At 51.2% G+C, this 51605-nt stretch overlaps 4 protein-coding genes and 1 long non-coding RNA gene across 10 annotated transcripts; 3 read left to right on the forward strand and 2 right to left on the reverse strand.

The window, feature by feature from the left end:
- The first annotated feature begins 3570 nt into the window (after window positions 1-3570).
- Window positions 3571-5914, forward strand: eif1 (eukaryotic translation initiation factor 1). Its single transcript, XM_066698883.1, has 4 exons — window positions 3571-3753; window positions 4794-4957; window positions 5272-5373; window positions 5570-5914. Exons 1-4 carry the CDS (start codon window positions 3723-3725, stop codon window positions 5612-5614), a joined length of 342 nt encoding a protein of 113 aa, XP_066554980.1. The 5' UTR covers window positions 3571-3722; the 3' UTR covers window positions 5615-5914.
- Window positions 5915-11170: 5256 nt separating this feature from the next.
- Window positions 11171-12490, forward strand: LOC136747303 (cholecystokinin). Its single transcript, XM_066700240.1, has 3 exons — window positions 11171-11258; window positions 11702-11977; window positions 12213-12490. Exons 2-3 carry the CDS (start codon window positions 11704-11706, stop codon window positions 12329-12331), a joined length of 393 nt encoding a protein of 130 aa, XP_066556337.1. The 5' UTR covers window positions 11171-11258; window positions 11702-11703; the 3' UTR covers window positions 12332-12490.
- Window positions 12491-14596: 2106 nt separating this feature from the next.
- Window positions 14597-24950, reverse strand: hap1 (huntingtin associated protein 1). 3 transcript variants are annotated; one of them, XM_066698885.1, is made up of 15 exons: window positions 24656-24950; window positions 20765-20841; window positions 20475-20591; window positions 20245-20345; window positions 19964-20072; window positions 19673-19751; window positions 19384-19514; window positions 19085-19159; window positions 18779-18987; window positions 18373-18591; window positions 17910-18262; window positions 17130-17327; window positions 16737-16839; window positions 16215-16273; window positions 15054-15194 (listed from the first exon to the last, which is right to left on the reverse strand). In XM_066698885.1, the coding sequence occupies exons 1-14, from the start codon at window positions 24789-24791 to the stop codon at window positions 16234-16236; spliced, it is 1947 nt and encodes a 648-aa protein (XP_066554982.1). In that variant the 5' UTR covers window positions 24792-24950; the 3' UTR covers window positions 15054-15194; window positions 16215-16233. The 3 variants fall into 3 exon arrangements, with proteins under 3 accessions (XP_066554981.1, XP_066554984.1, XP_066554982.1); XM_066698884.1 differs by lacking the exon at window positions 16215-16273 and having other exon boundaries at window positions 14597-15194; XM_066698887.1 differs by lacking the exons at window positions 16215-16273; window positions 16737-16839 and having other exon boundaries at window positions 15016-15194.
- Window positions 24951-29978: 5028 nt separating this feature from the next.
- On the reverse strand, window positions 29979-40004 carry LOC136746134 (uncharacterized). The gene is made up of 3 exons (XR_010816302.1): window positions 39710-40004; window positions 37584-37775; window positions 29979-30113 (listed from the first exon to the last, which is right to left on the reverse strand). It is a non-coding gene; the product is annotated as an uncharacterized LOC136746134 (long non-coding RNA).
- Window positions 40005-40045: 41 nt separating this feature from the next.
- LOC136746088 (regulator of chromosome condensation) lies at window positions 40046-44542 on the forward strand. 4 transcript variants are annotated; one of them, XM_066698891.1, is made up of 9 exons: window positions 40047-41148; window positions 41989-42179; window positions 42411-42590; window positions 42677-42773; window positions 43021-43143; window positions 43227-43373; window positions 43512-43631; window positions 43717-43885; window positions 44088-44177. In XM_066698891.1, exons 1-8 carry the CDS (start codon window positions 41112-41114, stop codon window positions 43878-43880), a joined length of 1059 nt encoding a protein of 352 aa, XP_066554988.1. In that variant the 5' UTR covers window positions 40047-41111; the 3' UTR covers window positions 43881-43885; window positions 44088-44177. The 4 variants fall into 4 exon arrangements, with proteins under 4 accessions (XP_066554987.1, XP_066554988.1, XP_066554986.1 ...); XM_066698888.1 differs by having other exon boundaries at window positions 40052-41148; window positions 43733-43885; window positions 44088-44542; XM_066698890.1 differs by lacking the exon at window positions 43717-43885 and having other exon boundaries at window positions 40046-41148; window positions 44088-44542.
- Window positions 44543-51605: the final 7063 nt, after the last annotated feature.

The raw sequence follows: 51605 nt of genomic DNA on the forward strand, positions 1-51605 counted from the left end.
TATGGGGCTGCGTAGCCGCAGACCAGTCAGGGTGCCCATGCTGACCCCTGTCCACTGCCGAAAGCACCTACAATGGGCACGTGAGCATCAGAACTGGACACAGAGCAATGGAAGAAGGTGGCCTGGTCTGATGAATCACACGTTCAAGGTGTTGACTTGGCCTCCAAATTCCCCAGATCTCAATCCAATCGAGCATCTGTGGGATGTGCTGGACAAACAAGTCCGATCCATGGAGGCCCCACCTCGCAACTTACAGGACTGAAAGGATGTGGTGCTAACGTCTTGGTGCCAGATACCACAGCACACCTTCAGAGGTCTAGTGGAGTCCATGCCTCGATGGGTCAGGGCTGTTTTGGTGGCAAAAGGGGGACATACACAATATTAGGCAGGTGGTCATAATGTTATGGCTGATCGGTGTATGTGTGAATGTCTGTGTGTGTGTGTGTGTGTGTGTGTGTAAACAACAGTCCCTTACTTCTTCGCCAGGGACAGGCCCTCGCTCCCTCACCCAGGTTCAGATTGTTCCCTTACCTTCTCCGGGTAGTCTGCCAGCCGCTCATTCAGGTTCTGCGTGGTCTTCCTGCTGTCCTGGCACAGGTGAGACTTCGTCAGGGGGAAGTGGTAGTGGCCACTGTACCTGTGGATGCGCAGCTGCCAGTCTTGCTAGGAGGAGATCCAGGGTAGGTAGATACAGGTGCCGCTGCCCCCCCACCCAACCGTACATGCTGGGCACCCAGTTCTCATGCAGGGCCAAACGGGAGAAGTGCTTCTTATTCTGGTAGATGTGCATGCTGCTGGTGGAGAGAAACAGAGAGAAAGCAAGAGAGAGAGATTGTTAGTGAGATTTGTTTTATTCGTTATTGTCAACGTTACATAGCAAGTAGACACTTCCCAGCCCAAGTATACCGGATTGGGCTGGCACTACGGAGACTGGCTCTAGGCTGGATCTGATGACAGCACAGCTTCCACCTATCTACCCCTCTGACTGGCAGCACACCAGCCACTGTAACTGCCCAGGTGCCCAGCTGTCAGACAGGAGTGTTGGTCTCTGCTCAGGAGTCTTTTTGACACACGCATCTTCTCCATCTCTCTGCCCTGTTCACTGTTGGTTTATTACCACACTGCACTGGGTTTTTTGCTACATTAAGTTCCAATAGGTTTTGTGTCTGTGTGTGTGTTTATATGTGTGTGCAATTTCACCTGGGCTGTTAATTGTTAAATTCCTAACATTTTCATTTCCTATTATCTGTCTAATATCTTGGCACTTTGTCCTGTGTTGCAGATGACTGATAATCTCAAGATACAGAATGCAGACAAACACATACACAGGAACACACACTTATACATAGGAACACACACACACACAGAAACACTCACACACAGAAATACACAAAAACGAAGCACCTTCAGCTTTGACATGACCCATGAGTTGCTTGTATTTCCTCCTCCATTGCTGCATTATTCCCCCGTGTCCCACTGCAGCCTGGTGATTCTGCCTCAGCCGCACTGAACACACCCAGGGAGATCAGAGCTATCAAATATACAGCCTCTATCTCCTCCTGACCCTCTCTGTCCTCCAACACCGTTCTCCAACTCTCAGAAAGAGATACCTCCGTTCACACACACTCTACTAGGTACAAGCCAGTCATGGAAAAATAAGTTGCCTGCAAGATTTGCACAAAAACACAGTGATTGACATTTGTCCTGAAATTAAATCCTCACTGTATTCCAGTACCTTACCGTGTATTTGTGTTATAATGTTAAACATTTTATTTTTCATGTGTGTATTTTAATTTCTACCCAAAATAAAACAAAAAACTTTTTTTGTAAAACATGTATATCTATTTGTGCATGCAATAAGTCTCTACCCATCTCATTCTTTAAGCTGACATATCAGTATAGTTTGTGTACATAAAAAAAAAAAAATTGAAATCATGTTCTGTGAATTTTTTTTTTTTTACCAGGGCCGACCACACACAGATGCAGATTGGTTCAGACAGGTGTGGTCGAATACCTAGCAGTAAAGGGAGATCGCCCCAGATTGCAGAGGGCTTATCACTCTGATCACTCAGGATGCACGGGGGAAATTAAAACTGATCAAATCTCTTTAAGCAGTGTCCTCTCGCATTGTGTCTCTAACCTGCCACATTTCTCCTGTGCAGAAGTTCCTGTTTCTGCCGGTGCACCCTGGGCATAGCATGGTGGATCAGAGCAGGTAAAGGAATGTAAGCAGAGTGCATCTCAAACATCTCAACCATTCACTTCCTCTGTGAAGAAAACAGCAGGAGTGAGTTTCCAGGTCCTGCACAGGTTGTAAGGCAGGTATACAGGTGAGAGCTGAACACCTGGATGGGGTGGAGCTACAAGGTGGCTACAGAAGCAGATGGGAGGTAACCAGCTGCCCGTGTCTGTGGGTGGGAAGAAGAAGCCTTGGCAGTATTAGAATAAAGGGACATTATCACTATCCTGGCCCTGTCTCACTGCGGCCCCGGGACAGACCGGCCCTGTCTCACTGCCTTGTCCAAAGCAGGGCTTGCTTGGGAGGATTTGACTGTTGTCACTCTTCTCCAGAAATCTGTTTCATTGTTGTTATTGTTGTCTTCTGCTCCTTCTTCTTCTAATTATTATTATCATCATCGTCATCAAACATCATCATCATAGTTAAGGGCAACAGCTAAGAAATAAATCATAATCCTCGCCACCCTGCAGTGACGCATTCCCTGAGACACACCTTAAAGAAGGCTCCTACTGCGCTCGCCCTGGCCTGTCTCCAGATTAGCAATATCCTGCTGGCACCAGAGCAGACCAGGGCACAGCGTCCGTTCTGGGCAGCACACCTCTCTGCACATTCAGCATTACTGCTCCCCCTAAAGACTCCTGAGACCACAATACCAGGCTACGTGCTGGTAAAGTGTCATTAGGCAGGGTTGTTAAAGGCCAGTAACCCATTATTCCTCATTTTAAAAATAACAGTTATATTTACTATATTACAAAGACAGCAACAACATATGACCTAGCGTTGTTTGCTGCAGTGCACAATGTATTTCTGTACTGGCGATGTAAACCCCTTGTAATGTGTTTTCGTAGTACTTTGTACCTTAAGACACACCGAAACTGTTCACGTGTGTTCCTGTTGATTGAACAATATATAAACTACAGGATTTGGCTTTGAAGACAACATTTTTTTTTAGAAGACTGTTCAGTTATGATTTACACATTACCTAGATTTGTACCAGGAATAACATGCTACAAAAATTAGAGATCTTTTATATATATATATATATATATATATATATATATATATATATATATATATATATATATATATATATATGTCACACCCGTCTTGGACATATGTACCGTAACCTACAGAGGTCTCTTTCCTAAACTTTTCACAGGCAACAACTCAAGTAGGTTTGTTTAAAGGGTAATACAGTCTCGACCCCTCCAGCTGTTTCTCTTCCGCCTTCAAAAATGCCTTCGCTCTTACGTAAGGCGACGGCCCGTCTTTACGTCAGGATGACGCTGACGTTGACGGGCGAGGAGGCAGGGTATAAAAGGAACCGTTTCTGCGCTAGAGCCCACAGCCGCCATCTTGTGAAGAGGATTTGAGAGCAGCAGTCTCCGCACAGACCGCAGAATCCAGCAGCAACAAAACAACTCGACACAAACCCGCCGCTCCCACACCAGTTATCTTCCGAGAGGAAAGCGAATCTTATCGTATGTCCGCTATCCAGAACCTCCAAACTTTCGGTATGGTTTATATTAAATCTCTTTAAGCAATAGGATATGTAGTGTTATTTGGAAAATGGGCCCGGGGTGCGGGAGTCTTTCTTCTTGTAGGCCTATAGGTTATTGTAATTTTAAAGCGGTGTATAATTTGATTAACATGGGCTCCTGATTTAATACTATTAATAGTTTTATACTAAGCTATAACATATCCAGTTATGTATCTAGTGTTGTGATCGGGTTAATTCCGTTTATTAAGGATATTTTCACGTTTTACATGTAAAGTCTTAATTACGAATCCGAGCCCTGAAATGGCGCAGGGCGGTGGGGTCTGGGCCTGTTCGCCCTGATTTCCGGGCAAGGACCTTGTCGCGTTTAAAATAAGCCGAGCATAATAAACTCGGTGTGGTAAACAAGTAGGGTTGGCAGGGAAGCGTCGCACGTAAACTGGGTTTGGCCAGATTGGACATTTGTTGGAAGACGGCGTAATTCGCAATGAAATCTGATGCTTTCTCAAGAAATGGTGGCCAGGAGCACTCGCATTCCTGCCCCGACGAACGGCGAGAGCGGAGCAACCTGGCCAGCCAATGGCAGCGGGAATGGGGCGGGGCGTGGGGATGACCAGCCAATGGCAGCGGGAATGGGGCGGGGCGTGGGGATGACCAGCCAATGGGCCGCCGCAAGGGCGCTTTGCGGCTGTTTATAGCCCGTCTCTGCCTGGGGATTTCAACTCCCCTGATCATGCGCAGTGAGGCTCCAGTCTCGCCCACCGCCATTTTGTCACGTCTCCGTGACTCGGACTTTGTATAGGACTTTGTATATAATTCCTTTGTATAGGAATAATGAACCACTTACGAAACGCGTAACTTTACAAATCCATTTTTTTCCCGTTCCCTCCCCCAATTATTGGACCTTAGTTTTAATTTTTAATACTTGTTCCCATTACTCGGCGTTGTAAAATGTGTAAACTCATCCGGGTATTTAGGCCTAATCTTAAAACCTGGCACTGTTTTTCTGTCGCCCACTTCGCGTGCATGATCCAACCCTCTCCCTCTCGATCCTAGACCCCTTTGCTGATGCAACTAAGGGTGATGACCGGCTCCCGGCTGGGACAGAAGACTACATCCACATAAGAATCCAGCAGCGGAACGGCAGGAAGACTCTGACCACAGTCCAGGGCATTGCAGATGATTATGACAAGAAGAAACTAGTCAAAGCCTTCAAGAAGGTGAGCCCACACCAGGCTGGTCTTGCAAAGCGTCCTGTAGATGCATGGCTATAACCTCTCCTTTAGTATTGGAGCTGGGAGAGCTTAATTCTGATTAGGTGGAATGTTTAGTTTCAGACTCTCAAAAATCAAAGCATAATACAAGTAGTTCAAAATGCATATGTCAACATGTAGATTATATATAGTTAACCTAAAATATAAGCCTACATCCTTGAAATGAGTCTTGTATTCATTGAGGGGAGACTTCTACCAGATGTGAAAGTGTGATCTGCCCCTCCTGTAGTGAATGCTAACTCCACTTGCTCTTGGCACAGAAATTTGCCTGCAATGGGACGGTGATTGAGCACCCAGAGTATGGTGAAGTGATTCAGCTGCAGGGAGACCAGCGCAAGAATATCTGCCAGTTCCTTACTGAGGTAAGTGTGCTCTCCAGGATCACGCTGCCTGCCCTAATTACTGCTCAAAAGGGAGCTTGGTCTCTTTGTGAGGTTTTTTTTTTTTTTTTTTTTTTCTCCTTTCTTTCCTTTCCCCCCTTTCTCTCTCCCCCTTAACGACTGAGTGTGAAACTGTAGCTGCTGCCCCAGGGTGACGTGCAACCTTTTCTCTTTCCAGATCGGCTTGGCCAAGGAGGAACAGCTGAAGGTCCATGGGTTCTAGGTGATGTGGGGAGCCCTGACCGTGCCGCTTGACGTTTGCAGCCCTTGCAGTCCTTGGATAATGACGGCCTCCAAATTAAGACTCTTAACTCTTTCCTCCCCTTGGAAGAGGGGGCCATCCAGTGCATTTAAGGACAGATAGCTCAATGTGACCAGGAATCGACTATAATGCAAGAGGAACCGCCGATTTTTAGTTTTAACCTTTTTCTTTTCGTGACCTTTAAGTGTGCTTCTTTTCAAGCACGATTCCATGTTTCTTTTTTTTTTGTACAATGTTTCAAAATAAAATGAGCAGATGTCATTTTTCTGAATGGTTCAGTGTTATTGAGTGAGGGGATCCGTGCAAAATGAGTGGATGAAATGGGCCCAGCACCAGTGTCTTTACTTGATTCTTTATACAGCATAAATATCTAGTCCTCAAAGTGTCCTTGTTTGGCTGAGTGCGTTTCTAGGATAATTGTGTTCCCTGAGTTGAAGTGCATAGTGCCTTGAACCACAATTATTTCTAACCATGAAAGGCTGTGGTGTAGCAGCCTCGTGGGTGGTCCTGCAGCACCACAGAGACGCAGTTTCCGTCACTGGTCTGCTCTCGCACTAGTGTTTAAAATAAATGGCAGTAAATTTAGTTTGAATATTTTGTTTCTGCATAACTGGTTATTACTTTTAAAATGTGAAAGGGTCTTGCTCAATTAGTGTGAAATACTGGTGATCTTGAGTCAGTTTGCATTTTAGCATTTTTCTGATTAATCCTTCCCATTGAAAACAATAACCCTCCCTACTTGGTCATGCCTGAAATTTCAGTTTTTGGGTGTTATCTTTTAAAGCAAGAGGAATCTAGGGAACTGCTTAGTGGCTGTCCATTTATCACATCACCTCCCTACTACTGGAGATGCAGGTTGTGCCTGTGCGTTACAGGTTAGTTTATGGAGTCATTGTGAACAAATGAGTCCGGTATATTGGATCAAAGGGGAGAAGCATTTATTTAATCTACTGCATGATGGATTCTACCCAGTAAATAACAGTAGTGTGGGGGGCCTGACCTTTTCTTTGTTCATTTGGCACCTGGCTTGTGCACAGGAATGTTAAGGGGGGGCAGGTGACTAATGAGATTTTGCTGTGGAAAGTGAACTGTTTGGCCATCTTGGTTAATGTGGAGCTGCAGTAAGCAGAGGGTGCCTGTCTTCACTGGGCTGCAGCCACGGTTTCTGTAAATCACCAATCAAACAGAGCTGTTAACAAAGCCCGCCGATGGACCCTGGGTTGGGAAGTGCCCACGAGGGGGGGGGGGGGGGGGTTGAAGGGACCATGCACTTGCGGTGCATGAGATGAGATCAATAGGCCTCCGGTTATTGACGAGCTGGTACGCAGCTGCAAATGCCTGCGGTTGTGCTCATCTGTTTGAAGTCAATAAGGAGGCTTCATGAAGCCCCGCCAGGCCTGGTAATAAAACAGCCTCCAGGTGCTTTGTTATGGATTCACAGGAAGAGATGAGTAGAGCAGATCGTTAGCATTATTTTATTTTTATGATTATTGTTTTTTTTTTTTCCCTGTCGGGCTGAGTGAGTTTCACCGGCTGAGCAGGCAGGAGGCATGGCAGGCAGTCGGTGACAGACTCAGTACCGGCGGCAAGAGTACCTGCTGGGATCGTGTGTAAATGTGCAATTACTGTGTCACCATCATCCTCAGTCTCCAGCACAGTGAGCATCAAAGCCTGGAGCCAGGGGTTATCACGCACTGACACACAGCCCCCCACCATAGAAATAAATACACATCAGGATGTACGGATAGGTATAAACATCTTCAGGTTGCTTACGAGAGCCTTTTGTTGTCTTGTCAGGAGGCTGAGGCGGAGGGTAAACCGCTCCGATCAAAAGGAGACCAGTTGCACTTGAAGGTTTAAAAACGCTGTTTTGGTGAGCGACTGTTGAGCTCTCCACTGGCTGAACAAAAGCCGGGCATGTTTTCCCCTCGCTGGCGGGGCTGGCAGGCGTGGGTGCGGAAAGCAGACGCACTGAGCGCCGCCTTCCTGTTTTGCCCACAATTATAAATGATAACGATACCATTTACTTGGAAAGCACTTGGCATATGCAGAATCACAAAACACTTTACACACACAAGAGTAATACAGAATATATACATATACACCGATCAGCCATAACATTATGACCACTGACAGGTGAAGTGAATAACACTGATAATCTCGTTATCATGGCACCTGTCAGTGGGTGGATATATTAGGCAGCAAGTGAACATTTTGTCCTCAAAGTTGATGTGTTACAAGCAGGAAAAATGGGCAGCGTAAGGATCTGAGCGACTTTGACAAGGGCCAAATTGTGATGGCTAGACGACTGGGTCAGAACATCTCCAAAACTGCAGCTCTTGTGGGGTGTTCCCGGTCTGCAGTGGTCAGTACCTATCAAAAGTGCTCCAAGGAAGGAAAAGCGGTGAACCGGCGACAGGGTCATGGGCGGCCAAGGCTCATTGATGCAGGTGGGGAGCGAAGGCTGGCCCGTGTGGTCCGATCCAACAGACGAGCTACTGTAGCTCAAATTGCTGAAGAAGTGGATGCTGGTGCTGATAGAAAGGTGTCAGAACACACAGTGCATCGCAGTTTGTTGCGTATGGGGCTGCGTAGCCGCAGACCAGTCAGGGTGCCCATGCTGACCCCTGTCCACTGCTGAAAGCGCCTACAATGGGCACGTGAGCATCAGAACTGGACCACAGAGCAATGGAAGAAGGTGGCCTGGTCTGATGAATCACGAGTTCAAGGTGTTGACTTGGCCTCCAAATTCCCCAGATCTCAATCCAATCGAGCATCTGTGGGATGTGCTGGACAAACAAGTCCGATCCATGGAGGCCCCACCTCACAACTTACAGGACTTAAAGGATCTGCTGCTAACGTCTTGATGTCAGATACCACAGCACACCTTCAGAGGTCTAGTGGAGTCCATGCCTCAACGGGTCAGGGCTGTTTTGGCGGCAAAAGGGGGACCTACACAATATTAGGCAGGTGGTCATAATGTTATGGCTGATCGGTGTATATTCCCAAGAGGATAAACAAGACCTATACGGCCACTTAGAAGATGGGAAGATAAACTTTGCAGGCGTGACATGGAAAAGAGAAGTAGACTGAAGCAAGTCAAAACATCTGGCCTTTATCTAGCAGTGGGTTGATATGGGCTGATGGTGATGATATATATACATACATACACACACACACACATACCTTGTCTTTTTCCACAAATGTCAGTGTGAAATCCCCTCTGTTGGCTGAACAGGCTTTGAGGATAGCAGGGATAGTGGACCCCCGAAAGGCAAACAGCACAGGGCACTCCCTCTGTGTGCACTTCGCACTGCTCCAGATTACTGGCTTTAAGGCACAGAGCGTACAAATAGCAGAACAAAGCTGCTCAATATGAAGTGTTTGAAAAGGAGTGGGAAAAAATGAAAAAACAAAAGGATTTCTTAAATTATTATTATTATTATTGGACAACAGAGACACTGAACCCTGCATGTGCTCAATACTGCCCAGTGTGTTATATTTTTCCTTTCTTTCTTTATTCATGGTTTTATACAAGGCAACAAACACTGAAAATAGAAACAAGCATTGCATCCAGTTGACCTGCCACTTAGACCATACAAAGGAATTTGAAGGGATCTGGCTGTATTAACACAACCAGAAGCCACAGGCCATCCTAGCGGGGAATGGGCTTCAGGAGGTGAGTGCTGGCAGGGTTTGAAGCGCAACGGCCCTCATCCGTGATTGGGCCTGACCCCTGAGAGAGTCAGGAAGCGAAGGCAAAGGGAGAGGCGGAAGTGGCTGTGACTCCAACTGCAGTGGGATGTTCAGCACTCCCCCATTAGAAGCAACACTAACCGCACCACAGCGCAGCCAGGCACACAACACACAAACAAACAATCTGCAGGCCAGAGAGCGGGCCGCTCAGCGCTGGGTTTTGATGTCTTTGTTCCCACGGCTGCAGTGGGGGCCCTTTGTCAGCCGGCTCCTAGAGAGGAGGCATCTGCAGCATGAAAAGAAGGAAGAGCAGACACGACATGAGTGCCAGCTGCCAGAGGGAGGAGGAGAGAGGAAGAGAAAGAGGGAGAGTTGAACGATGGTCACATGCGCCGCACCAGGCCACTCGAGTTACTTCATCAAAACATGTTTTTTTTTTGTCTGTGCTTGTTTCTTTTGTGTTTATTATTACTATCATCATCATTATGATCATTCACATTATTATTATTAATCCTCTTTGTGTGCATAAAATGCCACAAGGAGTTTATTCGTTGATTGCCAGAGATTGAGAGCCACGAGTCTTAACCAGCTCCCGAGATGAAACGGAGAGGAGGAGATATTGTTCTGCCCCCCTCCTCCAGACACAACAGCAGAGCAAGGGGGGGCAACCCATTTCCTCTCACTATTCACCACTGACATCTCTTTACCAGATCAACTGCATAAATATATCCAGCAGTTAGCGGGGGAGGACACAGGCCAGCCAGGGAAACAGCATGCGCTGCCCTGGGCTGCAGGCAGAGACAGGAGGCCGAGGCTCCCAGTGAGGGACAGTGCAGAAGGGGGGGAGGGGTTCTTCACAGTGATGACCACATGAACCTCTGACCAGTTCATGTCAGATTATCATGGGGGTTACAAACGCTAAACTCAGGCACTTCCTCCGAGCTATGATGTCCATCGCATGTGTAACAGTTAAGGTCGGGGTCAGGGTGACAGACAAGTCTAGGCGGGGTGCAGTGCTTATGTGATCCAAAGAAGTGCATGATGGAATATTCAGGTGTAACATGTTCTGTGCATTTCCACCACCATTTAAATATCAATATCTGCCCATGAAAGATCCTCAAACAGGGCTAATGGATGTTGTGGACGGATGGGGTTTCATATTGGTGTTCTGGGCAAATACAAACAAAAACCCTCCACAATCATACCTGACATTTCAAGCCCAATTTCACCCCCGGAGTGAATGTGTGTGTTTTCCATTTTACCTGTAGTGTTAATATATCACCTAGTTACTACATTGTAAAAAAAAAAAAGAAGTGAACATAAAGCATTGATCTGCTGCTTGTAATTCCCTTTCCTGCAAAGCTGCCAGCAACCAATCGACCTACTGAGCCCAACTGGACTTGGTCAGATTTCAGCCTCCTCATGCAGGTCGCTCAGGTGAGTAAGTGATAACTATAGGGGGTGGAGGCACAGGGTTGCGGCCTTTGAAGACCGTGTGTCCCTGTAACCACTGCTGGACATTGTCATACATAAAGAAGTTTGAAACGTGTAGTTGCATCATAGCTCAGCAAAACATATATATCAAAACACGCACAAAGGCTTGTGAAGTGTATTGCACGCTAATGAAAGGCAATCGACGGCAATTAAAGACAATGCGGCGCGCCTCCCGCAGGCGACGATCGAACCGGTGCCTCTATTACGCACGGGGACCCGGTTTAGCAGCGGATACTCTTGCGCATTGATCGGCATTGTCCTGTGCCAAATATATTCGTGATAAAGCACTTCATTGCAGGAGGAGGGGTCAGGTGTATATAAGAAGCGGAGCGATGCGCTGCAACTCACAAGTTTTACCTTTAGCATCACCGAGACCGCTGCGCAACAGCGAACTGAGGAGTCTGCACTGCTACAGGTAAGGGACTCGCCACGATGGTATAGGTCTCTCTCTCTCTCTCTCTCTCTCTCTCTCTCTCTCTCTCTCTCTCTCTCTCTCTCTCTCTCTCTCTCTCTCTCTCTCTCTCTCTCTCTCTCTCTCTCTCTCTCTCTCTCTCTCTCTATATATATATATATATATATATATATATATATATGAGAATCAAAATGCTAAGCATAATATTGAAGATTAAAGGTCTGACTGGGTAGATAGATTGTGAATGGGGTTATCCTTGTGACCAAAAACTGAGACTGAAATTTAGGTTGCAGTTATATATATTGTTTTTCTGTTTTGTTATGTTGTGTTGTATCCTGTGCAGGTCTGACAATCTGTGCTGCACTTGCACTGTGTGATCTCTTGTGCTGTACTGATTCGGTGCTGTGCTGTGCTGTATTGGTGCTGACACACTGCTGTCTCCGCAGACATGACTGGCAGGAAGGTGTACATGTGCGCCCTGGTGACGGCACTGGCGGGGGTGTGCCTGGCGCTGCCATTGTCCAGCTCGGGGGGTGTGGTGCTGGCACACAGGGGCGCAAACGGGGGCACAGCCTGGGCACAGATGCTGGGCAGGCCGACGGAGGGCGGTGGCTGGGGGCAGGGAGCCCTGGGGGGCCGGGTGGCGAGGCAGGACCGGCTGGGCTCCCTGACTGAGGAGCAACGAGAGTTCATGTCTAAGTACATCCTGCAGACACTCACAGGTAAGGGGGGTTGTGTTTTCACTTTCCCCCTGGGCTGCCCTGGGTTTTAATTGTACCTGCTGTAGACGTAGAGGGTCCACAGTCTAATGACCACCTGAGTGTTGAGTCGTGGAGCAATCCTAGTCAGGTCTCTCTTACACCTGCTGGACTGGGGATTGTCTGCCTGCCTTATGCATCTGTCTCTCTATCTCCCCCATCTGTCTGCCTGCCTGTCTGTCTTTGCCACTGTCCACAGAGATGCTGAACAGGGAGGGCTGTCACGAGGAGAACCCCATCTCCATTTCTGACCGAGACTACCAGGGCTGGATGGACTTTGGCCGGCGCAGCACAGAGGAGCTGGGGCTGGACTCCTGAGCATGCGCCCCCTGCTGGGTGTTGGGCTGACCTGCACCCTGACACTGCCCTTGCTGTGATTCTGCTGCCAATTCACCTCCACCATTTACTGTACAGATCCCACAGATACAGTAGATAGTATTTATTTTAAATAAACAAACGCCTTCTGTAATAATCTGTTCCCCTAGTCTGTATTTTATTTTTTCTGTGCACTCCTGTCAGTGTACTGTAAAGGTGGGGGGAGGCTGTGGTCTGTGACTACACAATGAAGCTAAACCACCTCCTGTTAGTTCAGTATCCTATCAGTTGTCCTCTTCCTTGGGTTCTGTTACTAACTAACAAACAAAAAAAACACCCAGAATTCAGACTCGAAGACAAGGAGACTAGGAGCCATTTATTGTTGGGAAGCTTTGCTTTCTTTTTCTCTGTTGGTTCACCCCTCTCATAGTCTGTTCAGATGCTCCACACAGACACTCAGTGCCCGAGACCCCAGGTCTGCAGTGCCACTCACAGCATTGGCCAGAAACATGGAAAGAAAGACAATTCTTTCCCATGCTGGCCCCCTCCTCTCATCCACCTCTCCTCTCCTCCAGCTGTAACACCAGTCTCACACCACCATGCAATTTAAAAAAAATACTTTATTGGACAGATGTGATCAGCTTTAATTACAGGACATGTTTGTTTTCAGTGATCAGAGTAGTTCAGTGTATAAGCAGGTCTCTCATGCACAGGATGGCTGGCAGACCTGGTGATTGCACACTTTGATTGGACCGTGAACAGAATCGGACAAAAGAAGAAAACAAAAACACTAAAGCAGACAGTTTGCACGGTTTACAGTTAAAAAAAAAAAAAAAAAAGAAATTGCCAAGCAAGAGGACAGCTTTTGTTTCCGATGCTGGCTTTTGCTTTGGATGCCATGAGCCTGAGGAGGCGTCCCCCCCCAGCGAAGTCCACCCTGACCTCCCTATAGGAGTGACTGGGGAAGGCTGCCTTTCGTATTTGCATTTTACAAAGTGTATTTCGTCAGTTAAAAAAAATAATAATAATAATACAGTAAATATCTACATGTATATATACAATACTCTAAGAAGAAATCCTCATTAAATATGTAAAATCTATTATTTTAAAACTGAGAGGGAGAGCAGTGCGTCTAAACGTCACATGTGAGGGTTGGTGAGTAGTGTGTCAGCTGGCCCAGTGCTCTCGAGTCAACTACAGTGCAGTACACTCCCCCCCTCTATCTCTGATGCGTCAGTGTCAGTGATGTGAAATTGCCCGCTGTGAGAAGTGCACCCCGCAATTCTTTGTGTTTAGTGTTCGAACACGTGTCCTTGTGTGGCTTTGTTATTTTAAAATATTAAAAAGGGAAGAAAAGAAAAGAAAGAGAAATAATTGGGGGTAATATTACTGTACATGTCATCGAAACACAACAGCAGAGACGTGCTACAAACCGCTACACGGCCTGGCCTCTGCCCTGCAGTCTTCCCGCGGTGCAGCGAGAGCGAGACTCGCCGGCTCTGGTTTCCACCGGCCCCCGGCAGTATTGCACACAGCTCCAATAAGCTGCCCCATTGCGGAGGCCGAGCACCACCCATTCTGGACAAGCAGCATGGCTCTGGAGCACAATGCAACATAGACCCGCAAGGCAGCGTGAACCCAGGTCAGAGTTCACCTCCATGGATCTGCATGGCCATCCCCCATGCTGCCTTATGCTGCTCCCCTCTGCTTTTCCAGTATGAGTGACCGCACTGGCCTGCGCTACACAGGGTGAGGTCCCAGCCAGGCTATTCCGGCACTTGGACCACACCCGGAAGTTAACTGATATAAGGGTGGCCACACATGTGTGCGCTTAAACAATAATTCAAGACGAGTTACAAAAAACAATAAAGCAAACAAAACTGAGCTCACGTCCCTGTCCAACAACACAACAATAACAACAAAAGTGCAATTTGTTTTCCCAGTCTGGTGTACTGGACACATGATAAACCCCTCAGCAGGGCTGTGTAATAAAATGAAATGTCTCCACACTCTGCCCACCTGCCTTCTAGTGTAAAGTCTGTTTTAATATAAAACAACTGCAAAGCAGGGGGGTGTCTGAGGGGGTGTGTCAGTTGGGGCCCGAGCGGTCCTGCAGGCACTGCAACTTTTGTCCTTCTAAAAAGCACCGAGCCCCCGTCCCCTGACTCCACAGCCCTGCAGTGCGTGGACGGGCAGACACACTGCCCCTGTGTGTCCAGGACATCCTTCCTGGGACCCTGAGCCGCCCCCTCCCCCCCACCCCGCCCCACGGGCAAGGCCAAGGCTGGCGTTTCATTATTGATTAAGTTTAGTTTCCATTGACGTTTTCAAGTTTAGCATTTTTTTTTCTGTGTTTCTGTTCCTTTCCGAGGTCTCCAGGCTCAGGGTGGGTCAGCACTCCTCAGTGTTGTCTTCGCAGGGCACCACTCCACGTGCCACCACTTGGGCCAGACCCAGGGACTGCAGCTTCTCCACTAGGTTGAAGCTGAAAATGTTCTTCTGCCTTCTGGGACTGCCGGTTCTGCTCGGCTCCCCCTGCGTGGCCCTGAGAATGGACCCGGCCAGCTGGGAGTCAGGCAGGGTCTTGGTGAGCGGGCCACAGCACCGGGGTGCCATGGGGGGCGAGGAGATGGGGTTTTCGGGGGACCCCAGCTCAGCGTTGGTTGGCCCAGTGTTGACAAGGGTCCGGGGGTAGACAGAAGCTGAGATGCCCTGCTCCTGCAGCAGCCGCACCAGGCCCAGGGAGCAGCAGTGGGAGTGCGTGTGTTCGCGGAGGTTGGTGGAGGACTCGGAGTGTGGCAGGTGTGGGGTTGGGAGGACTAACCCCTCAGAGCTGCCACGAGAGGACTGGCTGCGAGGACGAACCCTGGGGGGACAGAGAGAGAGCTGGGTTAAACACACAGCTGAGCTGAGCCCAGGTGCACAGGGTTAGACAATCGGCATAGGCCACAGCAGAGATGCACCCTGCAGCATCCCTCCACTGAGACAGGATGGCTGAGCCCTGCATTGACCACTCTCTGTGCATCTACCCATCTTTCCATTTAATCTTTAATTTAATATTTTTAGGGAAGCTAAAAGAAACACTAGAGTGAAATGATGCTGCTTCCTCACTGTATCTGTTGTCTCTGGGATGAAGCAGTTTGCTCTATAGGATCTAATGCTCTCACACTGGAGTGGATGAGGGAGGTGCATCTAAGTTTTAAGCTCCAGTGAGTCAGTGGCTCAGCTCAGTCCCCAACTTTCTCTCCCCAGGCTGGGCAGCTCAGTGAAGGAATGGTGGGGCAACAGGAGCCTGGTGCAGTTAGCTGGGTTAACTGGGTTAACTGGGTTAACTGGGTTAGTTGGGTTAGTTGGGTTAGTTGGGTTAAGGCAACTCCACCTGCTGTGCCAGTCTAGCTGCCTGTGGGGGTTAGAGAGAGGCTTGTTAGACAGAGAGACGGGAAGGACAGAGGGGGAGGAGAGAGGGAGAAAGAGGGGGATACAGGGAGGCTTGGCTATTAAACCCATGCCGACATTCACAGCCTGAGCCACTCAGGCTGTCCCAGCGCAGGTCTGAGGAGACACACACAGACACACACACACTCACACACACACACACACACACACACACACACTGGCCCAGTGCTGCCCGAGCACGGCTGTGGCTTGCATCCTTAATATCGAAGTAAATTTATTAATTTTATTTGATTATTCTGAAGAACCAGAACCCCTAAGACCACTCCGATCTGAACTAGTCCACACCACAGTGATGCAGCAGGCTGCACTGGGCCCGGCCAGACGCCCCCCTCGTCAGGCTGCAGGGAGGCCGCTCCGGGAGGTGAGGGGTTGCACCCGTGTGTGGGGGCCCAGCCGGGGAAGGGGCATGTGACACCGAGGGAGCGCTTACTGTGGTGACACAGGCTCCTTCAGAGCTGGAGCAGCCTCCGGAGCCAGGGCCCTCCCTGCCTGGAGGAGAGAAAGTGAGGTAGGGTGAGGGACAGTGGCTGCGGTGCCGGGGCCCAGGTCTGAGCGTGGCGCTCTGTCGAGCGTTGCGCATCACTGCGCTGCACTGTGTGGTGTGTTCTGCTTTGTCACTTGCTCAAGAATCGCATTAAGCACATTTCTGTCCTGTCCTCCTGCTGTGTCACTGCAATACTGTACTGCCTGGTACGTGTGTTGCAGCGTGTGTTGCGTTGTGCAGTGCACGGCCGTGCAGCATTGTGTGCTCTTGCATTGCAATGTACTGCATTGCTTCATTGTGTAGTATTACATAGAAATGTGCTGTGCAGTGCAATAAAGTATTGCAGAGTACTGTGTGTTACTGCACTTTATTTCACCGCACTGAACTGTACAGTATTGCAGTGTGCCACATTGCGCACTGGGATGTTTTGCACTGATGTCCCTGTCCCCCCCCGCCCCACCAGCCTACCTGTGCGAGAGGGAGGAGAGCTGCAGGGCAGGGTGCAGGATCCGGCATGTGGTGACAGTGTTGGTGGGGGGGGTCTGGGGCAGGTTGTTACTGGACTGAGGCACTGTGAATGGAGAGGAAGGGAGAGTATGGGGTTAACACACACAATGACAATGGCATGGCAGTGACCTGCAGGGGAGTGAGAGGGAGTGAGAGAATGAATGAATGAATGAGCAGCAGTGTGATGTGGTGGCGCAGGAGCGGCGAGTGTGAAAATGAGAGAGCAGGCAGAAGGCAGGGGTGTGATCAGGGCTCTGTGCGTGTGTGTGTGTGTGTGTCGGTGTTTGTGTGTGTGTGTGTGTGTGTGTGTGTGTGTGTGTGTGTGTGTGAGAGAAAGAGACTACCAGGTCTTACCCCTGGCCCTGGAGCCGGTCAGCATGGGGAACAGCCCCAGGTCGGGCTCATCCTCCTCCAGGTCATTCAGACTGTACACCTGCTCCTGGTCCACCTCCAGCTCCCGGAAGTCTTTGGTGAGAACGCCAGGCCGGGTCAACAGGATCCCACCCAGGTGCGGCCGAGCCAACTGCTGCCACTGGTGCAGAGTGACCGAGCCTGGGGGAGTGGGGGAGAGAGAAGAGTGGAGAGTGGATTGAGCAAATACACTGACACCAATACGACACACTTGGTTCCTTCAGAGCAATACGGGCCGACTGTGTGCCAGAAATAACCCTATTGTGTTTTATTTATTTAGATTTTGGTTTTGAGGCAGCGTGAGTAAGGAGCATGACCTAGAGCGCACAACCATGGAGCAAGAAACAGTGACTGTCACCCTTGCTGGCTCATGCCTTAGTTGAACAGTAGAGGGCAGCAGAGGACATCGCAGATGGTGCTGCTCATGGGAAATCATCCAGCTGCGCCATTAAATCACTGAGTGCTGACGGCAGGAGAGCTTTCAGAGACAGAAGTCAGGCGCCCCAATGGAGACCCTGGAGATTTCACTCCTGCTGAGCTTGTCACAGCTGGACTGAACTGGGCCTATTACCAAGACAACTAGCCTGCACTGCCCAGCCCACCTGGCTCTGTGGCCCCTGTGCTGGTCTCAGGCCCCCTGCAGATGCTGCTGGGCTGCATCTCTCCGCAAGCCTCTGATTCACATGGGTTTTTAGAAGAGACCAGCCCCCCCTCCGCACTCACCCTCCAGTGGCTTGACAATCTGCAGCCGGTCGGGCAGGCAGGACCGGGAGCCGCTGGACAGGCCGGAGCCGGAGTGCATGGAGCTGCCAGAGTAGTTGGTGCCGGTGGAGAGGATGCTGTCGTTGGGTGTCAGGAAGCCGCTGGATGCATCGGCCTCGGCCTCACCCTCACACTCACCCTCACCCTGCGCCGCCAGCGCCTTCAGTTTGCGCTCACGCTCAACCTCGAAAAATGTCTGCTCCGACTCCGAAGCATGGCTCTCCTGCCGCGCAGACAGCCGCCGCAGCGCCGCAGCCAGGTCTTGCCCCCCTGGGGTGCCCGGCTGGCCCAGCTTCTTGTCTGCCCCCTCGGGCCTGCGGCACACAGATGGACACACAGACACGGTCACAGACAGCACTCACATCAGGACACACAGACACGCTGTGCAGTAAGGTAGTGCCAAACAGCAGCACAGCTCACTCACAGCGAGTCGTCGGGCAGCTGGGGGCTGGCGGGGGTCCTGTCCTCTAGGGTAAGGCTGGCGCAGTCGGAGCCATAGTAGCTGGTGCGCGGCGTGCTGACACGGCTGGAGAGCCCGGACGGGGGGGTGGAACCGGGGATCAGCGGCGAAGCGTAGTTAGAGCGCAGCCGCACTGCCTGGTTCACCGCCCTTACGGTCTCGAACACGCGCCAGGGGTGACTCCTGAGGGGAACAGTGGCCAGGGGTCAGGGCACCGCACAAAGGAAGTGTAGAAGAGCAGAGCACAAGTGTGTCAGGAGGGGACAGAGTGTGTGTGTGAGAGTGTGTGCTGAGTGCCCTGTGAGAGTGTGAGGGCAGTGTGCATGCAGTGTGCGTGCCGTGTGTCAGGACGGTGTGCGTAGACACTCACTTGTACTCCGGGGGTGCGGGGCTGTCCAGGCCCTTCCGCATGGTGCCCTCAATCTCGGCGGCAAGTGAGTCCATGGGGAAGATGGGCAGGGTGCTGTAGCGGGCCACCGTGCTGCTGGGCGCGCTCTTGTAGCGCAACGTCTTCATGTCCTCCCGTGCCTCCTGCAGCATATTCTCACACTCTGCGTACTTCTCCTGCAGGTCGCTCAGCTGGGGGGGTAATAAAAATGATAAATAACCCCCTTTCTCCTCAGATCTACACAGTGAAGCAGTTGAGTCCCGCAGTCAGGAGGCTGATGTGCAGTACCTCTGAGCGGAGCCGGGCCTGGGCCTCCCGCGATGTGCCCAGGTGCTGACTGAGCTCCTCGTTCTCAGTGGAGAGCTGCGGGGGAAAGAGGAGGCTCGTTCAGCGCTGAAGCATCCACACTGCACACAACTCAACTGTCCCTGCTCAGCCTGTGTACAGGAGCTGCTCTGTAATATTGTTGTAATGTAATGCATTTTGCGGTAGGCTGCAGTGTGCTGTACTGTCCCATGTGTAACTGTGCTGTGTTGCAGTGTGTTACAGTGTGCTGTTGTGCACTCTGGGCTGTGCATGAGACTTACTGTCTTGGCTCGTTGCTGCAGGTCAACGATCTGCGCGAGCAGCTGACTGATCTCCTCCTGCTGCCGGACCACGTCCTCAGTCTTCCTGGCCAGCTCCTCCGACAGCACACACACCTGCCTGTTCGATGATGCTGGAGCAGCAAGCGTTAACACAGGTCAGCAACTCCCCTTGCCCACGCGCTCACAAAAGCTTACACACGCTCACAAGCGCTCACACGCTCTCACACGCTCTCACACGCTCTCACACGCTCTCACACGCTCTCACACACGGCCCTAGTGAGACACTCACACAGCTCCTGCACACAGTCCATCATCAGCTGCTGCTCCTGCTCCTCATAATTTGTCGTCTCTGTTGTCAGATTGGTGGCCTGGAGAGCAGAAGAGACAAACAGCCATTACAGAGACTGCTGCCACACAACAGGCACAGAGCTTCCCCCACAGGCGACGAGCGGCTGTGTGGTTGCTGTGCCCATGTGATGTGCTCCGGAGTTCGAGTGATTGAGGGAGCTGCCATTTGCCAGACCACCTCCTTTACACCCTGAGGTTGAGTAAGCCCCACCTCACCACACACAGCTCTCACCTCAGAGCGCAGCTTCAGATTCTCGTCCTCCAGGCCCTTCAGTTTCTGCTGCAGGAAGTCGTAGTGAAGGTAGTGAGTCAGGGAGATGGATGACTCGTTACGCCTCATCCTGTACAGTAAAAACACAGTGATCAGACTCCCCTGCATACACATGTATATATAGTTAATTTGCAATGGCAGACTTGGCAGTCCACATATTCTGAATATTCAAATTAAGTGTGTGTGTGTTTGTGTGCGTGTGTGGCCAATGTGTGTACTGTGTGCTCAGTGGTCAGACTCACGGCGTGGAGCAGGTGGAGTTGGGCTCGCTGTCCTCGGCGCTGCTGGTGTACAGCTGCAGCAGGTCGTCCCGCATGGTCAGCTCATGCCGCAGTTGAGCGATCTGCACAACACAGCAGCGTCACACTGGGGCAGGGCTGGTACACACACACACCTTCACACCCACAAACACAAACACTCTCACACACACACAGACACAGACATACACTGACCGACAGACACACAGACTAACCTCCTCTTTGGCCATTTCCAGTTGCTCGTCCAGCAGCTCGTTCCTCTCAGTCAGCGAGCGGTTCTGCTGCAGGAGGGACTGGCCGATCCGAGCCGCCAGCTCCAGGTCGCTCTCTTTCTGCCAAGACACAATGTCACGGCCAGGTCAGTCGCGCTCTGACAAGCACAGCCCTGCAGTGTGCAGTACTGCGCACAACTCCCCAAGTGTTGCACGAGCCCAGATCTGCAGTGGCCCATTGCCTTGGGGCCGAGTTCTCCAACGCACACACACCATCCACACGCCATCCTTACCTCCTCCAGCAGCTGTGTCACTGCGTCTATGTCATGGTACGTCTTGGTCACCTGACTGACCCTCTCTGAGCACAGCACTGAGAGGGAACGAGAGAGAGAGAGGGGATTAACATCTACTGCACACTACTGTATAAAATGGAAAGATGGGTGGAGGGAGTTATAATCTGCTGCTCAGTCCTGGGGGACCGGGTGGGGTTGGTGGCTGAACTGAGAGGCTTATCAGGTTCCCCAGGATGATGTGGTTGTTATTGTTGCTGATGACAAATTGAACCCATCCCTGTGTCACACACTGCTCTTAACTTCAGAATCACTGCAGCCCAGGACAGGGATTCAAACCAAAAACACTTACTGCAGGACCACTCAATAACACAGACTGCTGAGTGAATGGATCAATGAATGAATGAATGAATAGACAGACAGGCACAGCACCAGGAAACCACTGTAACTGGAATTTAATGAAAGGAACATCAGCCGGGCTTGGTGTCTTACAGCCTGTGTCCCAGCTTTGTGCTTTGCAGGCTGGGCCAGAGCGTCTGTGTCAGGAGGTGAAGGGCAGAGGACGGGGAGGGGAGTCACAGCCGGCCCCACGCCCGCAACTCAAGTGCAGGGGGATTAAAGTACAGGACAAATTGGGGACAGTCAGGGATTTTCGAGTTGTAGGGAACTGGGCCCTCAGCAGAGAATCAACTGATCCTATTATGGCCATTACCCTAAGTCCCTGACACAAGATCGGCTGCAGGCGTCACAACAGTGTGTCACACAATCAACCGGCGCTGGGGCGGGGGGTCCGCCAGCGGGGACTGTAAGAAGGGGAAGGTTTTATTTTTGGCCTGTCCTTCCACAACTACCCAGTAGGGGTCAGCCATTGCAGCCCTCGCTTCTGACGGGTTGAAGTGTCTGGGTAAAGGGAAACAAACCATCGGTGATATTCTGTAATCGCAGGGACCCACAGCCCTGCCATATTAAAATGAGCACCTTCCATATATATATATATATATATATATACACACACACACACAGACCGATAAAGCAAAGTACATGAAGAAAACAAAACACCAAGCACAGAATGGAGAGAGAGAGAGAGCAGTAACATAGCAGGGCTCTGCAGGAAGGGATCTAGGCCAGCTCAGGAGGGGGGGAAAAATAGTGTCCAGGCGACGTGGGTCGATGACGCAGGGCTAATCCACAGTGAGCCGCTGTACCTGTGGACTGGGGGCTCAATGGCTCTTTTTATGGAAGAAGCAAATGAGGGAATGTCTGTCCTGGGCCCCCCCAGCCCCCCCGCCCCGTTAATCGGCTTGGCACGGTGGACAGAACAGGGCGGAGGAGCGTTGAGACACTGACTGGGAGGTTAGCGTCTTTGGCATTAGCAGGGTTAGCCAATTAGACCCCCCCAGCACTGACGCAGGCTAAATATTTCTGAATGGGGAAGCAGCTGGAGCCGTGTTTGGTAGATGGGCACAGACGCACAGCAGCCAAAAACAGCACTGGGATTAAACCAGGGCTCTGAGTGTGAGAGGAGAGTTCACTAGACGGGATCTCAAATAAGCATGTGTATGTGTGTCTGTGTACATGCATATTTGTTTGTGCACCTGTGTCTGCATGTGTTTCTGCATTTACAGCATGGATATAAATCTATATATAAACATACCTCACACAATACAACACATGCCTGTTGAGCAGTGCGGTTTCACCCCCAGCATCAGCACTTGCGTTGTGTGTCAGTGTCAGTGTGTTGTGTCAGTGATAGTGTGTCATTTCTGTTTGCATGACTCTGAAACACAGAGATGACACCAAAAGCTTGGCCTTACAAAGTCTTCAGAGGAAGAACAAATAAATAAATCTGCTTTTTATTTGGCTGCAGCCCCATTATTTAAGACACAACTCACAACTCTGTGCAGAGTTCCTGCAGTGCTGGGGAGGTGATGGTGGGGTAGGTGGATAGAAGTATTAATTTAGGAGGGCAGTGTATCCGCATTCTCATGTCTAACACACCATACAGGGCCCTGGGCAGTGACGAGAGAGAGAGAGAGAGAGGGAGGGAGGGAGGTAGAGGGGGGTAGAGATAGAGAGATAAAGCACCTTAAGTTGAATTTGAAATTGAACTGAGATGGAGGGAGAGAGAGAGAGAGAAAGAGGGTGGGGGAGAGACTCTGCAAGTGTTCCTCCCAGGCTTTTCCTTATACAGGCAGTATTGTGAAGCAGGTACACAGGGACAGAGAAAACTGTCCTGTTCAAACTCAGTGAAAGAGTGAGCAGCAGTCTGATATAATGGACCGACAGTGGATCAGAGGGAGTTTCCTCCATCTTTCTCTCTCTCTATCTCTCTCTGTGCCTGGTAGTTTGTTAGTCACTGCAATGCAGATTGTGTCCACCACCCTTGTCCCTGTCCCCCCTCCCTCCATAGTTCTCTCCGTTTCCTCCGCACTGTCTTCTCTAGGGCAGCTGAGGGGAACCAATCAGAGGAAGGATTGGGGGTCCTGCTGGCTGCCTATTGTCTGATGCACTGTACTGGTACGTGCTGACCCACACGTTCACTCGGTTTACTAGCTCAGCTCTCGGGCTGCAGATGGAAGCTCCCCCCCACCTCAATCACCCCTGCACCCTCTACGCCCTCTCATTTCTCACCCCATCTCATCCCCACATAATCACTTATGACCAGGAAAGGCAGCCATGTGGGAGCCCAGCTCCTCCGCCACCCCACTATAACTGTTGCTAATTGGGGTCAAAGGTCACTCTGGCTGAGTTCAAGGAGTACCAGCTTCAACGAGCTACGTGTGGAGTCTCCCTGTTTACCCCACTCTTCCTGCCTTTGTGTCTTGCTTAATAAGGATTAGCTACTATTCCCTAATAGCAGCCTTTGTAAACATCTCAGGAATGCATGCACGCACACACACACACACACACTGAACCAGCCCTCCTGTTCCCACTCGTTGTGCTCCTCAGGTTCAGTCTGTATGTGGTGTGGGATTCCCCGGCACTCTACCAAACCTCTGCCAAACAGGTAAACACACAGAGTCAAATCAGTTTCCCTGCCAGCTCTGTTCAGCACGAATCACCCTCAATGCTGTCTAGGCAGGTAGTGAACATGCTTCAGGGACCGGTACCCCGACACCCAGTGAGCACACAAAGCACTGCCTCTCTCACCCATCACTCCCAGTGCACTGCACCAGACAGACAGAGAGAGGCAGGGGCTGCAGAAAAGATCCCTCTATCCAAAGTCACCTTCCACATGCACTGCCATCGATTGCATTCAGCTTAAGGCAGTTTAAATCGAGAAAGACTCACTCACACACAGACGCACACAATACACTCTGCAGTAGCAAGTGGAGCACAATCTCCCTGCCACTCTGAGTCTGACAACAGCCTGGCACCCTGGAGTCCCTGCCACCAGCACAGCCCCCTGAGGAGCCCCAGCCCTGCAGCGTGGGGCTTGGAAACTGGAGGTCCTGTGCTCCTGAGGACTGGGTCACAGGCATGCCCAGCCAAGCACCTACTGGAGAAACTAATCCTGCGCCAGGGGGAACATCTGTACCAAGCAGCCAGCGTCTCTCTGCCAGACCCTACCAGTTATATTTGCCACACATCCCAGACCAAGCCCCAGCAGTGCAGATCAACCTGCACAACGTCTAAAGGGCTTTACTGCTCCGGCCACAACAAAGGAGCGTCCTGTCCACCCTCTCCATTGCTCACACCTGCGTCAGACCACAATAAGTGCCACCACTCCAGCCCTGAAGCAGCAGCGGTCACCCCTGTCACACAACCTGCCAGACAGGACCCAGGGGTCTCTACAACAGACAGTGCCAGCACTGACTATCCCCTTCTACCTACAGGGTGCAGACAGCTCTGACCACAGCCCCAGGCCCTGCGGCTGCAGTGGCAGCTCCTTACCATCCTCCAGCGCTCTGCACAGCCCCTCCGAGTTGTTCTCAGCGTCCATCACCCCTCCATTCCCGTTGAGCTCATTGTCGTTGGGGACAGAGGTGCTCCAGACCTCCATGGTCATGCACTCGAAGACCCCCTCCATAATAAAGCCCCACTAAAACTCCAGATGACACAGCCACCGCTCCACAGGTCAGTCACAGCGTAAAAAACAAAGACACCACAGGCTGTCTTGGTGTGCAGTAGCTGTGATCCCTGCCCACTCTCTCTCTCACTATCTATCTGTCTTTCTGTACGCACCACACTCGAGGAAAAACACTGATGAACCCAGAACAGCTCTGCCCTATTTATACTGTCAACACTGTTTATCTCCACCTGGCTGGGCACGGCGCATGAATACTGAAAGGGGAGATGAAGAATGAGGGAGGGAGGCAGGGAGGGAGGGAGGTGGGGGGGGTAGTGTTACAAGAGGAAAGGTTTATGACTGCAGGGCTGAGAAACTTGTCCTCCTTGCCTGCCTGCCTGCCTGTGTACACGTCCACAGACACTCCAGTTTCCGTGTCTGAGTCACCAGCACTTTTTCTGAAAAACAGTTCAGTTATTTATTTACTGCCAGAGTCTCCTCGGCCCCCCGCCCTCCCATGCTGCTCTTTACAGTACAGAGTGGTACAGTCCCAGGGAAGACCATAGAGCCTGTCTCATGGAGCACGTAACGCCACAGCAACCTGCTGCCACGCCTACTTCAGGAGGGGGGGCAAAGCTTTAGCAGGGGGTAAAATGCCTCCACAGCATCAGAGCAGCTGTGTGTGTGTGTGTGTGTGTGTGTGTGTGTGTGACAATACGACAGTAATACCAACCTACACATACTGCACACACTTGCATACTCAAACTCACAAACACACACTCACACAGACACGCACACAGTTGGTGCTCTATTGTGCCAAGCCCTTCCCAGTGCCTGTGCTTGACACTGATGCCCAGCATGAACATGGTGCCAAGGTAGAGCTCGCCTGTGTCTCGCTGCCCCCAGAGCCCTGTTGCATTAAATATTAACCTGTCTGCTCCAATTACTCACTCTCCAGGAAGTTCTGCCCTGCCAAGCAAGGAACAGCAAGTGGTGGGGGGGCACTGAAGCACACACTCATTCTCCAGCCTGAGAAGCAAAGCGCAAGCTGCAAGGCAAGTTCAAAACAACACAAACTGACCAGCAAACATACAAACAAGCATTGAAACACAACAGCCTGAACAGCATATGCCCTGGCATAGACCTGTCCCCACCCAACACCCTGCAGCCCGAGCAGGTAAATAGCTTGTCCAAGGCCAAGGAGGTGAGTGTGAGATAAGGCCAGGCACCACACCACTCCTGCCAATCCCCAGTTTGCTATGGACTCTACCCTGGGCCGCCCACACAGTGCAAGGCTGTGCAGAACAGGGCATTTGCATAGGGGCACACATGCTCATGTTTGTTAACGGTCACAGTGTCACATTGAGTAGTGTTGTGCAGTGCAGTGTAGTGTAGTGTTGTGCAGTGTAGTGTAGTATAGTGCAGTGCAGTGCAGTATGAGTGTAGTGCAGTGCAGTGCAGTGCAATGTATTGTAGTGTATTTTAGCCAACGTGATTCTATCTCATGTGTCACTGAAACAGTAGCTCCAAAACAGGCCAGTGAAAACCCTTGAGAGGCACTGATGTCCAGTCTGGGATAAGACGATGTTCCCCCTCCTCTAGCGCAGTGTGCAGCCACAGCACCATAGTGCCAAGTGGGAGAGGAGGACAGCAGGGGAGCAGGCCGGGACTGACAGAGCCAATTAAATAAGCAGCTTTCTGCTCCACAGCTCCTGCTGGGCTGCAGATCTTGGAGTCCTGTACAGGGATTACACGCCTGGGCAATTTAAAGAACACGGTAATCTGGGCCACCTGTCAGCGCAGGGCCAGAGGAAGACTGCAGGCAGGACATGGTCATGGCTGTCTAAGACAAACTGAAATGAACTGTCGGTATGACACACTGTGCTTGTTGTGGGGGGTTGGGGGGGCATATATAAAAATATATATATACTGGTATTCATTTATGGACCTGTTTGGACTTTAACTATACCTTTATACCTGTATTTAAAAATGGCTAAATTGAATGATTTACTAATTAATGTGTCATTCAGCATTAGCATTCAGCTAACAATAAACTTGGTCGCGTACGCGTATCCCACAACCTGCAACGACGCAGATTCCGCAGATTTCCTAATATTTGCGCAGAACTGCACGGCTCCACCAATGGGATCTATGGGATTCTGCAGATCTGCGCAGAACTGCCCAAACCTGCGCTACAAGAACGCAGGCGCTTTTCTTCACAAACTGCAGCAATCGCTGTAATTGGATGACTTCATTTTGTACTGTTTTTATATTATTTTAGTTTTTATTAAAAAATAAATAAATCATTTAAATTACAGCTATACTGTGCATCACAGATTTACATTATATTTGTTAACATAATTGATGGTATATAGAATTCTATATTTATGGTGTTGACGATGCTGTTATCAGTGTATGATAAGTTGACATTCACCTCAGCTAACTAGGGCAGCAGTATATTTCATTCATCTTAACACGTCTCTTGTCTCGGCCACAGCTCGCCTGCCTTCTCAGCTTCTCAGAGCTGCGGCGATTCTGCACAGATTTCTGCGGGTGTGGCTTAGTGACGTCACACAGAAACACTCCAAGAGTTCTGTGCAGAACTGCGCTTCTCAAACGCGTCCCTTGTTCTGGAATGAATGCTGCCCCAGCATAAATAAATGCCACGTTTATTGCGTGTTGACTTAAACAAACGTGAGAAATGCACAATGAATCAAGACGAGGTGGAAAGGTGCGACGTCGTTGATAATGTGGACATGTCTTGGTTTCAAGACAACTGACAGATCATCGAAAGGTAATTTGCAAGTTTATTTGTAATTGGCATAGTGTTGAATATAAGTTCAACAAATAGTACTATTTTAGTCAATGCCAGTTGTGTGCTATTATTTTAGTTTTACGAACAGTCATTAAAACCACTTTATCAAAATCAAAAACCAAAAAAAACGTCATACAGTCAAAAATTTGAAAAATACCGTTATACGATATTTTAACCATATCGCCCTGCCCTAGCACAAACACACAAACACACACAAACCAAGACAGAAACTAATGCACGGAAGACGGCTATGATTTCTGGCCCGGGCACCCCAGCTCACAGGCCCAGAGGAGACCCCCTACTTTAACCTCCCCAGCAGGGGCGTCGCAAGGGGGTAGGCATCCTAGGCAATTGCCTGGGGCCACAGGCTGAGGGGGAACCCCCCCCCTCGGTCCAGCCCTCCGCTCTCACAGAAGACAACTCCGCCGCACCCCCCGCCCCCTCTCTTGGGAGAAAACTCCGCCGCTCTCACGGATGAAACCTCCGCCGCACCCCCCCCTCCCCACCCCTTTCTTGGGAGAAAACTCCGCCGCACCCCCCCCCCCACCGTCAGGAATTATTTTGCCTGGGCCCCCCACATACCCTAGAATCGCCTCTGCTCCCCAGTACCCCCCTTAAGCGACCATCCCCACCCCCTCCCAGTCCAGCCCACCAGCTGACCCACGCAGAGGCCGATACTAAAGCACGGATGCAACAGGCAGGACGGATTACCTGCGGTGTCAGTATTTGCAGCGTGTGTCGCTCACTCAGAGCTCACAGTTAGCAGCAGCACAACCTGGCACCCCCCAGTGTGCAGTTCTGGAACAGCAGCTATGCCTATTTTATGTTAATTTACTTTATTTGTTTACATTCAATTTATGTTGTCTTCTGACCTGCTGCCACACTCCTCTGGACTTTTTAAATTCACCCCTGAAAATTAGATATTCTTTCTGTCTTTAATTTGGAAACTGCATCATATTCTCTTCTATTGTATCTTTTTGTGTGCATACTTTTTGTTCACGTGTATGACTGGCCCCTGCAGTTTCACCCCCTAATTATTTGACCCCTGACTGCTCTGTACTGCACTGCATAACTGCATTTGGTATTTTACTGGGCTGGGCTTCATTCCACAGCAGTGTGCTGTACTGTAATATGGCACAGCACTCCACTGTGCACTGTACTGCACTTCACTGCATGCTATCTTACAGTGCTGACACTGTAACACCCTGAGTCTTTGTCTTTCCCCAAGGGGGGGTTGTGTGGGGGTGGACAGGGTCTCAGGACTCACAGAAGTATTTGAGCGTCTCCTCGATCTGGGGGAAGGTGAGCTGCAGCGCGGCCTCAGGGGGCAGCAGGGGGGTCTGCAGCCAGTCGCCGTGGTCATAGCCGAACAGGCAGTCGGCACGCAGGGTGTAATGGGGCAGCTTCTCCTGCAGCAGGCTGACGATCTCCACCTCCGGCAGCTCCCCGCTATTACACAGCTCTGACGGGGGGAAGGGGGCGGAACAGAGAGGAGGTTATGGCTCTGAGAGACTGAGCGAAGGAGCGGGAGAGGGAGAGAGAGTGGGAGATGAGCGAGGGATAGATCTGAGAGGGGGGGTTACAGCTTTGAGAGAAAGAGTGAGCGAGCAAGCAAGAGAAAGGGAGAGAGATGAGGTGATAGCTCTGAGAGAAGGAGACAGAAAGAGTGTGTTCTCCATGTGTGCGACAGGCCTCATAGACAGCCCTATTGTGGCTCTCAGGGGCCACAGGGGGTTAACTGCCCTGTTATTCTTACTGTCCAGCACTCTTATACCCCTTTTCCACTGGCATATCCGATCTGACCTGGAACCAGGCTGGCGCGTTTCCTCATTGTCCTCAGCTCTGGTAGTGCAGTGGAAAAACATACGACTGCAACAGACCAGCTCAGTTCAGGTTGGGTCAGACGTGCCAGTGGAAAAACACAAGCCTCTGCTGCCACCTGGTGGCATAGGCCTGCCAGTGCCAGAGTGCTGCTCACACTCACCGTGTGCAGTCAGTAGTGTCAGTAATAGTAGCAGCAGTAGTAGTAGTGTCAGTATTAGTGATAGTGTTAGTAGTAAGAGCAACAGCAGTAATAATGTTAGATGTGGGACTAGTTGTAGCATTATTATAATCATTATTATTATGGGATGCAGCTGGGCTGAGCCAGTTGCCTAATTCTGTCCTGGTCACAGTTCAAACCCCCCCTCCCCAAGCGGTGACCCTCACCAGTGATGGTGGACACATCCCGGCAGCGTGGGGGGGCGGTGAAGGACAGAGGCTGGTCTCCCGCCTCTTCTTGGCCCCCATGGTGCGGTGGGGGCTCAGGTGCGTCCAGCAGGGCGGTGCTGGGCTGGGGGCGGAGCTGGGGGGCGAGTGGCAGCGAGGCCTGTTGGGGGGGGCTGTGTGGGGGGGTGGGCGTGGCCAGTTTGCTAGGAGTCACGACACACAGGGGGGGCCCATGGGCAGGACTGTGACCCCCCACCTGGTCTGGGAGACAGAACACGTGGCCGGCACACAGCACACTACTGTCAGCCTCGACTGCACACCTGAGAGAGAGAGAGAGAGAGAAAGGGGGTGGAATGGGGGAAAGGTAGGGAGAAGGAAAAGGACAAAGAGAGAGGGAGAGAGGGAGACACATTGAAAGGTTTGGTGAGCTTGCAATGTAACAAAACACTCCGCATTCTCCACAAAGAAACACTCAACAAAAGCGACCAAACAACGATGAACAAAGATGGCTTTCATTGTGAGTGAATATAACGGTGAAATCGAATCCGAGCCTTGCCTGGGGAGTCACGGACCACACCTGCCCTGCGGTTCAGGACTCACACTCCACCCACTGCAGGCTGGGTCACGGAGACGCGTGGCCCTGTGTGTGCGGGCAGAGACAGGGGCAGCCACACACCGGTGTGCATGAGGGCCGGGCTGCTGTTCGGGGGTCTGTCCTGCCAGCAGAGGGTGCCAGCGAGACGTGGGACGCTGTTCACACAATGAGACAAACTCATCTCCCATTTACTCTGGCTTTGGTCCCTGCAGGAGCTCCCTGTCCACAGCATCATTGATCTAGTTTTTGTTTATTTGATCTGACGATTAGATAGCAAAAATTACAGCACGTTCTCTCAAAAGATTATTTTTCCTCCCAGCACAACACAGTCGGCAGCCTGTAAAGCAGCACAAAATTAATCCGTTGACTGGGGGGAGGGGAGGGTGGGCAGCGGCTGGCAGCTCTGCAGAAACTCACAGCCTGCCCACCCTGCCACTACGCTACTCTGTGCCCCGCTGTGTCTGCAAGCACGGGGCTGCTCTCACCCAGCCACTCAGCGCAGAGCTCTGCGGTCCAGGCGGTGACTGTGCGATTGCCTTGGAAACAGGCTTCTGAAGAGGGGGAGGGCTCTGTGTGTGAACTGCCCTCTGGACGGGGGCCAAGGGAGGCCCCAGCACAAGCAAGACCCCCATTGTCCCTCTGAGGACAGAGGTAGGGGCTAAAAATAACAGCGCTGGGGGGCGGGGACACAGAGTAGGGAAAATCATCACAAATCCAAAGAGGAGGCTGCCATCCCTGCTGTGCGAATGAAAGGGAACAGGAAAAATACCCGGCTCCCTTCCCCCAGCAGAGAGATTCCGTTTGGTGCAGAAGATAAAGAAATAAATAGAAATCAAAAATGACTCGTTTCCAGTGAAAGTGTCAAGGTGCGCAAAACACCGGGTGCAAGGGGAGAAAAAGAGGGATTTTAGTTCTTCCTAACGGATTCATTTACACAAACATCCGTGGCAACAGAATCAAACACAAGATGAAGGTTTGTTTGTTTATAGGAGCAGTGCAAAATTGGGTAAATGTAAACAAACAAACAAATATGTAAATTACACTTCCACTTTGCTTCAGAGAGAGCAAGGCATGAGGCTGTGACAGACCAACCCTGCACCACAAAAACACACAAGACAGAATACACAGTACACACTACACACAAACCACACTACACACTACAAACAGCGTAAACACAACGCACAACAGGCTGTTGACGAGGCTCACTGCGGGGCCTCTGGAATGCGCACCAAATTAAACTCTCGATTAACTTAACTGATTCAATTATTTGCCCAATTGCAGATGAACAACAGCCCTCGTTATCTCCCTGTGCGTTTCACAGCTGGCGATTCGGGAGCTGCCTGCGCTGAGCCCAGGATGTCTCTGTGTGTGCGCGCATGTGTTTGTGTGTGTGCATGTGTGCGTGCGTGCGTGCGTGCGTGCGTGCTTGCTTGTGTTTGTGTACGTGTGTGTGCGTGCATGCTGGTGTGTGCGTGTCGGTGTGTCGATGTGTAGCTGTGTGTGACGGTGCGTAGCTGTGGGGGAAGGGTTTGTAAGCCGGACAGAATGGACTTGCATGACAAAAGCTCCTGCTCTGGAGGGACACAGGGGGGCTTCTACTGCTGCAAATCCCCCCTTACAGACATTCCCAGAGTTCATCTCCCAGAGTACTCTCTCTCTCACACTTTCCCTCTCTCACTCTTAAAGCTGCAGAGGATGATGGACAAGACAATCCTTTGTAAAACTCAAACACAGTCACACACACACACACACACACACACCACACCACACACCTCCTAATGATAGCTACTCCCTTGTTTGTTTAACACAGAGCCACTTAACACAGTCAGCTCACTCTCAATTAGCGTCTCTCTGGCACAGGCGCAGGGGCAGGTGGAATCTGGGGGCTGGGCACCGACCGCCAGGCACACTAGCTGACACACTGAGAGCAGATCCTCTTTATAAAACCGACTCCCAGTCTCTTCCTTCTCCCCGGGGCAGAGCAGTCCACAGCCTACATACACCCAGCCTACAGGTGTTAATAATAATAATAATAATAATAATAATAATATTTCTTGGCAGACGCCCTTATCCAGGGCGACTTACAACGCGTTGTGCCGCATCTCCATAAAAATGTACTCAGACCAAAGTATATTTAAAAACAGTCAATTCACTAGCTCCTCAAACCAAACCAGACTATTTTGTTCTCGTTGCCTTTGTGAAACCTGGCGAAAACACAGCGCGATGTATTAATTTCCACCATGACAGGAGAAAGCTGAGGGCAACATGACTGGGTCAGCTCCACTGCACTCCTCCGGCCACTGAGACACACTCGTGCCCCGCCGCTCCTTAGAGCCTCCTCACACAGACACACAAACGAGAGCTGTGCCACAGGAACAACTCTTCTCCATGTCACGGTCCACCCAGCATCCTTCACACAGCCACCACATCGCAGGACTGCACACCGGAACACAACACAGCTCAGCACACTCCCGACCGCTGTTATAAAAGCTTATTGGAGACAAATGTGGAAGAATAACCTCCCGGATAGAGCCGCACGCCGGCCGTGTCGAGCCAGGCAGTAGAGTTTGTGCAGGACTGACCGTAGTGGAGTGTAATGCATGACTCGGTGGCCGGTGAGAGCGGTGAAGGGTGCTGTGCTGCTCTGCCCTTCTCTCCCGGACTCTCTGTGCGTCTCCGTCTGTCTCCCTGTGTCTGCCAGCTCCAGCTGATGCCCAGCTCCGTCTCACTACACTGTGCCTGCACTGCTGACTGCTACACCCCCTCCACCATCCCCCATCCCTCATCCCTCCTCCTCAGTTCACGTCATGTGACTACAGGGGGGAGTGTACCCCCCACCCCCCTAACCTTCAGACTTTTCCCCATTGCAAAAATCCTCTCCCTTTTCTGACTCCAATTAATCACTCCTCCAGGAGGGAATATCTAATTTCAATTCCCATTCTTCTCAGATCCCAACCCCCCTTGCTCTCGAGGCTCAGGGCAGGGTCAGGCCAGACCCCAAAACTCCTGTGTGGATTAGTGCTGCCCACCCCCCAGCTGTGTTTAACAGGAGAGCCGCTGTGCCCAGGACCCCACTGAGGGGACCCGGATCTGCTGGGCTCAGCTCTCATCAGCACAGGCAATGGGTAGAATAAAAGAAACAAATAGAAAGCAGACAAAGAGAAAAAGAGTAAAAGAAAGAAAGAAAAAAATGAAAGGAAGAAAGAACAAGAAAAAAGGAGGAAAAAGGAAGAAAATATTTTTGATTATATTCACTTGTTTTTAATCTAACTATTTTGGGTCGAGCAACTGAGAAAAAGTTATGTTTTTAAAAAGGTTGAAAAACTAGTAAGGGAAAGAACAACAGCTGACCTTGACCTTGACACAGAGAGAGTGAATATCTGTGTGCAACAGCAGGGCTGCCGGGCCGGCCAGTCTGTTTACACGGTTATTGAATACGTTTGGACAGGCACACAGAGCACGGGGGGAGGAGGGGAGGCGGGGAGACACAGAGAGGGAGACACCTGCTCACTGAGAGGCCCGAGCCCTACCTTGTACTCTGTCCCCCCGTCTCCCTGGCAACTGCAGAACTCTGGACAGTGTTCCCAGGCAACAAAAGACAATTCTCCCTCCCTCCCTCCCTCTCTCTCCCTCTCTCCCTCTCAGATTTATGAATATGGAAGCAGGTCTTTCACCGCAGCGGCAGGCCTGTGAGCAGGAGGCCAGGGGTCCCACACTGTGACCTCTGAACCCAGGGGGCGGGGGAGTGCAGGTCTCAATGAACCGTGTCAGCCTGCCTGCTTCACGTCTACTCAAGTGTCGCCCAGGCCCCTGACAGACCCAGGCCGTCTCCAACACTGCCGGGAGACATATAACAATGGAATAAAAGGACAGGATAATAATACTGAGTATAATAATAGAATTTTAAAAATCAAACTGAAAAACATTAAATAATCAAACGCTCAGACCCCACCCAGATGCCACCCTACACGAGAGACCTGAGCCTGATTTCTTTATTGTCTCCAAGGGTGGGGCAGACAAGGCGTGGGGGTGCAGTGGGGGAGTGTCCCAGGCAGTTCCATGAGTGAAACAATTATATTTATTCAAAGCGCAGTCAAATGCGCTCCCTGTGAGCGGAAGGAAGGCCCAGGTGACTCCTGGTGGGCACAGGCAGCTCCCGCCCGGCTCCTGCACAGACCCCAGCCAGATACTTTCAGTGATCAGTGGAAAATCTGTGAGTGGTGGGAGACCCGTCCTTGTCTGTGTGAATTGACAATTGACAACTGAAGCTGCCGGGGAAACCTTGGCTCAACAACAGTCAATGCTACTCTCTCTCTCCCTTAAATGTAATCAATATTGCACTTGATGTCCCTCAAAGTCACGGGAAACTGAGGAGAAGAATGAAGATGGAGACCCCCCACTGACAGAGCTGCATATGTAATTGGCATGAACGAGTCGTGTTATCTGATGAACGCTGCAATCACATGGGGGTAAGCGGAGCTGAAACTGAGCTGCATACGTGCAGGAGCGCAGCACTCTTAACACAGCGCTGCCAGGGGCATGGGGGGAGGCCAGAGCAACATAGCACACCACAGGCTGGCACACACACACACACACACACACACACACACAAAGACAGAGAGAGAGACACACACACAATCACAGCTCTCTGTGCAAACAGCCCCACTCTGAGCTGAACCACAGTGTCAGTGTGCTGGTGTGCTGTGCTGGAGTCCGTCAGCGCCGGTGTGCTGAGCATACAGCTCACCACCCCAGCCAGCCCAGTATACAGACCCCACTCATTGTTTACACACTCAAACCACTCTGTCCTCTTGTATAACAGCAGTGCCACAATGTGCCTTAGTTTAGAGGGGCAAGCTGCAAAACAGCTTCACATGTCAGATTCAAGTGGAGGAAGAGGAAGTCCAGTCCAAACCATTGCAGACCTGTTTATTCCAGCCTAATCCAGACAAGTTCAACCCAGTCCAGTGTGGGCTGGCCGTGTCACTGCCATTGCCTTGCGGCGGGCAGGCTGTGCTGCTGGTTAAATGTGCCATTTAGGAGTAATGGATGTGTGCAGGACAACTTCTCCCTGGGGGGAGGAGGGGTCTCTCTCATTAATGCATGTCAATATATACAGCTTACAGCCACACACACACACACACACACACACACACAGTTCAAACTGCCTAGCCTTCCCTCTCATCCTTCATAAACTCAGCACCACACGTGCGTGTAGTGTATCCAGCCCGGGGACCCGGGGCACCGAATACCCGGGCAACCCGGACGATTTTTCAACCCTGGGTTTGGCATACGTGTAAACATACTTGCGTGCACAGTGCAACAGCAAACTTTTGTATACTTTCATGTGAGACGGGGCGAGTCATGCGCCTGCAAGGTGCCGTGGCACGCATGCTGTGCTTTGTATAATGACGTTTGAGAGAGAGAGCGAGCGAGAGAGAGAGAGAGCGAGAGGTGCAATCGGAAAAGTTTAGAGTAAGCTTAGTGTTTTTAATTTAATTAATTTTGTTTCCATATTGATATTTTTTTTCCATTTATATGTCTATTAAATAATTTGGCTTCAAGCCCGAGTGCCCCCGGACCCCGGGTTTATGAATTTTAAACTCCAAAAACCCGGGCCTGGAATTTTCTCCTGGTTTTGAAAACCCTATGCACGTGCCGTGTAAAGCAGTTTACCCCCAGTGCTCAGCTATAACACGGCCAGTGAGGGGCCTGTCCCTGCAGCCTGCTGGTGTCCCCGAGCCATGGGCCCCCCATCCAGCTGGAGTCCTGACTGTGTCCTTACATGTCTGAGAGAGTGGGTCTGTGGCACGGCTGCTGCTGCTCTATTTTAATCCCATCCCAATATGCAGCTCCCCTCCTTGGGCTATATTTACACCTGTGGTCTGTAAGATCATTCTTTCCCATGAGGCAGAGGCACAGGGCCACAGAGGCACAGAGGTGCAGAGACACAGAGGTACAGAGGGAGATCAGGAACCAGGAAGTCCCAGAGACTAAACTACCTGTTTTCCTGACAGTGATGTGCAGCTCAGAATGACTTACTAGTTCAGCAGCTCACAGGTGGATGTAGTAAATCGGTGTCTTCGGGGGTGGGGGGGGGCTGTAAAAGTAATTGGCCCGTGTCTCTGCAGGAGCCAGGCCGGGGCCACAGTGCTCTGCCAGATCAGTACTTCTGTGCAGAGGCCCTGGCTGTCAGCCGAGAACACCATATCAGCCATCAATTGCCCAGACGGCACTTAACTTAATGAGTGATTAAAACCCTTAGGAGCAAAGGCACAAATTCAAGACAATGTAGCCAAGAGGCACAGCACAGCTCCCACAGCCTCTGCACCACAGAGATACACTGTATAGGAATATATATTTATAGATCTTCGCAGAGAACCCACTCACACACACACACCCAAACATTATCCACACAATCTCAGCAGGTGGCCCGGCCGCACTGAGCTGTACCCCAGGGTCCGTGTCAGAGGGACCCACCGAGGCCCGTGTGCTTGTGGGCTGCTGACGGCTGTTTCGGGAGAGCACCACCTCGGTTCACCCAGGACCGCAGCTGTCAGAAGCACGAAGCACCCCTGTACAGTAAGAGGGGCTGATATCTCACATTCAAACGTCCTTTTGCAAACTGACACCACCACTTCCTCCCTCTCCCAGCAGAACTGCTGATCCCAGGACAGGACATCCCGACTGCCTGACCCTGGAGCCCATCCAGGAGGGTCTGTCCTGCGGGAGAGTGGTGCACACCTGAGCAGCCAGCTGAGACAGGTGAGGAGGTCACTCTCCTACTACTTGACACCCCCATTTTGCCGCATAGCACTACACCACCAACAGCCCTCACATAGCCCCCCCCACACACACCACTAATGCGCTCACAGCGTACGAGTTCACCCACTTCTTTTCAGCACAACTGTAGTTAAAAAAAATAATTTAAAATACAACAATAACAACTAAATAGACTGAAGTCTATCAATGAGAATGGATGCCGAGAGGATCCACTGTAACACACAGGACCGTTTCAGCCTATCAGCATTGCCACTCCATACGTAAATCCCACAGCAGTCGCATGCACAAACACTGGGCCTCGGTGCCGGCAATGTCAGGAGCAACAGCCATAAAGTCAGTGCAGACCGAAAAGAGAATAGAGCACACTCTTAGCTTTAGGTTTAACTTTGTTTAAGTCAGCCAGGCAACTTACAGTGAGGCAGCTCGGGAATCCCCTGCCGTAGCACTCCTCTGTGACAGTCTGTCAGTGAGCCGCAGAGTCTCCTGTCTCTCTCTTGCTCTCTCTCTCCCCTGCTCGGCACTCACTCTCCTGGGCTATTCCCTCTGTCCCTCCTGCGTTGCTGCCTCACTGAGAGAGAGAGAGTGGGAGAGGGGGTGGGGAAATCTAGGAGGGAGGGAGGGAGGCAAAGAGAGAGAGAGGTAGAGAAGGGAAATTCAGAGCAGTCGGTGAGTCAGCACTCCACTGTAAGGGAACGAATGCAAAGGAAAATCTGGCAGCTTCCTTACTGTATCTCTCACACTCCCTCCCTCCCCTTCTCTCTCACAATCATTTTCCCTGCCCCCTTCCCTCTCCCTCTCTCTTGTTCCCTGTCTCACGCTTGCTCTCTCTCTCTCTCTCTCTCTCTCTCTCTCTCTCTGTCTGTCGATTGACTAATCCAGTGAGTTGCCTGCTATTTGCTATTTCCAGTGGCTGTTTTTATGACTACTGACTCGATCCTAGCGCTCGCAGCTCTTGGGGCACAGAAGCCCTGTTGCACTGCTAAGTGGGACGGCATAGGGGGCGTGGGGAACGCTCCCCCCTCATCGCTTCGGGGGGGTGATCCACTCGGCTCCACCCAACGCAGCAGGAGCTACAAACTGCGGGGCTTGTGTACAAACACCACGCTGTCTCTGCTGTGCTGAGAGCTGCACACTGCTGCCGAGCCAGACTGTGCAGCGCAAACCCTCAGCTCTTCCAGAAGCCCGCAGCAGCTCAGGGAAGCCGTGTGCTGCGTTCACAGGCCGGCACTGGAGAGAGAGGGATACAGCCCCTTCAAAGGAGAAATGAAACTACGCCGGGAGAGTGAATCCATTAGGGCACTTGAGTGTGGAGTGCAGGTGGCACAGGGGCCTAGAGGGGCATCTCTGTCCACCTGCGCAGAGGACAGAGCCCAATGACAACCGGCAGGAGTGTTCACCAGCCTGGGGTCACCTGGGAGTCACACACACGCACATTCACTCACACTCACACAGCAGTGGCATTGTTTACTGCTGTTTAATTATTTACAGCACAGGAGCTACAGGAGTCAGCTCCCAGTGCGCCCCGATGAGGGTGGCGCTGTGTGGGCTGCTGCTGGTGTGAGAGCTCACCATCACACTCTCAGGCCGTGACCGCAGACCTCTGACAGGGGGGGCAGAGGCAACACCTGGAGTGAGTGGCAGTTCTCACAGAGCCCAATACCTGCTGCCCTCATTTCCAGCGCTTTGAGGGAGACGCAAGAAAGAGGATGGAAAACGGCTCCCTCTAGCGCCGCCTAGCGGGGCTGTCTGTCAGCAGCGTCTTCAAACACATCATGATATCATCCTGGCTGATTAAACCCGTTCACTCTGGGCATGGAGTGACTGACATACATACATATACAAACATGCATACATACATATGTTCTATGGACTCTGACTCTTAAATTGTAAACTTCTGTCAAGAGTTCATTAAACAGTCGATTTTGTTGTGCACTGAATACACGCATACATCCATGCATACAATGGTATTCAAGTTATTTTGATTTTAAGTTCAGCAGAGTCAGCATCTGATTACACACGATCCGGGGCCATGTTAACTCAACTTTGATCAACCTTACATGTAAGTTACACACACTGTACATACAGTAAAGAAGTATCCAGTTGGCTAATACGGTGGTATTCCGATAAAGTGCAGAGTTTCAGACATTTCAGATGTGTGCACTATCCTAGCTCGGTGGCTACACATCCAGGCGAGCTGGTTACTTGATATTTACACAGTGACTGTCCTGGCTCCGGCAGGCAGTTTGAGGAAGTACAGATGAGAGCTTTAATCATTGTTCACACCCTGAGTGGGGGAAACGGAAACTTAAGAAAAAGAAAATAAAACTGTGTACCGGTCTGCAATCCCACTGCTAACGAATTGGAGCTGAGGACTGCGGCAGATAAAAAGACGCCTCACACACAGACACAAAGTATCGCCTAATTCCTCCCATCACATCCTGCTGAACTTGAATCCACCGCAATAGAGACAGCGCATCTTCCACTGCGACTCTGCACACACATGAAATGCTGCCACACAGGGATTAACAACACACTCACATCCAGATTGCCCTGCTTGCACTCCCGGCTCCGGTGTGTCTTCACTGCCGCTCACTTTCTCAGCGCCCGGCTGCCAACGCGTTACACTGCGGAGTTTTTTGGCTCGGCGTCGGTGTGAGAGTGCTGTCGCTGGAGGATTCTGGGATTTGTAGTCCGTTTCGTGAACGTCGTGTTCCCAGCCTTAGCGTCGACACGGAGAGGCGGCACCGCAGACCTGTGCGTCATGGCAGTAAAGCACCCTTGAAGTGAGGGGAGCTGCCGCGCTTGTGTGCGGGTCCCTGTCTCCGCCGGTGCTTCAGTGAGATGTTCCGTGGCGTGGCTCTGATTGCAGCCGGGCACTGAGCCTCGGTGGAGGGCGTTGCTGCGCCTACATAGCGCTGTTTGCAAAGGGCAACACGGCGCCCAGTTGCTAAGCTGAGAATGTCGAGCATGTCAGACAGGCCTGACGCCATGCATTTATGTATTTATAGTATTATGGTGTACAGTATGTTCATATCAGATAACCGCTTTGGCCTGTCCCCAACAACAGCTATTTGAACTGTATTGGTTGTGTTGGTTTCTTTACTGCGGGGAGGTATTGACGCGGTGCCCTCTCAGTGCTGGGCACTTCCTCTCTCAGCCCCAGTGCTGGCGTGACCCACATGCCCCGCACAGCTGTTGATGCTAAAACGGGCCGTCCAGGAGCACAGCTGTCCAGCCCAGCCCAGCCCAGCCCAGCCCAGCCCCGCCGCACCCTGATCGGATTCACAGCTGATGGTCCATCGTCCAATGCACCGCAAGTCGGGTGGTGCTTTGAACTTCCCACCATTGTCTTCAGTGGGAGTATGACGTGTGGTAGGGGTTAGGGATCGTCTGAACGGAATAATAGTAATATAGACCTTGCAATAGAACAAGCCTCTGTATGTTGTCACACGCAATCTAATAATAATAATAATAATAATAAAAGAAGAAAAAGGCAATACTGATTCGGTCTGAACTGAAGGGGTGCGACTCCACCGGCCCGTTAATTGAGCCACACCTGCGCTCAATCAGCACGACAGTCGGCTCTGTGAGAGGGCGCACATTGTTCTTAAACCAAAAAGTGCATTTCTGTACCAAGGCCTTTAGACCCCTTCAAGATAGTAGTGTTAGGCTGTCGCTAACTGTGAGTATACTACCATCCATTTGTGAGAAAATCAGTGCCATGTCTGTAGATTGACAGGCTCATGTTACAAGACTATTTGATCAAACAGGTGGAAGACGGGGGTTTTGGGGGTTGAAACGCTCTCAGTGGTAAACAGGCGGGCTTAGCACTTTAGACTTGCGTCTAATGAGTATTTAAATATTAAGACCTTAAGACAGACAAGCAAACCCCACTCCTGTGTCTCCCCTCGTCTGGTGAAGCAGAAGCAGCATTTCCTCAATGAAAGGCAAGAGACGCGTGGCGGACAGCGCCGCCGGTGAGTCGTGTGCATTACATTAGACTAGCGCTTACTGTCCCACTGTCCTCGGGTAGGAACTGGAAATGGGACATTACACTGGCACCCTTTTTGTTATGGTGTGATGTGTGTATTTTTTGTTAATTTTTATAAACACACTTTTTGTGCATTGTTGCCCCTTCCATAATCGAGTGAACCTGGAGAGTCGCTCAGTATAGAATTTCTTTGTCGTGTTTTGTTTAATTATATTCATCTGTCAGGCAGATTCTACCTTATTGAATTTTGAAAGCTTTTTGTGCTAAATTCGGTGCGATACTCTTCCGCCCAGCTTTCCTTAAACCCTTAACCTGTAGTGGGCTGCAGCCATGATCTGGAGGTCGCTGCAATTGGTAACATTTTTATTGCGCACCTGCAGTTTTGTTTAGTTCAGTGGTTCTCAACCCTGGTACTGGAGGAGCCCCTCCCCTACTGATTTTTGTTCCAATCAAGATCTCAATTACTTAACTTAACCCTTAATTGAAGTAATTTGAATTTTAAGTAGTTGGTTCCTTAATAAGAATTAATTCCTATACAATGTTATACTTAATTTAACCCCCCTACTGTTTAAATCATTAAAATGCTCTGATTTAGGAAATTATTGGTTCAATTAAGGGTTAAATTAAGTAATTGAGAACTGCCTTGACACAAAAAACAGCAGGGTAGGGAGTTCCCCAGGACCAGGGTTGAGAACCACTGTTTAAGTTCAAGCTCTTGTCTCGTGTATATAGATGAGAACTAGCACGCTACTAATTACGACAACATCTGCAGATTTATTTTTCATTGAAATTGACACAACCACTAATTTTCTACTGCACCCCCCAGGAGTGTGGCACTGCTCCCACGGGCATGTGCCAGGGCAGGTGCTGGCGGTGGGGCAGGGAGATGTGGGGCAGCTGGGACTGGGGGAGGAAGTGCTGGAGCGGACCAGGGCGGCGCTGGTCAGGCTGCCGGCTCCGGTGGTGCAGGTGGAGGCGGGGGGAATGCATACGGTGTGCCTGACTGAGAATGGGGAGGTGAGTCTGCAGGCCATCACAGTAGAGCAGCAAATTAGCCCTGTGTACTACAGCACAGACTCGCAAAAGAGCAGGACCGTACCAAACCGTTCTTCAACACACATGCAGTAGAGCAAATTATAATCCAGAGCTCATAATATCACTGGAGCTCAGCACAGGGTAGTGACAGAACAGTAAATTACCTAATGAAAACTCCACAGCACATTACTTGCTTCTGGTTGGCTGTTGCAGGTGTACACGTTCGGCTGCAATGACGAGGGAGGGCTGGGGCGCGACACGACGGAGGAGGGCTCGGAGACCACACCCGGGCGCGTGGCGCTGCCCAAGCCCACGGTGCAGGTGTCGGCAGGGGACAGCCACACAGCCGCACTGGCCCGTGACGGCACCGTCTTCATCTGGGGCTCCTTCAGGGTAGGGATGGCGCTGGGAGTGGAGTGTGGGAGGCCTGATGCTACCAGTGCGCCTCAGTGTGATGGCAACATGTTACTCTCTCTCAGGACAACAGCGGGGTGATTGGCCTGCTGGAAGCCTGGGAGAAGAGTGTCGCCCCCAAGCAGCTGCACACCACGGAAGCCATCGTCAAGATCAGCTCAGGTGAGGAGACAACAGCCCAATCACACTGGAGCATTCAGACTTCCTACATGGGCTCTTAAATCAGCCTCGTGAAGAACCGAAGGGAGTCTTTCACAGACTTGGCTGTGCTGTTTTCTTATTGGGGTTTCTAATATAATAATATTATAATAATAATAATTCAGGGTGTGGGTGGTTCCTAGGGTTGTTGAGGGGTTGTTGAGCGGTGCAGCGCGGTGTGATAGGGCTATTCCTGCTCTTCCCTCTGCAGGTAATGATCACCTGGTGCTGCTGACGCTGAGCGGCTCTCTGCTCACCTGTGGCTGTGGGGAGCAGGGCCAGCTTGGCCGCGTGCCAGAGAGATTCACCAACCGTGGCGGGAGAGGGGGCCTGGGTAAAGACTCGTGCCACTTTGCCACACTATTACTCTGCCACAGCCACACTGCTGCCCTACTCTCTCTCCCTTGCTCTGTGCAGCCCGTCTGCTGGTCCCCCAGGCTGTGCGGATCAAGGGCAGCGGCAGATTGAAGTTTCAGGATGTGTTCTGTGGCGCCTACTTCACCTTCGCCCTGACCTCAGAGGGACGAGTCTACTGTTTTGGCCTCTCCAACTACCACCAGCTGGGTGAGCAGAGAGACTGCCAGACTGGCACACGGACACACAGTGAGACTAGCCAACACTCAGACTGACGTGCATCCAGGTGGACGCAGTGACGCACAGGGTTTGTGAGTGTGTGTGGTGATTGGTGTGTCTGTGTCTCAGGCACACAGAGTCCCGTGTCGGTGTTCATGCCTCAGGTGACGGCTGGGTTCCAGGGGTCAGCGGTGTCCTGGGTCTCCTTCTCCGGGGGCCAGCACCACTCGCTGTGTCTGGACTCCACAGGTATGGTCCCGCTCGGCCACTGCACACGGTCACACCGCCCACACTGTGCCCCGGTGCAGTGCGGAGATGCACCTCTCTGACGTAGCCGTGCTGTTCTGCAGGGCAGGTGTACAGCCTAGGCAGGGCAGAGTACGGGCGGTTGGGTCTGGGCGTGGGTGCCAGGGAGCAGGTGTGTCCGGCCGCAGTGCCCGAGCTGAGCAGGGCGACCGTTGTGGCCTGCGGAGCATCGGTCAGCTATGCCATCACTAGTGACGGTGAGATGTCCCCCCCACCCCCCTGAAATTGAGGTGAACTGTATACAGGTAGAAAGCATACATTTGTGCAGTTGTCTAGAGGTGTACAGGGCACAGGTACTGAAGCATACAGGTGTGCAGTTGTTTAGAGGTGTACAGTGCTCTGTATAACAGGCACAGGGGATTGCAGATGTGCTGAGCAGCTGTTACTCCATGCTCGCAGGTTGTGCCCTCTCCTGGGGCATGGGCACCAACATGCAGCTGGGCACAGGCGAGGAGGATGACGCCTGGAGCCCCGTGCAGATGAGGGGCAAGCAGCTGGATGGCCATGCAGTACTGGCAGTGTCCAGCGGGGGGCAGCACACAATGCTCCTGATAAAGGACCAGAGCTGACAGGGGAGTCCGCAGCAGTCTCCAGGGCCTAACTCTCTCTCTCTCTCTCGCGCGCTCGCTCATCCTGTCTGTTTTATCTTTACTGTGCTTTGAAGCTTGCCTCTGCTGCTCAAAAATTAAAGGCAATATTCCGTATTCTGTTTTTATAGGAATCTGTACTTCAAAGAAAATAAGTGCAGAATATCTTAGCATTTTTTATTGTGTGTGTGTTTATGTGTGTGTGTTTGCTCATGCGTGTGTAATGTATGCCCATTTTGTGAAAATGAATAAAATTATTATAATGAAGTTTCTCAGCTCAGTGAAATGTACTGACAGTTATAACCGCTGGTTTATCGCCTGACTCGCAGTATCTGCAGCAAAACATGCGTCGTCTCCGGGAAGACTTCACGGTGACGTTCATAATTGTGTTATCAGTTAATTAGTTTAATTCCCTGTGTACTCTGCAATAAATTAGATTGAGCTGAAAGAGGTGCTCAAATCGGCAGGAAGACAAAGACCTGGATGGCGGAGACAACCCGTTTCTGAAACTCCCAGAACTATCTGGTTGTCAGAATTTTTTAATATATTTTTTAATAAGCATTTTAAAATGGAGGGGATTAGTCCTCAAATATATATTTATTTAAACTGTAATTACAGAATTTTTGAGCTGGTTGACAGCAGTCCCTTCTGTCAGCCTGTGAGACGGTTAATTAATGTACTGGATTAGCGGCGTAAATATCCCCATTAGCCATCCCACCGGCTGGGGCGGTGCGCATGACTGGGGTGCTGAGAAATGGCTCTTGCAGAATCTGCCCTGACGCACAATTCAGTGTCCAGCGGCTCTGCCTATGTGCAGCAGTCAGAGTGCAGCAGCTCTGTGTCCAGGTTGGGGGGGTGGTGTTGCTGCTCTGTTGTAAAGTGCTTTGGGATGCTGATTGCTGCAGGGGGGACTGTGTGAGTGTGCTGCCAAACCTTTACTGAGTGGGCAGGGGGGTCGGGGGTCATCCACTTTCCTGTTAATGACCACATCTCGCCCAGGCACTCAGGGGGCCGGTCATTGATCAGATCAGAAAGCCATTAGGCGCATCCAGTGGGTCCAACAGCCTCCCTGGGGGCTCCATCAGTGGGTAATTACAGGCAGTCTGTGAAAAGCAGAAGCAGTTAATCCCCTCCCCGCTCTTTTAGAGCCGGGCTGGAGCACTGTCTGCTGGTCCCAGAGTGCCATTGTGCAGGGTTGCATTATACAGTCCCCTGGCTTTTATCTGTGCTCTGTGTTCTGTAGCATTCCCCCCCGGTCACTGCGAGTGCTTTCCTAATGTATAGAGGTCCACCGAGTCTCCTGCCATGTAATGTGTGTTTAATAGCTGTTGGTGATTTTTTTTACTTTCATGTACTTGTCTTTCCCAGAAAACCAAATCTAAACCACAACAACAAACTAAATTTAAATGTCTTTTTAACCAATTAACTGTGTAAGTGGTGCAGAGCCGGGGCCAGTACCGCGCGGTGCTGTTTAGCCTCTGGCACACACGAGGGCGCTCTGTGTATATCGCACTGTGCTGGGGACTGGAGAGTGGCCCATCTTCTCGGCAGTGCTGTTAACCCTTCGTGTGCCAGGCTGGGAGAGGGCAGAGGGCCACTCGCTGTGAATGATTGACAACCAGGCTGTTTTTGTCTGGGTGTGTACAGACTTGTTTTTGTTGTTGTGGTTTGATTTTTAAGATCTAATCGGATCTTTACTGAGCCTCCCAGCTGGCCGGTGTCCCACAGCTGTAGGCATGTGCACAATTTGGGGTTCAAGCTTTAAAATAACCATATATAGCCAGGTGAGCACAAAAGTTTTCTATGGTGGGGGGTGGGGGGTAATTAAGCGTCACAGGGAAGCAGGTGGCAGCTCAGGCAGAACAGAGGCCAAAGGACACTGCAGCTCTCCTGCCCCTCCTTCCCTCCCAGCACAGTCATAGTCATGCTGTTTACTAAACAGCACTCCTCCCCACCCTTGCCCCACACTGTGGGAACAGGTATTGTGAGAGGTCAGGGTGTGGCAACACTCTGCATGCCTTTCTCCATTCAAATTCAAAATCAGAACGATCTCTATTGGCTAGACAAGTTTACACAAGTATTGCCAAAGCTTTTACAGATACAGCACAGAGGGTAGAATGTATACAATTAAGATATCAAATAAAAGTTAAAAAACAACACAGATCAGCTCCATTTCTCTCTCTCTCTCTCTCACACACACTCTCTCTCCCAGACGGACACCCACACACACTAAATGACTGTGACAGTGTAAACTCTAACCCTTGTTATTTCATCTCTGAGGAGCACTGCCAGCTTGCTGATAGTGTTATTTTTGGGTGGGGTGGGTTGTTTGCCATGGGTGGGTGTGGCAGTATGTTACCATGCTACCTGGCTTTTTATTCCAGGGAAACTAGCTCTGGGAGAGAAATCCATAAAAGGCAGAGGCAGACAGTTGTGTGTGGAAGGTGAGTGACAGGGTTTCAATGAGATGGGAGGTCTAGACACAGTGCAAGGTGCGGGGCAAAAGGGGTAATGGTCGCTGCTCCTTTGCACTGCCACCCAGAAAGTGCCCTTAGTGCCTCCCCTGGTGGACAAACCATCAGAATCCCACCATGGTCAACAATTAGCTTGAGATTGGGCCACTACCCGCTGTGCCTACCTGTCCAGGAGAGAACATTAGAGTTCAGGATGCACCTGCAGGCAAGCCCCCTGGCCTCATTGCAACACAAGGCCCTGCCAACCCAAGAGCTCAGCCCCAGGGGCCACTGACAGAGGGGGCTCTTCTCAAAGGGTGGTACATGCACCCCTACCCCCCCAGCGCACACACACTTTGTGAAACGTCAGATCATCTCCCCCACTTCAAAGACACGATGATCCATAATCATTATTTATGAGATGTATGGGTGAAACCCTCCCCAAAAGCTCCACAGACCCCCCTACTCAACAACTACACATCCCCACCCCCCTCCCAGTTTGGAAACTAAACTTATGCCACTATTGGCAATACATCATATAAATTGCCAATAAAGCAATTGGGAGATGGAAGGTGGGAGGGAGCCCCAGGCTGGAACTGAGCAGTTTCCCAGACTGAGCCGTCACAGAGGTGTCAGGTTCACACCCCCCCTCCCGGCACCCAGAGCCTGGCAACGCCCAGTTGCCTTGGCAACACAACATTTTGTCTCCAGGTGTAGTTCAACCGCACTAGGACCTCTGTGACTTGTGAGCTCCTCTCTGGCTTAGAGGGGGGGATGCTGACTGTCCACTGGATTGCCCAACCCAGACTACACAGGGGAGCAGACCTGTGAACAGCAGCATGAATCTCCTTCAGTTCAGATGACCTCCTTATCTGTGTATGGGGTTTAGGGGTGTTGAGTAAGGTGTACACCACGCACCTCCAGTGTCCAGAAGAGAGCAGCGTTTCCTTGAGCTCCTCAGCCCCAGCATGGCGGCTGTGCAGCGCTCTCGGTCTCGCTGCAGCGGGAGATGAATTGGAGCTGAAGCTCGCACAGCAGGAGGAAAGTCGCAAGAGGATCTTAACTATTTATTGGCCACTGGCCTAGTTTCTCCTGTTCACTGTGCCCGCAGGCAGGAAACACAGAGGCCAGGGGCCCCTGCTCCCCTGCGCAGAGTGATGGGCAGGTGTGGGAACAACCTGCGATCAGACAAGACCAGCCACAAACACTGCAGTGTCTCTGGCATTCGGTAGGCCTAGTGGCCAAACACACATACACACACACACACACACACACACACACATATATGCATTTATATATATATATATATATATATATATATATATATATATATATAGCTGTGTGTGTGTGTCTAGAGCTTGTGAATGTGAACCGTGTCAGTAGTAATCCTCTGTCAAAGCTTTGTCACTGAAGAGTCCTGTGTTTCTCTTTCCATTCCCTAGAATTAACCCCCCCGCCACACTCTCACACACACACACGAAAAGCACATCACTTGCTTTACCAACCATGACACAGTTGAGGCAGTGCCACCATGACAAAGCACCAAGCACAAAAGGGATCAGGCACAAACATGTCCATGTCTGCAAGGGCCCAGGGGCGAACTCTTGGGAGAGAGAGAGGGATGTGTGATGAGGTCAGTGTTTTCCAAGATCCTGTCCCAGGTGTGTCTTACAAGAACTCTGGTTAATGTGGCAATTAGACACCTCCCCCCCTTCCCTCTATCTCCCCGTCCCCTTCCTTCCCTCCCCTCCCCTCCCTCTCTTTCTCTCTCTCTTTCTCCCTCTCTCCCCCTCTGCCTGAGCCCAGCATGTCTCTTTCCTGTGTTCACGTGCGGAGCTGTTGCCGTGGCAGCACCTGTCCTTTGATGTTCAGCATGACAGGAGCACCTGAACATCAGGACTCCACAGAGAGAGAGGGAGGGAAGCAGGCAGGCAGGCAGAGGGGGAGGGAAGCAGGGAGAGGGAAGTAGGCATGCAGAAAGAGAGAGAGAGAGAGAGAGAGATAGGGTGAGAGAGGTGTAGAGAAAGGAGACAGAGAGGTTTTTGTATTATTGAATTCTGCTTTGTTATCTGTCCTTAAATGCGGACTTAAGTGCTTTGGCAAAACCACTTATTTTGTCTTGCCAGTGGAGCCCTGTTTGGAATCTGAATGTGATTCTGAAAGAGAGGTGAAGAGAGAGGCGGCTCCTGCCAGCCTGAGAGCTGGGGGATCAGGCCTTTATTTGCTTCCCGGGGTAACTCACAGAACACCCCCCCCCCCAGGTCAGGACAGTGGCACGGCCCCCTTCTCTCTCCATTCTTTCTTTCTTTCTTCCTTTCTTCCCTCTGTTTCTATATCCTCAGTCTGGCCTGACTGCCCATGCTGACGTCTCTCAAGCCCTCTGGGTGCTCTGTCCATTAGGTCAATTGTTTCCCAGACTCCTGAACCACAGCCTCTCTCTCTCTCTCCTTCTCTCTCTCTCTCGCACAGAGATACACACTAGCTGCTGCCGCAAATCGTACAGGCAGGATGCTGTGGTGAGCGAGAGGTGCATTGCTGAGTTGAGGGGCCCTTTATAGCCACTCCTTCGCTCACAGGTGGGTCTCAGGACAGACTCGCAGGGGCCGGGACGATCTGTGGTGTGAAGATTGACGAGCTGCTTGCATCTGCAACATGGCAGCTTGTGCTGGCAGCATTACAGGCCAAAAATGAGCCCCGGGTGATCTGGAGGCAGGGGTTAGGGTCCCTGTGAACTAAAGCTGTGAGGTGGGCTTGTGTTTCTACTGGGATAACTGGATATGCTGTGGGTGTGGCTTGAAATGTGTGTGTTGGCCAGTGGTGGGGCTCAGGCTGCTGATTGGCCTTAAGTCAAGATGGGGCAGGTAACCTGATGTGATGCTATGGGTCATGGTGAAAAGTGTCACCTTTCTGTGGGACTATGGGTGTTTCAGAGCTGGGTGGGGGTGGGAGGTTGCCCAGGCGTGGGTGACACACACTCACGCACAGCACCCAGCATCACCCAGCGGCTCTCAGAACTGGTTTGACAGAGCAGGGCTCTGTAGAGCCCTGTGAGGCAGAATGACAGAATGATGCCAGACTTCTCAATGGAGGAAGCTAGAGAGAGAGAGAGAGAGAGATAATGTGTGTGTAAGTTCAGACCTGGGACCCTTAATTGCCTTTTGCTTTAATTAGAGAGCGAGCAAGAGAGAGAGAGAGAGAGGGAGAGCAGGAGCGATGGTTAGTTTATGTTAATGAACCCATTACATGACTAATTAAACTCCTCTGTGGCGGAGTAGGGGCTGCGCCAGGCTGGGCTGCAGGCGCTGCGTGCCCTGCTGTGGGCAGAGCTTGACCCCGCAGCCCGGAGCCCAGAGAGGGATACAGTGCGCACTGTTAGAGCCGTAGAGGGGGGAGCCTCTCGGGGGGGTCCTAGAACAGATCGCCAGGGCGACAAACACGGGCTGCGTCATGCGTGAGCTCAGAGTCCATCTGTGTCTCCCCCGGCAAGAGAGAGAGAAGGGAAGTGCAGGGCATTAAACACTCTTTCTCTCTCTCTCTCTCTCTCTCTCTCTCTCTCAATCAGAATACTTTGTGTTGTTCACCACTCCCCCCTCCATCTGTCTGAACTGTTGCTGGAAAATTGGATGATAAAACACGGCCATCCACTTCCCACTGTGTGCGCCAGCCTATGGGCACTGATGCCCTCCTTTCAAAATGGGAGTGATAAAACAGTGCCCGCGCACCGCCCCAACCCCCTCCATCTCACAACAAAACACAATGCCCCCTCCAGGCCTCCAGGATCAGACAGAGTAGCGAGTGGAGGAACTGAGATGCTCCAGGGAGCACAGGAGGCTGGCAGGGCCTGGCCAGAGGGCAGGGGGCAGGGGGCAGGGATACCCAGCCCAGCTCTGTGACACAACGTGAACACAGCGCCTCCCACCCCCACAAACCAAACCACTAGGTTGGAGTGCCAATCGTTGAGCAGATCATTAAATTTAGGCTGTTAGTGTTTTCTGCCTGGACCTCAGAGGCCCCCACACAGTGAGACCCCACAACCAGTCCCCACAGTGAGCCCACACCACCAGCCTGCACAGCGCTTTCCTGCGCAATCCAACAGCAACGAGTCACAGCAGCATCACAGCAACTCAGCAGCAAGGACGATTAATGAATTGCTAACTTAGTTAAGGCTGTAAATAAGTAAACACATTCTCACACACAATCTGTAGCCCAGGCCCTGCCCAGACACCACACTTCTCCATCCCAGCCTCAGGCTACAGAGCCATCATTACAGCAGTACACCTGCCTGGCTCTCCCGCTGCTCTCCTCTTTCACTGAACTCCAGAAGGCCAAGCATACTGACAAACAAACAAACACATAAATAAATAATACATTACAAGCTAAATTTAACATAGAGACCGATCTGGATGTGAACAGTCAGACATCACTGTGCAGAAAATTCTTTCATTTTGCTCTCACTCTCACTCTCTCTCACCCTCTCTCTCGCCCTCTCTCCTTCTCCCTCTCTCTGTGTGCCAGCCTCGAGGGTGTTGTAGTTATTTTTCTTCTTGTTCTTGTTCTTGTTCTATTATTTTATTTTATGATTAGATGGTCTCTGTGTCCCAGTCTGTCCTGGGCTGTTGAGGCCTGTTTATGCAGCATCTGCAACAGGGTTGAGCTGGAAGTGACTGTCCCTCTCTCTTCCACTCACTCTGTCCCCCCCATCTCTCTCTCTTTCTGCCCCTCTCTCGGTCTACCACCCCCTTCACTCTCTCTTTCTTTTTCTCTCTGTCTAAGTCTCTGTGCTGCCCGGAGAGCCCGCAGGCGGCTGTGCGTGCACTGACACGCAGACTCGACACACAGACACTGCCAACTGCACACAGCTGACAAGCAGGCAGAGA

The sequence above is a fragment of the Amia ocellicauda genome, chromosome 3 (genome assembly GCF_036373705.1).
Source record: "Amia ocellicauda isolate fAmiCal2 chromosome 3, fAmiCal2.hap1, whole genome shotgun sequence".
NCBI lineage: Eukaryota > Metazoa > Chordata > Actinopteri > Amiiformes > Amiidae > Amia > Amia ocellicauda.

Excerpts from the sequence above, each read along its gene's own strand:
- eif1 (XM_066698883.1), top strand. The coding sequence starts at position 3,723 with ATGTCCGCTATCCAGAACCTCCAAACTTTCG. Across the intron at positions 3,754-4,793 it reads CCAGAACCTCCAAACTTTCG|ACCCCTTTGCTGATGCAACT; the intron begins GTATGGTTTATA and ends TCTCGATCCTAG. Across the intron at positions 4,958-5,271 it reads TAGTCAAAGCCTTCAAGAAG|AAATTTGCCTGCAATGGGAC; the intron begins GTGAGCCCACAC and ends CTCTTGGCACAG.
- LOC136747303 (XM_066700240.1), top strand. The coding sequence starts at position 11,704 with ATGACTGGCAGGAAGGTGTACATGTGCGCCCTGGTGACGGCACTGGCG. Across the intron at positions 11,978-12,212 it reads CATCCTGCAGACACTCACAG|AGATGCTGAACAGGGAGGGC; the intron begins GTAAGGGGGGTT and ends CACTGTCCACAG.
- hap1 (XM_066698884.1), bottom strand. The coding sequence starts at position 24,791 with ATGGAGGGGGTCTTCGAGTGCATGACCATGGAGGTCTGGAGCACCTCT. Across the intron at positions 19,752-19,963 it reads ATCTGAAGCTGCGCTCTGAG|GCCACCAATCTGACAACAGA; the intron begins GTGAGAGCTGTG and ends TCTGCTCTCCAG. Across the intron at positions 15,195-16,736 it reads CTCTCCTCCCTCTCGCACAG|GGTTCGTCCTCGCAGCCAGT; the intron begins GTAGGCTGGTGG and ends CTGTCCCCCCAG.
- LOC136746088 (XM_066698888.1), top strand. The coding sequence starts at position 41,112 with ATGAAAGGCAAGAGACGCGTGGCGGACAGCGCCGCCG. Across the intron at positions 43,144-43,226 it reads TGGCGGGAGAGGGGGCCTGG|CCCGTCTGCTGGTCCCCCAG; the intron begins GTAAAGACTCGT and ends TGCTCTGTGCAG. Across the intron at positions 43,886-44,087 it reads CTATGCCATCACTAGTGACG|GTTGTGCCCTCTCCTGGGGC; the intron begins GTGAGATGTCCC and ends CCATGCTCGCAG.